Source organism: Lotus japonicus, chromosome 4 (assembly GCF_012489685.1).
Source record: "Lotus japonicus ecotype B-129 chromosome 4, LjGifu_v1.2".
Classification (NCBI taxonomy): Eukaryota; Viridiplantae; Streptophyta; class Magnoliopsida; order Fabales; family Fabaceae; genus Lotus; species Lotus japonicus.
This window is the reverse complement of record NC_080044.1, coordinates 19485076-19556891: the sequence shown is the minus strand read 5'-3', so window position 1 is coordinate 19556891 and position 71816 is coordinate 19485076. Positions and strand designations below refer to the sequence as shown.

At 37.7% G+C, this 71816-nt stretch overlaps 4 protein-coding genes and 1 long non-coding RNA gene across 9 annotated transcripts; 2 read left to right on the top strand and 3 right to left on the bottom strand.

The window, feature by feature from the left end:
* Positions 1-5012: 5012 nt before the first annotated feature.
* Positions 5013-11105, top strand: LOC130716147 (uncharacterized). Of its 3 annotated transcripts, none has more exons than XR_009011876.1 (3): positions 5013-6936; positions 7189-10576; positions 10648-11105. It is a non-coding gene; the product is annotated as an uncharacterized LOC130716147 (long non-coding RNA). The 3 variants fall into 3 exon arrangements; XR_009011877.1 differs by having other exon boundaries at positions 5013-9271; positions 9383-10576; XR_009011875.1 differs by having other exon boundaries at positions 5013-10576.
* Positions 11106-17207: 6102 nt separating this feature from the next.
* Positions 17208-22537, bottom strand: LOC130709958 (uncharacterized). Of its 2 annotated transcripts, none has more exons than XM_057559096.1 (15): positions 21064-22537; positions 20853-20970; positions 20605-20760; positions 20315-20521; positions 20138-20230; positions 19929-20045; positions 19511-19846; positions 19340-19420; positions 19003-19260; positions 18531-18922; positions 18272-18436; positions 18050-18160; positions 17893-17968; positions 17719-17814; positions 17208-17635 (listed from the first exon to the last, which is right to left on the bottom strand). In XM_057559096.1, exons 2-15 carry the CDS (start codon positions 20964-20966, stop codon positions 17540-17542), a joined length of 2298 nt encoding a protein of 765 aa, XP_057415079.1. In that variant the 5' UTR covers positions 20967-20970; positions 21064-22537; the 3' UTR covers positions 17208-17539. The 2 variants fall into 2 exon arrangements, with proteins under 2 accessions (XP_057415079.1, XP_057415078.1); XM_057559095.1 differs by having other exon boundaries at positions 17213-17635; positions 19511-19849; positions 21064-22536.
* LOC130712428 (uncharacterized) lies at positions 21068-27049 on the bottom strand. Its single transcript, XM_057562266.1, has 2 exons — positions 24582-27049; positions 21068-24327 (listed from the first exon to the last, which is right to left on the bottom strand). Exon 2 carries the CDS (start codon positions 24323-24325, stop codon positions 21068-21070), a length of 3258 nt encoding a protein of 1085 aa, XP_057418249.1. The 5' UTR covers positions 24326-24327; positions 24582-27049.
* Positions 27050-53228: 26179 nt separating this feature from the next.
* On the top strand, positions 53229-59084 carry LOC130711092 (GDSL esterase/lipase At5g55050-like). The gene is made up of 5 exons (XM_057560550.1): positions 53229-53523; positions 53813-53958; positions 54170-54403; positions 58417-58663; positions 58802-59084. The coding sequence occupies exons 1-5, from the start codon at positions 53247-53249 to the stop codon at positions 59023-59025; spliced, it is 1128 nt and encodes a 375-aa protein (XP_057416533.1). The 5' UTR covers positions 53229-53246; the 3' UTR covers positions 59026-59084.
* An 89-nt stretch (positions 59085-59173) lies between these two features.
* LOC130711091 (conserved oligomeric Golgi complex subunit 8) lies at positions 59174-64393 on the bottom strand. 2 transcript variants are annotated; one of them, XM_057560548.1, is made up of 12 exons: positions 64260-64393; positions 63620-64006; positions 62366-62514; positions 62153-62230; positions 61913-62006; positions 61735-61809; positions 61328-61624; positions 60974-61041; positions 60833-60887; positions 60574-60709; positions 59960-60144; positions 59174-59765 (listed from the first exon to the last, which is right to left on the bottom strand). In XM_057560548.1, the coding sequence occupies exons 2-12, from the start codon at positions 63899-63901 to the stop codon at positions 59448-59450; spliced, it is 1737 nt and encodes a 578-aa protein (XP_057416531.1). In that variant the 5' UTR covers positions 63902-64006; positions 64260-64393; the 3' UTR covers positions 59174-59447. The 2 variants fall into 2 exon arrangements, with proteins under 2 accessions (XP_057416531.1, XP_057416532.1); XM_057560549.1 differs by having other exon boundaries at positions 63620-63956; positions 64260-64385.
* Between the last annotated feature and the right edge of the window lie 7423 nt (positions 64394-71816).

Below are 71816 nucleotides of genomic sequence, written 5' to 3'. Positions count from 1 at the left end.
CCCCATAATTTTGCCATCTACATCTGCTCTACCAAACAAATATGCTCTCTCTTCCTCTCCTTTGTTCCCATATTTCCAGAAAGGAGCATAACACCCAACTATTAATTTGCAGCGAGAGGTCAGTGAATGTCAGCTTACAAAATAAACCAGAGCTAAAAATTATGGATAAACATATAATGTATACCTGATATATGTCCCCTAATCGAGTGTATATGCATATAGTTGAAAGTTGTAACAAATCTGGATAGAATCAAGTATATATAGTGATATCATAACACTACAAATATTTTTAGTAATTAGTGATTTTATCCCAATTGGTAATCCTTATTCTCACAATGCGTAAGACCCCATCAAAATTGGATCAAAGTATGGCCTGTCATTTTATTCAGTAACAATTGCCTCCGGTCCAAATATCCTTGACATTATGATGTTTGGAATGTTAAGATCCTAGCAATATATAGTTCTCTGGCCTGAAGCAATGTAATGTTTGGTCTGCTTCTTTTGGTATATATACAGGGGCGTATTTAGGGAGGGGCTGACATGGGCCATCGCCCCCGACAATTTTGAAATCTTCACCAACTGCAGGTATTTTTATATAGAAAATGTTATAATATTTTGTGATGTTCATCAAGTTGAATTTCCTAATATGAAAGCCCCTTATTTTATGGGTAATGGTCGTCATAAGAAATAAGATAGAGATATGGAACATCATTATAGAATATATGTGTTTTATTCTGCAATTGATTTGCAACTATATGAATTAAATAGAAGATTTAATGTAGAGGCAGTGAAACTTCTCACACGTAGTTCAGCTTTAGATCCTAAGGAAAATTTTAAATCATTTGATAATGAGAAAATCCGTAAGTGTTCCGGCCAAGAACAGAGAAAGGAGGTATAGTACCTAGAGTGAGAGGATTGCAATGAGAGAATCTAGAGAGAGAGAGCGTGTAACTGTTTAGAAAGAGAGTGTAACTGAATCTTGAGTTTGTTATTCATGAAATGAGCTAAGAGTCCCCTACAATTGGTAACCGCCCCCTATTTATAGGCTAGGGGTTGGGCCTGGCGTGTCTAACTGTCCTTAGTGGGCCGATTGGGCCTCTCGGAAGAGGCCCAAACCCCTAGCTTGTGCGTCGCCTTGGGGCGAGCATTCTTGGACGAGGGCCTCTGGGGGTTTCGCCCAGTCCACAAGACACTGAGCTCGAAGCATGAGAGCTAAGAGTGTCTTTAAAACAAAGGCGACAAGCATAAGAAAAACTAACTAATGTCAAGGCTAGTGATCAAGATAGGTCGCCAACATGGCGTAGTAAACAAAGCTAAAGCTAGATTTTGACTTGCTCGACAGATGTCTCTGAGTCCCCAAGTCCACAAGGGGGATTATGGCGACAGCACTTGACTCGCTCGCCCAGCAGCAGCCGCGACCGCCGTGAATCATGGTGGCTTGACGTGTGTAGGCCGCGTGTAATATGCTGAGGAAATCCAAAGGTCAGCAAATCTGCTGAATCTCAACCGCTGTCCTCGAGCCTCCTCCGCATCGGGTGCTTGTTTGCCCAAGTGGCCCAGCGTTCATAACACTTTGCTGGGGTTGCTGAACTCCGCCAAGAGGTGGAGAAACTCCGCTCTGACAACCTCTGTGCCAACGAGACTTGCTCTAAACTGACCAACCAACTGGTGGCCCAAGAGAGCAAAACGAAGAAGATGCTTGATAAGCTCACAAAGGTGAAGTTGGAGCTGATCACGGCCAATGAGAAGGAAGAGAAGCTTGAGATCCGCATCAAGGAACTGCAGCGAGACCTTGACCTCAAAGGAAGCATTGTTGCTTCCCAAGAGGAAACTCTTGCCGCCAAAGACAAAGAAATCGCCTCCTTGCGTGGCGAGTTGGCGAGCAAGGGTAAGGCACTAGCTGAAGCCAAGTTGGACCTAGCGTCCAAAGGTAAACTCGCGGCTGAGGTGGATGCTCGGACCGAGGCCCTTAAGAAGAAGATGAGGGAAGAAGCTGCCCAGGCGGCGGCCAAAGAGCGCGTGTGCGGCTTCCTCCTCGCCAAAGCTCAAGTTAAGCTCCTTCATCCTTCCGCCAACCTTGATCCTATGGGAATTTTCAAGAAGGTTATCCCAACTGGGCTGGAAGGTCCGGAGGATCCACCAGAAGCTGCCAACGTTGACCTGGAGGACGCTTCGGAATAGAAAAAAGGGATATAGTGTTAACCGTTTTTTGATAATTGTAATGCAAGTACTGCTTTTGCCCACTAGGCATGGACAATGTATTTTTCAAGCCAAATTAATTAGTTTGGTTTTGTTTTAAACTTATTTTTGATGTTCCTTCCAAAAAAATTTGATGTCCCTTCGTGCTCCATTTTCAGATCTGAATTACGTCTGACGACATTGGTGGTGTGCAAGGTTTAACTTGGACTTTTGCTCAGTTTTTGAACTGAGGCTTTGTTCACACGCTTTTCCCGTAAGATCAGGTGTGGCCTTGCCAATTTTTCCTGGCGAGGACTTATGGTGGCTTGGGTCCCAATGGCCATGTGGGTTGCCCAAGGCTTAGCCTAGTTAGAAATGCTCGCCCATATTTCGGGGAGGCTTTTTGGATAAGAAGCTTATCCGCACACGTCGTCAATGGGTGAGGACGAGCAGCATCGGGTTTTCCGGAGCGATCCCCAGACATCAAAGTCGTGTTGGGATCGCCACCTTCAGGGAATTTTTCCCACCTAGCACTTGCCGCAATTCAGTTTGATTGAAATCGCTGGATACAATTTTTGTATTTTCAATCAGACGTTATAGTCAACAGACTCCCGAGATAGAGAACAAGAACGTGTCTTTGTTTTTACAGTTTAGACGTTTTAGCCAACAAACTCCCGAGATGGAGAACAAGAGCATGTCTTTGTTTTTGTCCTAATTTTTTGCTCCTTCCCGCCATGCCATTGCTCCTGCTCTACGCTTGCTCTGACTTCCCAGTAGTCGTCCCTTCTGATTAGAGTACTACGCCGAACACCTCATCCTACACCCTCGACGTACTCGCCACCTATTCTTCGCTCTTGTAAGGCCGATCGCTCCGTTCGGCCACCTTGTGGTAGAATGGGCTCTTGCCTAGCTTGTTCCCTCGCTTGACGTACCGGACTGCCTTTGAAGGTTTAAAATTCGCGGCCCCCACCGGTTTCCAACACTCCACCTTCCCTTTTCCTTTGTTCCTGCGGCGACGCGCTTGGCACCTTTCCTCTTCAGTCTTCGGCTCGCCCCAGGATTGATCAACTTTTCCCAATTTGCTTTGCCCAGCGCTCCTCAGCATGAGAATCAGTAAATTGCCAATCTTTCCCTGACCTGCCATTTGGTCTTTCCTGATTTCGGTTCCTTCTTGGTCCCCCATACCTTTCACTGATCCACCGTCCCTGTCTTCTCGCGCCGCTCTGACCCTGGCCCTAGACGCTCCGTTGATCCTGATCGCCTTCCAAAATCTCAATCTCGTGACATATATGCACAGCGCCATCTCCCTTCTTCCCATACAAGCTCAGGCGGTTGTTGTAACATTCCCTCGCCCGCCGTTGATCTATCGCGATCTTTCCTACCTTTCTGCAGGTTAGCGGGTATTTCACCGCCAGGTGGGCAGTTGATATCACTGCGCAGAGGCGGTTCAGCGTTCCGACCAATGATGACATTGTACGACGCACTACATGCAAAACCAAATACCTTACGCGCAAGAGCTCTGCGTTCTCATCAACGCCAAAAACTGTGTCCAAATCCAAGTAGTCGCGTACCCAAACCTGTTTCTCCGAAAAGCCTACCAAAGTCCCGGAATATGGCATCACGTCTTGATCTGTTAACCCCAATTTATCAAATGTGTCGTCATAGATGATATCCGCATAACTACCCTGATCTATTAACCCCAATTTATCAAATTCGTCGCCATCAGGTTTGGCCCAGTGTTGTTGAAGGATTGTTTCCGGAAGCTGTTCATGTTATTAGTTCAGAAGAATTTGACTGTTATTGAGATGGGGTTTGGGAACAGGGTAGGAAGACGTGGTGTTTTCAGTGGAGGAGGCCTTTGAGTATGCGAGAGGGAGTTATGTTTGAGGAATTGCGTCAAGTAGTTGATACTGGTGTGTTAGTAGAAGGATTGAGTGACTCTTTCATATGGACAGCAGAACCAGCTGGGTGTTACATTGTGTAATCTGCATATAGATTGCTTCGAGAGCCTTTTCTTGGGACCGTGGATCCTGTGTTTGATTTGGTTGGCAGCGGCTCCGTCGAATGTGTGCGGGTTGGCGTGGAAAATGGTGCTGGATCGTTTGTAGTCGAAAGCTAATTTACGGAAGAGGAATGTCATTCATACAGCTATTGAGGGATTATGTTCTCTTTGTGTACAAGAGGAAGAGACTACATCGCATTTGCTCCTTACGTGCCCGGTGGTAGCCAAGGTGTGGGAGAGGTGTTATAGGTGGCTTGGGGTTTCCGCTGTATTTCCAGGAGACTCCATCAGACATTTGCAGCATCATTTTAATTTGCAGTTAAGTTCAAAGAAGAATCAGTTATATAGGGTGATTTGGTTTACGGTTGTAGGGTCATTTTGGGGGAGGAGAAATTCAGTCATCTTTTAGGGAGGAAGTTGGAATGAAGATGAGGTGTTTGATGGCATCCAGATGAAGGTGTGGTTCTGGTTAAATGGGAGGGTGAGTGGTTATCAAACCCGATTTTTTGTAGGGTTGAGCATGGACTCGAGCCCGACCCAAAACCGAAGTACTCAGAAGCTTAAAACTAAAATGGGTCGGTCCTGGCGGGTCATCGGGTTTAAAAAGGGAACAAAATGGGTTGAAATGGTTACAGTTGGGCGGGTGCGGGTTTGGAAAATTTTCCCCGTCGGTGCCCGAACCTGCCCGACCTCATAATTTAATACATAAAAAATTTGAACATAGACTTGCCTGCTACTTACGTCAGTCCCCAGTAAAGCCTATGTCTATGGCATAATTACTAACCTATACATCTATCACTCAGGTACTATCTATAATTTATTCACTTTAATTATTCCCTATTTCCTAAGCCTACAGTTGAGCATTAGTGCACCACTTCATCTAATTTGATCATTGATTTCAAAATTGCAGACTTGGGAAAGGTAAAGCCAAAGGCCACCTAGTCAAGTCTCTCTCTTTCCCATTATTTCTCCATGGATGCCTTTGAGATTCAATTAAATAAGTGAAATTAAGGCCCAACCGTTCTTTCTTCATCTACGCCGCTACTGCTACTCCTCCTTTCTCCGCCGTTGCTTTCCTCGCCGGTGCGGATTGACGAGACGATGAATATTCGCGGCTTCTCCTCTTCGTTCCGCTAGCTCTTTGTTTCCTTGGATCTGGCTCCTTGATGCTTCAACTTGCAGTTTCATGTTCTTCCACTGTGGCTCTCTTCCGATCGCGACTACGCCCCACTCTTGTCTTGGATCAACGGTTTGATCGTTCATCTTCTTCGAATAGACCTATCAAGATGCAAACTTTTTTTTTCTTTGGAGGTGATTAGGAACAATGGATGTGTTGAATCTAGGTTCTTCTTGTTTCCGATGGGTTTTCTTGTTCAGTTAACTGCTTTATGTAATGTTTTTGTTCAAGAATTTTGTTTTACTGAACATCTTCTGGGATCTGGTTGAGGTTGCTCTTCTCTCTTTTTTTCTTGCTCCTCTGCTTAGTGACGGCTAGAATCGCCCTTAACCGCCTGTACAACCTGCCACCGCCATTACCCGGACCCGACAAAACCGTTCTAGTTCATGGTCGACATCGGGTGAAGCTTTGAACATGTTGGTTTGGGCAAAATGAGCCCGAAACCGACCAAACCCACCCGATGCTCACCCCTAATTTTTTTTTTTGCAATCGGTGGGTTGATTGAAAGTTTATCGGCTGTGGGAGGTGCAGAGCTGTGTTTGGCCATTATTTGTGAGGTTATTGGTGTTTTGGGGTCGTGGAGTGTAGCAGCGGTGGGGGATTGGGCGGTGGGTGTGTTGGTTATGGGTGAGGACCTTGATATAGCTGGTTCTGGGTGAAAGCGTGGTAGTGTTGTGTGTGCTTATGCTGCACTGCATCATACTCTGTTGTTAAAGTTTCCTCTTTGTTTTGTTTGCTGTTTTTGGACTTTGTTTCCTTTTCCTTTGTACTATCTTTTAGCATTTCTTGTGCCGTTTATTATATATATTATAATAATGAAGCATATAATGAAAATCAATTAAAATAATTCTATAACAATTAAAACCAAAAACGTAACTCAAATAGAAACCTTAAAATAAAAACTCACAAAAATGCAAATTTTTGGAGTTTACCTAATAGAAGAGAGAACTTTTCTCACTTCCACTAATCCTCCTCAAAAACCAATTGCATAATTTAAAGCTTCTTCAACACATATATGAGCCTTGAGAAAAGAATGTTAGCACAATAGCAGTGATAACACAATATTAAAACAAAGATAAGCCATTGAAATGATAGACAAATATTGAGTTATTTATGCTCGGGGTCCCTAAACTATGGTCGGAAATCGGGATACGTCCCTAAACAAAATTTTCTTTGGTTGCCATCCTTTAACTTAATTAACAGGTCGGGTCTCATCCCTTTACCGGTTGGGGTGCTCACATGGCACAGGTAAGTGCTGACATGTAGGTTGTAATTGTTTTTTTTATTTTCTTTCCCACCTAACTTAATTAATTTAATTTTTCTTATTTCTCCCGCTAATTTACATTGCAGAAATGCTTTTCATCCTCATTCTAACTAAACCTAAATTGGTAACCTTCATTCCTCTCTTGCTTTCTCCGCCGACTGCATCCTTTCTCCGCCGACTGCTTCCTTTCTCTGTCGGCGCCTTCCATTCTCCGTCGTCGTCGTCTTCATCGTGCTCGGCGTTTGGTGTGACGTCGCCTTCATCGTTCGACCCTCGTACGTTGGAACCCAAAATCGTGAACACCTAAGACAAGAGGTAGGTACCGTTTGTTGTGTTCTTTACCCTTTGTGAACGTGAAAAACGAAAAACTTGGCTGTATTTTGGGGATTTTGTTGGTGGGGACCAAAAACATTTGATTAGTCGCGATTTTAGGCTTTATTTTGTTCGATTCTTCTGGGTGGGGACCAAATTTGAGGTTGCATGTACCATTTTGTGAGTGGGGACCAAATTTATGGTTTATTTTGTGATTGTGACCTAATTTGGGGTTTATTTCTTTTTGTTTTGCAGCTAAATCATGACTTTCACATTGGTTGTTCATCATAGAGGGGAATTTGTGCTTGCCCCTCGGGCTGAGTACGTGAATGATGTGGTTCATGCATTTCCTGGATTGGACATCGATCATTGGTCTTACTGGGAATTGTTGGACGTTGTGAAGGGGCTTGAATATATTGGGATGTTTGAAATGTGGTGGAAATAAAATGAGAATGATTTCCGTACTGGAATGAAAAGGATTGCAAGTGATTCTCAAGCCAAAGAGCTTGCTTCATATGCTGAAAAGTTTTGTGTGAAGTTTCTGTCTACATCAAGCATGAGGTTATTGTTGATGCCTCAGTTGTGGAGGAGGTTCTTCCCATTGATGCTGCTCCGGTGGAACCAAATGAGCCTCATGATTCTTCCAATGTTGGTGTTCAAGTGGGTTCTAGTGTTGATGTGCCTAAGACTGCTTCTGCCAATGTTGTGCCTGAGATGGGTTCTGGTGCTGAGGTGCAAGCTAATGTTCATCATGCCACTGCTTTGCCTAAGTCTCATGGCTATAAAGTAAAGCATGTTGCTGCAAAAGAGAAGAATGCTGCTGGATTGAAGTCATCTGTTGATCACTAATCTGGGAAAAGGAAGAACATTGCTACTGGTGTGAAGCAATCTATAGTGTTTGCTTCTGGGAAAGGGAAGACCATTTCCACCAAAGAACTGAGTAATAACGGGAAGAAAGTACGTGATGTGGGGGAAAGGGAAGAGCATTACCACTGAAGAGCTGAGTAATAAGGGGAAGAAAGTAAGTGATGTGGGGAAAGGGAAGAAGATTGCCACTGAAGAACAATCTGGGAAAGGGAAGAAAGCAAGTGATGTGAGGAAAGACAGTAAGAGTGTGAAAGACACATTCTAGAAAGGCAAGGAAAGTTGGTGGAGTAAGGAGGAGTTCAAGGATAAGGAGTAGTGTTGTGAGAAACACAAGTGATGTTAAGAGAAATTAGGAGACTGTTATAATTGAAGACATCAGCAGTGATGAGCCATGCAAGGGAGTCCACTTCGATGATAGTGAGGTGGAGAGGGATCTTGGCATAGATGATGGGTTTAACATGCCTGAGTGGGATGATGTTCTTCACAATATGTTTCAAACCAGTTTTGGTATCAATGTTGATATGCTTCATCCTAAGGGAATCAACATAGAGGAACATGATTTGGAAGATGAATACAGTTCTGATCAGCTTGATAGTGCATCTGAGGATGAGTCTGAGAATGATGAAGACCCTAAACCAAAGAATTGTGTGTTTCGAGGGGAAGACATGTGCAAGGAATTCAAGTTCAAGGTTGGAAGGGAGTTTATTTCCCTAAAGCAGTTTAAGGATGCAGTGTTGTATCATTCTGTTTTAAATGGTAGGAAAGTTACATTTCCAAAGAATGACAAGATTAGAGTAAAGGTGGAATGTACCAGGAACTGCTCGTTTAAGATGTTCTGGAGTAAAGTGGGAGGCAAGGAAACTTTTAAGACCAAAACCATATGTCCTAAACACACTTGTGGGAGGGTTTATAACAACAAGAATGAAACTTCTGCATGGATTGCAAAGGTGGTTGCATGGAAGTTTCAGAGTCATGGAGATATTAAAGTTTCTGAGGTTATGACTAATTTACAACAGGAGAACTCAGTTGGTGTTACTCATTGGAGGGCATGGAAGGGAAGAGTGATAGCTAAGGAGATTGTTGAGGGTGAGGCAGCCAAATAATACACAATGTTATGGGCATATAGTGCTGAATTGAGAAGGGCTAATGCAAGGAACACATGCAAAATTAATGTGTATAAGCCTTCATTACTGGTACAGCCTAGATTTGATAAGTTCTACATGTGTTTAGATGCATGTAAGAAGGGGTTTACAATATGTAGACATTTTATTGGTGTGGATGACTGTCATTTGAAAACTAAGTATGGTGGCTGCTTGTTGATAGCTATAGGGAGGGATCCTAATGATCAATATTCCCCTTAGCCTTTGGTGCAGTAGAGAGTGAGACAAAGGACAGCTGAGGGTGGTTCTTGGATCTTCTCCTGAGGAATATTGGACAAAATAGGTGGGTCTTTATATATGACCAGCAAAAGGTATGTCCTTATATCACCCTTTGTTGATTGTGTTACAAATAGCCTATTAGGGTAATGATTAAATTACATGTTTTAATGATGCATTGCATGGCCTCATTCCCACATTTGAAGAGATGATGCTTGGTGAACACATATTCTGTGTAAGGCACTTGTATGCAAACTTCAAGAAGAAGTTTAGTGGAGGGGCTGTAATCAGAGATCTCATGATGGGTGCTGCAAAAGCAACATATGAGAGAGCTTGGGTTGCTAAAATGGATCAACTCAAGGCGCTTAATGAGCCTGCTTACAACTGGTTGATTGCAATTCCAAAGAAAATGTGGTGTAAGCATGCAATGAATTTCTACCCAAGATGTGATGTCATTATCAACAATCTATCTGAGTCATTCAACAGCACAATATTGGTAGCTAGAGATAAGCCAATATTAACAATGTTTGAGTGGATAAAGACTTATCTGATGACTAGGTTTGCTGTGTTGAATGAAAAGATGATAAAGTGGAAAGGAGATGTATGCCCAAAGCCTAGAATAAGGATGGACAGGGAGATCAAGGCTGCTGGTGATTGGATTTCTAGATGGACTGGTCAAGGAATGTTTGAAGTGCAACATATGGAGGGTGGTGATGGATTTGTGGTTGACTTGAATAGGAATAAATGTACCTGCAATTTATGGGAGCTTGTAGAGATTCCTTGCAGGCATGCATTGGCGGGAGTGCACTATAGAGGGAATGACCCTGAGGACTATGTCCACCAGTGCTATAAGAGAGATGCTTATAAGCTCTGATATGGCCAGTCAGTCTCATCAATTAATGGAATCAACCAATGGGAACCCTGTCCTGAAACTTTGGAGTTGCTTCCACCAGAATATAAAAGGGGACCTGGGAGGCCAAAGAAGCTCAGAAGGATAGATCCAATTGTTGAGGATGGTGAAACAACAAGGGTGAGCAGAGCCAACACAAGGATGAAATTCTCAAGGTGAAATGAATATGACCATAATGTGAGGACCTGCAAGATGCCTCCACCACAATCAACAACTTAGATTGTGATAATTTTGTAATGTTTTACCCTTGTTTTAATGTTGTTGAAGCTTATGTAATGAAGAATCAAAGTTTGGACTTATCATCTGTATACAGGGTGAAGGATCGGGCACCCAAGCTGCAGCTGGAGAAGGATCTGGCACACAAACACAACCTGCATCTTGATCTGCAGTTCAAGCATAAACTGGATCTAGCACCCAAGCTGAACCTGCATCTGGATCTGCAGCTCAAACACAAACTAGATCTAGCACCAAAGCACCCAAGGCTAAGAATGTGAGTTAAAGGCTTATCATTGTTTTTTGATTCAGTTACACGGTTTTCTTACCTATCTATTCAATTTGCAGCCTAAGAAGGCAAGGGCACCACAAACTCAACCTGCAAAAAGAGGAAGGCCAAGGAAAACCCCAGTTAAAGCTGTTGCTGGTCAAGGTTGAGGGAATCAGAGGTCAAGGCCAACCCAAGTTGCTGGTGGGATTGTGATTGACAGCCAACACAATTGAAGACAATTGAGGACTAGTTAATGGATTAGGGTTTTTTGGAATGTTTATTCTGATGGTAGTGGGTGGAGACATGTTGCACATGGGAGGCATATTTTGGTTCAAGTGAAACAATGGCACTTGCTACTTTTTGGTGACAATTTATGTGAACTTGGTGACTATTTTATTTGTCCTTTATGTTGAATGCACTTTGTTTGGTGACAATTTATGTAAACTTGGTGTGTTGAAAGTGCCTAATGCACTTTATTCAAGTTGTCATCTTCCCATTATTTTTATATGGTTATATTTATTGGGGTTTTCTTGTTTTCTGAATACTCTATATTTCAATGCATTTCATGTCATTTGTCTTGCATTTCACATACAAAGTCGGATTCATTTCATTTGAAATCAAACCCAATTTCATTTCATACCAACCAAGTACATCACAACCAGAAAGACCTTAACATCTACCAACAACAAAAAACCAAGCTTAATGCTTAACTTAAGACCTCTACCAACCATAGCTACCCATTGCATAAACCTCCCCATCACAATAATTAATGTCAAAACAACAATCACAATCCATGACATAAGTTGTTTCAAAAGTTTTGTTTCTTCAATCTGCTTCCTCTGATCTTCCACCACTTTCATCTGTAGCTTCATCAATTTCTTCTCTGCTTCTCTTAGTTCATGTTGACATAATGAATGAACATTTTCAATGAAATCTGCAGCTTCAAACTCCTCCTCCTCCTCATCTAGCCATTTGAAATAGTCACAACCTGATGACAACTGAGCAAACCAAAGGGAACTGAGAACATTTACACACACAGTGATAATGAAATTCGACAAAATCAAACAAAAAAAGAGATAAGAGAAGATAGAAATCACGCACATGCTAGTAAGGGCACCTCAAAAACTTTCTCTCTAGGTTGATGTCAGTGTGTGATGTATACAACACAACCTTCAACCCACATTTGCACCTCCTCCTCGATCTACCCCGAGTTGCAGAAGATAAGCTGTGTAACATTCGACATTTTACTATTTAGATAAGAAAAATATTTTTTTACACTAATAAGATTAATATATATATATATATATATATATAAATTATAAACTAGAAATAAAGTTTCACGTTGGGATCAAAAATAAAAGAAATAAAATAAAATAAATAAGAATAGTTTATTAATTTCTTTTTGAGCACATGATTACTGTGCTCAATTTTGGCCATACAAGTGGTCATTTTGATGGCCAAATCATGACCCTTCATTCTCAAATTTTTCTACAAGGTTCTAGAAATGAATTGTAACACCCCGATTTCGGTGGCGTCACTTTAGTAACCCAAAAGTAAACTTAATGCGGAAAAACGTGAAATATTTTTTTTTTGATAATAACTAAGACAAGACTGAATTAAATAAAACCCAAAAGCGAAAAGCAATAGAACTAATATACAATATATAAACAGCCCCCGCTGTAAGTAACAACCTCGTCACGAGTAACCTCCAGTGACGGAAAGAAAAGTGCAACGCCCGTAGGCAATATGTACAAACCAAATGAAAAGGTGAAGTGTCCGCAACACTATCCCTCAAAATGAGAATCAGCTGGCCCATCGGCCTGAAACAAGACTTCCTAAGTCCAACCAACTCTCTGTGATTCCCGTAACGAAACCACACAAAAAGCTATAGGTGGGAGACTACCCTATCCCGAATGAAACAAATGATGTTCAGAGCTAAGACTCTACTCCTACACTAATCCCATCTCGAGGAGCTCACACTAACACTCAATCCTACATGCTAGCGTGATCGTCGTCCGAATCTGAATCCAGAACGACTAAGTCTAGGTACATCCTCCGTCCTCCGCTCGCTATCGCGATGCGCTCCTGTTCCAGCATCCCAACTCTAGTTTCCCCCGAAGGGTGAACCGTCGTGAACTAGTCCGCCAAAGACATCTGACAAAGGGCGTTTGTTCGCCAAAGCACACACAGAAGACGCGAGGGTCAACTCCAAAGAATTATGTAAATAATAGCAAGGATAGATACAGATAATAGGATAGCCACTTAGGCTTTTAGCTAGGGATAACATCCTAGGGTTGCATATCTCATGATGAATATAAACGACGATAAATCACAGTTAACATGCCTCAAATAGAATTAACAAGTATCAAACACACTCATCACTAAGTCAGTATGCATGTTGCATGAAATGATATGCAGGTTAACCCAGTTAACCACATGCATTCCGGAAAGGGATGGACATCAAACGGATCAGCCCTAACACCAGCCACGGTGGAACCATTTCGGCCCGCGTGCCTCTTACACCACACAAAGGTAGCCAGATCAGCAGTAAACCCGTAGGTCTGCCATTTCGGTCTGCTACAAGAGACATCTATAAACGCTCTTTCACGGCATTCCGGGTCTTATGACCATTTTGGAAACCGACGAGGTCCAGAGTACGTCCTGTGTTAATACCCCATTAATGTTGCATGAATGCAAAATGATTAGTCAAACAACGTCTCCGTCCTCACTCGACACGTCGCCATGTGTTCTAGGGAAGTTAAAGTCTCTAAAAGCTTACCCTAAGGTAAAGTCGATTCTGCGACCAAAAGACACACTTCATAACGACACATAGCTGCTCCAACAGCACCACAACAAACGCTGCTCCAACAGCACAATAACAAACGCTGCTCCAACAGCACAACAATAAACGCTGCTCCAACAGCACAACAACAAACGCTGCTCCAACAGCACAACAACAAACTCAACATTTGGATCCGACGACACTCCTCGTTTTTCCAAAACTATGACTTGACTTCCAATGCCTTCCTTCGAGGTTGATATCATTACTTAAAGATTTTGATGTTATTTAAGGTCTTATGAATTTTCTTTATAAAATAGATTCCATTTTGTCTTATCGCAAGTCTTATGCATTTTCAGGATCTCCCAATCCCAAGTCGCTTCCAGAGGATGTCTCGATCCACTAAACAAAATTAAGGCCCGAACCTCGTTCGTCCTATCAAATTTTCTCAAAACTCTCAAAATAAAATCGGCATGACCTGCCCGCTATTCTCACCATTCAGAATCTCAGATTCCAGTACAGAGCATATTTAAATCATCACAATCAACAACATGTCATATATCAATAAATCGCATCATAAACACTTAGCACTTAGCATATAAAGCATGCACCACACATCCTAGATTACCCACATAGCACATAGCATGTAAGTCAATCTCAAAAACATTCAGTAGATGAACCATCTACATTGTCAACCGAAGCCTCAGAAAACATTTTCCAATCACACACAATCCAGTGCATAAACAGTAAACAATGTCGAAACATCGACCCTAGGCATTAACTAGAGATTCAGTGAGAAGCCCTCACCTATAGATTCTCCAGGACGATCTCCTAACACTTGTTCACAATCAAAGGCTTGCTCCTCTGGGAATTCCTCAAAATCACCTTTAGAGCAAAACCACAGAAATACTATCAGAATCTATCGAAAACTAAGCTATCGATACTTACTAAGGTTACTCGAAGTAATCTATACTCTAAGGTACGATAATCTAGCGCGAAAAGACAAGTTTCCGGAAAAGGAAATTTCCTCCTCCCCCTTTAATAGGTTCGGCCACTTTAGGTAATTAGGAGACTCGATTTTTCTTCGATCAAACTTGGTTCCTATACTATCATTAGCCGTAACTAAGGGTATTCTGAACTCGGAAAAATTATCGGATCAAAAACTGTCGCAGGGGTATTTTGGTCATGATTTTTAACTTAGAAATTTCAAAACTGAAATCCCAAAAACCAAATTTTGCAGGGACGTCACCAACGACGTTTATGACAACTAATTCTACTAGCACTAAGCTAAGGCGATAGTTTTCAGCCTAAAGGTTGAAGCTTTACACCAAAAACTCCAAAAATGGGTATTTTAGGCTAAAATTGATTCCGGCGGAATTCCGGCAACATAACGGAAAATCTAACCCGGCAGAAGTGATCTTGGGCGCATAAGGAAGAGGTTTAGAATCAGAAATGAAAGATTCAGGATAGTTTTGCAAAAACCCATAAACTATCCGCTCAGAAAACTCTACAGAAAAGCTATGGAAAAAGCGATCAGAGGTAAGGATTAGCGACTATACCTCGAAACCTTGAAGCAGTAACTAACGGATCAACGATCAAGCAAGTAATGAAGGAAATCTTCTCTTCTCCCTCCCTTGTAGAACTCGCGGCCTTGATGAAGAAAATGGAGGAAAATTTGAGTTTTTCTTCCTTTCTTTGCTATATATAAAGGTTGGAAATTCGCGGGAAAATGAAAGTTTCGCGAATCTGATTTTTCCGGCGTCATTCTCCGTGAATTAATAGATATGTTTTGGCAAAAGAATTCCAAAACTATAAAGAGGTCTCCTTGTATTTTTGGCAACTAATGCATAGTCGGTATAAAACTATTTTACCCGATAAGTTGCTTTTTGCATCGAATGTCGGAATAGAAAACTTCCTTCGGAAGAAAGATTGAAATCATCAAGAGAAATGGGTGTACGCGTGTAGAATATTCATTTGAAGCTCTGAATAGATAAAGTCTTCATTGTCGAGAAATTCTAGGGTTTTGAAATACCAGGGATTCGGTTTCGGCAAACTTCCGATGATTGGAATCGAACGTTCGTAGATCCTAGAGTTTCTCCTCGAAACGATTGTGATATATGGAAAAAGAGAAGTTCTAACATTTCTCTGAAGATTTTTGGAATTAACTTCCGTCGTGCCTGAAAATTAGCTATATACTAGGGTTTCTGACCTAGGTTTAAGCGTAAAACGATCGTGCTATAACTCTTATCGACTTCGATAAAATCCTTTGACTTTTCCTGAACTTTCTCCTTCACAAATCTATTTCATTTACTAAACTCTTGTTCAGGTTTCCCTTCACAATACTTCAACCCTAATCGTAAATGGAAATCTCTTCCACTGATCCTAAGCTTAAAATCTCGGGTCTTACATGAATCTTGACCATCCAAGTGTGCCATTTGTTGGCTTCATCTTGATCATCCATTCCATGATGCAATCCTAGCCCTCCAAGTGTCCCACATGAAGACTAAATCATAGCCATCCATTCCTAGGGGCATCAACTATAAATAGCTCCTCCCTCTTCACTTCTTCACACCACACACACTTCAATCCACTATTCTTCTCAAACACACACCTTCACTAGTATTCTTACTCTTAATAAAGATAGATAATCTAAGTTAGCAAATTCACTTGTAGTGAAGCACCAAGGAGAGGAGGCTCCAAGAGGATATCCAAGGCTTGCTCAAGATCTTTAAGAGGTAAGGGGGGATAAGTTTCAAGTAGATTAATAAGAATTTAGAGTAAGATTATTTTACTTAAACTCAATAGATTAAATTATTAGGTTAGTTTAAGTTTAACAAGTTATAATTTAATTATGCTATGAGATGCGTGATGTATATGCAGGAAATTTACCTCCGTCCTACTCCAGGATTTATAGTGTATAATATGTCTCATACCACACTGTGCACTATTAATACTGGACTTCATATTCTCCTTCTTCAAACTAATGCATGCAATGCATGTGGGCCCAATCATATAAATTCAGGAAGCTCAAATTACACCTCATAACATATCAAACATCAAAAGCACAATCTCGTTCCGGAATTTAACATCGAAACACACCAATTTATATCATTCAAAATATTAAATATTAATATCGTTCCGGAATTGAACTTCGGAACCCGCTAACATCACATAAGCTTCCTTACTAACAGACACCTTCAATGATGCATGTTTAATTTTAGTCCCCCTTATTACTTCAGTACGAAACATGACTTGTCATTATATATATATATATATATATATATATATATATATCAATGCCTCTTAGATTCAATAATTCTTTTTCTTCTTCTTCTAAACATTTTAAGTACTGAAGTGCTATAATGATCTTAAAAAAATCCACCTTTCTATATTGAGTTCCAACTTTTCATTTCGTTATTAGATTTATGGTTACGTAACACTGGTACTCACTACTACAGAAAAGGCTTTTCGTCACGGTTAAAACCGCCCATTCGTCACGGTTTAACCGTGACAATAGAAGGCGTGACAATTGCTCAATTGTCACGGTTAAAGGCGGAACCGTGACAATTGATATGGCTGTTATCACGGTTTGCAAAACGTAACCGTGGCAATAGAGGCCACATATTGTCACGGTTACCTATTTAACCGTGACAATAGAGGCCATATATTGTCACGGTTACCTATTTAACCGTGACAATTGATTAGCCTGTTATCACGGTTTGTAAAGAGTAACCGTGACAATAGGTTCCCTCTATTGCCACGGTTGAGTAAGTAACCGTGGCAATAGGTGGCCTCTATTGCCACGGTTGTAACCGTGACAATAGGTCATACACCTGGTCTGTGAAATTGCTACAGAATTTTTGATTTTTTTCTTTTTACCTGGTGTGTGCATAAATTTTAGTACGTTTATATTGAAAAATAAATTGCATAAAATCACCAACATTCACATATTCTAGCCAAATTACTCAAATATTCCAACCTTGAATAAGAAAACAATACATTTACACTAATTTGTCCAAAACAATACTAATTGTTGTTGAGAACATACTCTCACAAGAAATTAAACCAAATAGCCAACACTAGCCAGTACAGTACACTGCTTGAACCAAATACTCTAAAATAACATGCAGTGCTGTTCCATACCATAAGTAGCCCATACTCTCACAAGGAATTAAAGCAAATAGCCCACACTAGGCAAAATTCTTTAACACATAAGTAGCCCACTCTTCTTTAATTTCATTTAGTTGATCCTCATCGTAGAAGCCAAATTGACAATCAGAGAAGTACTGCAAAATGATGGTAAAAGTTACAAAATTTAGAGTCACACTTAAAAATAGGAAAAATTAAGAATTTAGTCAAAGTTCCATACCGCTTGTGGAATTGTAGATTTTTTGTGCGCAATTATCTCCTTTAGAAAGCTTAGTACATAGTACCCGCAATCTATATAATTTGTTTGGGCAGGGCACTATAAAAAACAAATATAATATATATCAGTGATTTGGTAGCTAGATCTAATTGTTTTCAGCTATGTAAATTTGTATACCTTTATAGTATTCCATTTGGCTTTGGACCATGTAATCCTCTTGTCATTGCAATTAGCACGGTAGATCATCATTGCACTAACAAATTGAATGAAAAAATCATGATTAAATATGTTGAATAGCATGACTAACATAGCAAGTAGATCTATATAAGCTTACTTATCAAACATCTCTTTCATGACTTTGCGTTGATTCAAACTACCATGTATAGGATCCAAGTAAAATAAGGTCCCTGTAGTGGCATTGATCACAACCAACACCCAATGTGCCCTACAAGCAAGACATGTTAAATTATAATATTAATAAATCAAGTAGCTAATCATATAAATTAATCAAGTAACTATGAATTAATATTTACAAATTTCATCCAATATTTCTCACCCTATATTGACCGGTGCAAGATATAATTGGTTTGGGTGTCCATTTGCCATAATTGCATCCGAAATATATTGGCTTTGATTGGTCAGCCCATGTGCCGTTCGATGAGGACTCAAAAAGGCAAATTTCTCAGTCAAGTTTTCAGCCACACAGTGATCAAATAAGAACCTTAAATAAGAATATACAAATAAAATACAATGTTAAAAAATTGCTTAGATAAGAAAACTAAAAACTTTGTTTTCAGTCAAGTTTAAAAAAGTACCTCATATAAACACAAACGGCTGAAGCACTTAATTCACCATGCCCAGTGATTTCACGGACTTCCTCACGACCAATATGCTCAATCTTCATATAAACATCATGGAATATTTTTTGATCTATTGGTATTTTAATTTGTTTCCCTTGAATAAGAACCTTTTCTGAATATATGTTGAGAAAAGTACAACTGTTAAGTTGATTGGCACTTATCCCAATGTGAGACCTGTGTTGATTTGGCGATGCAACAGATTCCCTTGTGCATCTTGTTTCCATCACCTTCTCTTTCACAATCAATGGTTTCACCTGATTTTTGTCCTTCTCTTCCGCCTTGTCTTTGTCATTCTCCTCTGCCTTGCTTTTATCCTTCATTTCATTCCCTTTTGATGATGGACAATTCTGAAAATTTTAAATTTATGTATCATCAGTGATTGCAAATATATATTAGCTAGCTTTGTAAAATTATAACATATACATACCGTGTGATCAAGTTGAATGAGGTTGATAGGCCACGCCACTAAACCCCCAATTGCGTCGTGGACGCTAATCAAATCATCATATGCATCTGGTACCGGTAATTTTGCATCATCCTCAATCGCAACATCAATACTAACTTTTACATAACCGGTTGGAAGTGGGCAGTTATGAATTGTATCACCAAGTGTGTTATACACTTTTCCCTTAGCAACCACGCGCCAATAAGGCAGCTCCAAACACAAGGAACAACATGTAGTACCCTAAATCAATGATAAAAAAAGTAAGTTCTTGAAGAAAGTCACATTCAATAACAAATCGCAACACTAATAAACAAGTTACCATAGGGATGTCATTAGGTGTTAGTGGTGTAAACGTATCCATGTCATTAGGTGTTAGTTGCTCCTGCTCAACCCTCTTCCCCTACACAAATGAAAAAATTATTAATGTTGAACTACCCTTAAAAGAAGTATCATTATAAGTTTATTACAAAACACAGACAAAGCCAATTACCTCATGAATCTCAACAGGTGATATGTTAGGCGTGCAACTATCTCTTCCATTGGCGTAGTGTACAGCCCCTATGTCATTGGTGATCTCCCTCTCCTGTAGCAATATACTAACTTGTTTCTGTAAAGTCTTGACCAAATCTGTCAATTGTGCAACTTCTGCTGGAGTCTCCTTTTGGATTGACTTCTTTTGACCTTTCTTGAAGAAGGTTTTCTGACATATTGGAAAGGTTGCACCCCTTACACGGCCTGGGTGCTCAGGAACCTTTAGTGCCTGACCGAGAATATCATCTGGTGTACGTTTATGTAACTCCTCTTGTGATGCAGATTGTGTGAGAGTCTCCTAAGATATATAAAATTTCTCAATTACAGAAATAAGAATTAAGGGTTCATTTTACTTGTGAATTCATATATGTACTTACACATGTACTCAAAACTTCTTCAACATTCTCATTAATCTTGCCCTTTTTCGACACACGAGCACGCTTCCACAAGCGATGGCGAGGAATGGATGTCTCGCTTGATCCAGACTCCTGCAACTGTTTTAAGACAACCAAAATAATCACAAATAACACTTAATAATAAGATTTTTATCTAGAGAGACGAAATAGCATTATGTGTGTTTGTATACCATCTTTTGCTGAAGGCAAGCATATCCCGTACGCCCTAAATTGTGAGGGTACTTAGGCTTCAACACTCTTTTCCTATTCTGTTCACTTAGTTTCTGTTTCAAAACAATGTAGTTGCATCATGTCATAATTATTCAAATGCAATGAAAACATGGCACACCACACAAATATTATTTCACCTGGAATTCTTCATCTTTATATTGATCAACAAATTCCATCCAGACATCATGATCAATCACAAGGTCATAAGACAGCGGTGGATGATCTATCACATTACCATCTTTATCCAAAAATTTTTTCCTTAGAATTTTCCTAAAATTTCTAGCCAAAGCACCTGCTTCTTTAAGTACATAGTCTTTGCGCAAGGGGTGAATCTCAAAAGCAACCTACAACATCGCAAGTTCGATTAATGTTGAATATGTTTACATAGATAATTTCAATGTGAAAATATTAAGAGTATGGATCTAACCTCTACTTTTTCCCATATTTGGTTTTTGATTTCATCGTCAACATTTGGCCACCAATTACAAGTAATTGGAACGTCTGTCCTAGCAAGATAACCAATATAACTGACAATTTTTTGTTTGTTGGGATCAATTGGTACACCATCCGGGTCCCAACCAACCTAATACATTTAAATATTCACCATATAAATTAAATCTATGTATGAATTTAAAGAATAAACAAAAAAACAACAGCATTGTATTAAAATGTTACCTCAAATTTTATTCCTTGACTTGTTGCACGACGGACTTCTTTCATAATGGTCCTTCCACGCCTAATTAACTTAATCACACCGGTGTCACCACTATCTTGCTTTGAAGGAGCCATTTTCCTGAAACAACATGTCAATGGATCATGAGACAGATCTAAGAATGTAATATATAAAAAATATTTCAACATAAAATCATTGAAAGGAAATGCATACTGGTTTAACTTGTTTTAGTAGTTCTTTTCCTTTTCTTCAATATGCGCATACGTGTGGTTTCAATTTTATTATGAAAGGCTATATTCATCCAAATTCCCTCATCATGATCATCTCTAACATAATAACTATCATCTTCATCTGAATCGGTGTCAATTGGTTGTGATATCCCGAAGAAAGGGTCATCTTCAATAGCATTATCTTCCTGAACATATTGTCCATCCTCGTTGTTGACATTTATTTTATTTGATAATGAAACAATGGACCTTTTATTGTTAGCAGGATCAGGGACATAGAATATTTGCTCTGCTTGAGAGGCCAAAATAAAAGGATCATCTTTGAACCCCACCCTATTAAGATCAACCTGAATGAACCCTGAGTCATCAATTTGGACACCAGAATTATTGTCAACCCACTTACAACCAAACACAGGAACCTGAAATGTTGTGTAGTCTAGCTCCCATATGTGTTGAATCACCCCAAAGTATGACATGTCTGCATATATGGGGTTCCTATCTTTGGCGCTAGAGACATGCATAGATCTAGCAACAAGAGTCACCCCACTATTTTGCATTGTACTCCGATCATCTTGGGCTTCTGTGTAAAATGTATAATCATTAATTACATAGCCGTTGTAATTAAAGACATGCATACTTGGACCCCTCGACAACCATTTCAACCTCTCTGAAACCGAGGTAGGATCTTCTTCCCACTCCTTATAAACGTGATCCTTTAGCCATTTTATAAAAGTCCGATTGTGCTCCTTTGCTAACCAATTATCAGACCTATTGAGATTCAACCCCTTAATCACTTCCTTGTGCTTGTCAACATATGGCCCAACTTCAGCTGCATTGTGCAAAACATATAAGTGTGCTTGTTGCCATTCTTTACCTTGTATTGTTATTATCTCGCTTTTAAAGAGCCCTTCCCCTTCTATACTTCGTGTGTGATGAGACTTCGGAAGCCCTATAGATTCAACATTGGATAGGTATTCGGTACAAAATTCAATAGCTTCTTCGACTACATACCGTTCAACCATACACCCCTCAGGTCTGCTTCGGTTTTTTACATAACCTTTTAAAACCTTCATGTAACGCTCAAAAGGGTACATCCATCTCATATAAGTTGGCCCGCACATTTGTATCTCTCTCACCAAGTGAATGGTTAGATGAACCATTATGTCAAAAAATGAAGGTGGGAAGTACATCTCAAGATCACACAAAGTTGTAGAAATTTGTCTTTGCAATGCTGACAACTTAGAAGGGTCAATCACTTTGCTGCAAATTGCCTTGAAGAAGAGACACAATCTTGTAATGGCATCTCGCACTTTTTCTGGCAAAATGGAGCGTAAAGCCACAGGTAACAAGTTCTCCATAAGAACATGACAATCATGAGTCTTCAATCCCTTTAACTTAAGGTCTTTCATTGATACAAGGTTCTTAATATTTGAAGAGTAGCCGTGTGGAACTTTTACCCCACTAAGAAATTTACACAAAGCAATTTTCTCTTTCCTGCTTAGCGTATAGGCTGCTGGAGGTAGATACGTACGTTTCCCCTTCTTCACCGGTCTTAATTCTTTTCTTATGCCCATGCTAACCAAATCAAGTCTTGCATTGATGCTATCTTTAGTCTTGCCCGGCACATTTAGTAAAGTACCTATAACACTTTCAAAAACATTCTTCTCAATATGCATCACATCAAGAAAATGTCTCACATGAAGTGACTCCCAATATGGCAACTCAAAGAAAATTGACTTTTTCTTCCAACCACATTTAGGAAGTTGTTTTTTGAATGTCTTGCCAAATTTACACTTCACGTTCTTCACCTTGGCAATCAGATCACTACCCTTCAATGGCTTTCTAGCTCTACCTTCTTCTTTATTACCATTGAAAGCTTTTGTCCACCCCCGATAACGATGTGTTGTTCGCAAGAATCTACGATGTCCGAGGAAAACATTCTTTTTACAATGATCTAATCGCATTGAAATTGTATCATCTTCACATATAGGGCATGCAAGTTTTCCTTTTACACTATATCCCGACAAGTTGCCATATGCCGGGAAATCATTGATCGTACCAAACAACATTGCCCTCAACCTAAAAGTTTCTTCCCTTGACCCATCATACACCTCCACCCCTACCTCCCATAATTTCTTCAGATCTTCAATTAAAGGAGACAAGTATATGTCTATATCATTTCCTGGTTGTTGAGGCCCAGAAATTAACATTGATAACATCATGTACTTGCGCTTCATACAAAGCCAAGGAGGTAGGTTATAGATCACTAGTATCACCGGCCACGTACTGTGGGTGCTACTTTGGAGGCTATGTGGATTTATTCCATCAGTAGACAACGCAAGGCGTAGGTTTCTTTCCTCTTTGCCAAATTCAGAATAGTCAGAATCAATTTTGCTCCATTGGGGAGAATCTGCCGGGTGTCGAAGCATTCCATCTCCTTCTCCTCTATATTTATGCCAAGTCAACTGTTTTGCAACTTCTGCACTGCGGTACATGCGCCTAAATCTGGGTATTATGGGGAAATACCATAACACTTTTAAAGGACATGAATTTTCCTTCTTATATCGTGGAGCTTTACATTTGGGACATGACTTAAGAGATTCATATTCATTTCGAAATAATATGCAGTCATTAGGACATGCGTGAATCCTCTCATAACTCATTCCAATAGAGCACAACATTTGTTTAGCCTCATATAGTCGACCGGGAAGAACGTTTCCCTCTGGAAGCATATCTTTTAAGAGTGTTAGTAGGTTGGTGAAGCTCGTATCAGTCCATCCATTGGCAGCTTTCAAGTTGTACAGCTTTAAGACCGCAGATAGTCTTGTGAATTTAGAGCATCCATTATAAAGAAGTGTCCCCGCATCATTTTTCAGCCTCTCAAACATTTGAGGACAATCACGAAGATCATCTTCAACCGCCTTCGCCATTTCCTCAACACGGTCACCATCACATGCATCTTCCTCTGCTCCAAATGAGGCAGATCTCACACTATCTGCTGCATCACCAGAATCAAATCTGGACTCGCCATGATTTGACCAACATATATAGTTTTTATCAATTCCCTTGCAAATTAGATGATCTTCTAATTCAGATGGATTAACTCGAATACCATGCCAACAAACTAAACAAGGGCATAGCAAACTATTTGGGTTCTTTGCATTTTGAACCGCAAATTTAACAAACTCTTTCACCCCAGCAGCATATTCATCGGATAAGCGATTAGCAAACATCCATTTACGGTCCATACCTACGTGGTGGACAAAGGTTAATGTCTTCATTCTCAAAAAACTATTTAGTTTGGGTGAATATTTAACAATCAATAGCAAATAGAAGTTACAAATAAATGAAAACACACATAAAGAACCATGGCTCCAAATGTTATTTCTAATGCTTATGGACATCTAACTTGTATCACATACTTCAACTTGCAGTGCTTACAGATAAAGTATTCACTATGAGTTAACTGCTGAAAAAAGTAGGGAGTAGAGGAAAGAGTGAAACCTGGATATTTAGAATCAGACTGGTCCTCTAAGTCAGTGGCAATCAGCTTGGCTCTTCGATCTTCAACTTCGAATAAATCTATTCAAACAGAGCCAAAAGCAATAATTAAAGAGAACCCAACCAGATTGTAATAGCAAAATGTACAGAAAAAACCAACCAGATTGTGCTGGAAAAATGTACAGAAAAAACCAACCAGATTGCCTAATCCAGCAGGCCAATATAACCCCAAATACATGAATAAAATATCATGAAACAGCAGCCAAAACAGCACAGCGCCAGGAAATTAATTTCTCATGATAACAGTAACAACATAACTAAATTCTCAGCACCAAAACCAGCCCACAAGACCTCAGCAAAACACAAAACAACAGCCAATTTCCCCAGCAAAAAAGGCTTAAATCACTTCCTACAGCAGCCCAAACTGCAATAGCAAAGATATCTCAACAGAAACAGCAGCCCATTATGGTTATCTATGGAAAATCGGTCTCTGTGAATTAATCCTTTCTGTTAGTTTAACACCTAGCTGTGTTCAGGTATACTGGATTCGCGAACATGGAAACTGATACAAATCCCACTCTTTAACTAGAGTATTAGGGGCAGTTAAAATCATGTAGCCATGTTTATTAGTCTTTTTCTGCATTAAGTCCTTTAAATCATGTGAACTAAATGTCTAAAAACCAAGTTAAATACTTATCAATTATCATGCTAAATGGAAGCATCAAGAACGAAATCAAATTAGGTCACAATAAGATGCTAGAGAACAAAAATCAAAAGAGAAAGCATGCGAACTGAACTGATTCCTGAGATCCTAAATAGAAAAACTAAATTGGGGAAAGAAACTAAGAACATGGGTTGTTCATTACTAACAAACTCATATTAGCGGAAATTCTAATTAAATAAAAACACAAATCAAAGAAGGGATGCATGCTTCTCACTCACTCTCTGCCTCTCTCACTCTTTAACTATCTCTCAAGTTCATCTCCACAAACCAAAAGACTAGAACCACATGCATCATTGATTTCTCAGTGAATCTGCCCCTTTCTACAAAACTGAGATATATAATATATGATGAAAACTGGAACAGTTTTTGTCCATTCAGGTGCTCAAATATAAAGCTTCAAATAGCAACCTTAGTTGCAATTCCAATCTCGGAATAAAGGAGTTGAGACTTAGGAGTTACAAGCAACTATTTTTAATCCTCCCAATTCAATACTATATAGATCCTAGATATACAACTCCCTGATTGAAATAAAGATTTGAAATAACTTGGAATGACTTGGAATTGAAATAACTTGGAATGACTTGGAATTGAAATAACTTGGAATGACTTGGAATTGAAACTCGTACCTTGGAATAACTTAGAATGACTTGGAATTGAAACCCGTACCTTGAAATAAAGATCCTAGATATACAACTCCCAAATTTTAAACACTAACTAAATAAGCCCAGGATTTGAAATAACTTGGAATGATTTTAGATATTACAATTGATCTCTAACCCAATTTCTTCCCCCTTGATCTCTAACCCAATTTCTTTTCTGTGATTTTGCAGTTGGAACAATCAATTTTATCTTTCAGTCTTAAAAGGGCACAATTCAAATGATTCTCACCAAAATAAGATATATATTAATGTGAGAGTACTAGGTGTACTCCCAGGACCAATACACCAACATCTGTACAAAGATAAAAGAAAGAAACAGAAGGAGACAAACTAGGTAAAAATTCTGTTTGATGAAAAGCACAATCTCATAGCAATATGGTCACATTGTCTGGCCAAATCACTTCCAAACCCGTACCAATTTGAGCAGGGCACAGCAGCAAAAAACTTTCTCAATCACACAATAGTCTGCAACTAGCAGTAGGAGAACAACAACAACAACAGATCACACAGATTTCAAACAGTCCCAGATTTTTGGCCACATGAGGGACAGTTTAAAAGAAGCCCCAAATAACTAGAGGTAATGCAGGACCAAGAAAAACCCTAAGTGAAACTTAGCTACAGATGAACTATTTGAGTTGGTTTACGGGGGAAGCAGAGATGAATATTACAGCAGCAAGCACTAATTAGGGAGTAGTAGAGATGAATATTAGAGAGAAAGGTACCTGGGCTTTGCAATGGTGCTCGAGAGAGAGAAGTGCGCGTGACAGAGAACGGCGTGAACCGAGAACGACGCGAACGGCGAACGGCGTGATGGAGAACGGCGACCGGCGATTGAGAGGGAGCAGGAAAGAGAGACCGATTGAGAAGGCAGATATTGGAGAGAGACCGATTGAGAGCGCGCGAGAAGAGGTTAGGGTGCAGTGGTAGGGTTTTTCAGGAAAAATTGGAGGGGAGGGAAAAATAAGAGCCAGATATTGAACTTCTGTTGTCACGGTTCCAAAACAATAATAATAAAATATTATTTCCTTTTGTCACGGTTCCTTTTAAAACCGTGATAATTGACCTTTTGTCACGGTTCCGCCTATAACCGTGACAATTAGGGCGTGGCAAAACGTCAAATCTGTAGTAGTGACTACTATAATTTCCAAAGAAAATTTGATTGAATTAATTCTTCAATTTTTTTTTCCTTTCTGAAATTATCATGCTACACGGCCAAAGTTGGTGATCTAACCTTGTGTATTCAGAATTTAATTAGGTGAACAATTTAACATCAAATAGGTAAAAAATAATATTCAAATTATGCAAACTCTACCGGGAACTATAATTTCAAGGTCGCTCAAATTAAAATTTTCTTCTCCTAAATCATTCTTATATATGTTTCATTATTCACATTCTTATTAATTACTTGAAATTTATCCCCCTTACCTCTTAAAGATCTTGAGCAAGCCTTGGATATCCTCTTGGAGCCTCCTCTCCTTGGTGCTTCACTACAAGTGAATTTGCTAACTTAAATTATATATCTTTATTAAGAGTAAGAATACTAGTGAAGGTGTGTGTTTGAGAAGAAGAGTGGATTGAAGTGTGTGTGGTGTGAAGAAGTGAAGAGGGAGGAGTTATTTATAGTTGAGGCCCCTAGGAATGGATGGCTATGATTCAGTCTTCATGTGGCACACTTGGAGGGCTAGGATTGCATCATGGAATGGATGATCAAGATGAAGCCAACAAATGGCACACTTGGATGGTCAAGATTCATTTCTAGAACATTGGAGAAAAATTTGAGAATGAAGGGCCATGATTTGGCCATCAAAATGGCCACTTGTATGGCCAAGATTGAGCACAATAATCATGTGCTCAAAAAGAAATTAATAAACTATTCTTATTTATTTTATTTTATTTCTTTTATTTTTGATACTTACGTGAAACTTTTATTTCTAGTTTTTTATTTATTTATTTATTTTTATTTATATATATATATAGGGAGCATATCAGGTGAGAGAAGTGGTTTATGGTGAGAGGTGAGAGCATTAAATCACACCCATCTATATATCTATATATATATATATATATATATATATATATGAAAATAAGGTTTTCTTCTAGAAGGCCTATGACACATGGCACCCCCAAATTCATCCATTTTCCCTCCAAGAAAAAAAAACTATTCTACTTTTTTGTCGCAACATACAATAATGACTCATCCTATCTACTATCATCTTATTTAATTCAAAATTATATTTTCAGTTTTTTATGTAACCATTACCTATGAAATCATAATTGGAAATTGAAAATATTGCAAAAATAATTGAAAATTATATATTTAATTAATTATCAATTTTACATTAAACAATGCACTTGAAGATATTGCGAAAATAATGAAAAACTATAAATTAAATTTTTAATTTTATGTTTAACAAATTAGAGATTTTAAAAATGTTTTTTTTATCACATATACCTACAACCATATCGAAATATGTGTATTGATTTTTTTAAAAAACTTTGAAACACGTATATTGTAGCTGAGGTGATTCAATTGAATACTAATACCAATGGATTTCAAATAAAATAATGATGTGTTTTGTGTTTTTGGTCATCAGAAAAAGATTAGTGCATAGAAATTAATCTCATATTGAAATATTCTGTTTTTTTTTTGAAATATTCTGTTTTTGAACGTTCAAAACAATTTAATCAATAATTTTTTTATGACGCAATTTGATCAATAAATTAAATACTACTAATTAGTATTCATAATTATTTTGATTATTTAATTTACAACATCATTTTTTTTAATTTAAATTTTGTTGAAACTATATTTATGTCTTTATGAAATTTAAATTTATAGAAAATATTTTCATTTTTTATCATCATACAATTTTAATTTTATTTCTTATATAATGTCTACAATTTGTGTCATATTATATTTTTGTAAGAAGCCATGAGACTAAAATTTCCAAATTAAAAAACTTCTCATTTTAGACATTCATCATTTCTAAACATTTTATCCCTTATAAGTGTAATTAATGACTCCAATTAATACCTAGAATTGATGAATAGAATTAATTACCATTTTAAAATTCAAATTCAAAATCAAAATATATTTTTGAGAACGATCATATTAATTTTCCATTTAAAATTTGAGTTTCATTCATTAATTGTTTAAAATTTAATTAATATTATTGATTGTAATTAATAGATGAGTATATATCATTAAGAACATGCTACGTTAAAAAAAATGTTAAAAGTGTATTTTGTCCTTTGGCCACCAGTCTCCACGGGAAAGGGACCCCATGTGACTAATTTGGTTCGGGATATGGTAGTGATGTCCTTGACCACAAAGTAATTATTTTTTAACTCATAGGGGATCAAACACGGGCTAGATGCCTAGACAAAATCCCTTAAAGAAATGCACATTCACCACTTGTGCCACCCCTTGTGGTTCTAAAAGTATATATTTAATTTTTATGCATATTTTCCTAATAACTTAATTTTTTAACACTATGCAATTGATAATAAATATTAAAGTAAAATTAAAATATTATTAAATATGAAAAATTGAACTTTAAATAATCAGACAATAATCTAGAATTATGATAATTAGACAATATGTGTCAGAAAAAAAAGATAATTAGAAACTCAAATTGTACTATATATAAATTATCTTCCTTAAAATGGAAACTTCTTATCGTACATTTATGATAAATTTCTATAAATTTTAATTTCTTCAATCATCAAATTAAATAAACTCATCAATTCAACCAAGAAAAGAGATCTCATCAATTCCCACTAATCATTCAGTCATGATAATCAATTCTCATTAAGCACTAATTTAAACTTTTGACCTACACTTCCAGTGATACATTTTCAAAAACAATTTCATTCATATTCATCCTAAAATCCTTACTCAAAAGACTATATCTGTCTCCACCAGTGAACACATTTTCAACGTTTTTTACTTTGTGTATTCAAAGAGTCTATAGGTACATTGTCTCTTTGAAACCTTCTACAATTCTGATGCATAATTTTTTCCCCTTCTCCGTCTCTAGATTCTGATCTTCTCTTCACGACTATCTCAAGTAAGCATCTTCTCTCTTCTCTATCCACCATACCTACTGTGTTGCCCCTTTTCACATGTTTGTTTCTAAATTTTAATATCATATCGATCTATTACATTGACTAATAAGGATGGGATGCGTGTTGTTGTATTGAATGCTGAAACTGGGTAAGGAACTTGCTTTTGGTTCGTGGTAACAATCCTTGAAGGGCTGCTATTCCTGGCTGGCTTCTTATTGTTAGGAGTTGATTTAAATTGGCTTAAGGTTATATATGGGTATGTATTCTTTTGTTTTTGGTGTTTGAAATAACATTGTATCTTATTTGTGTCTAACCTCACATGGGAGAGATTGCTCCCATGTATGTTGTATACTTCAATGGATTTTTGCTTAAGCTTTAAAAAAATCATGTCACATGAGATGATCCAAATCTTCTATTTGTCCAGGTGGCGTTTGAAGAACCAATTTTAGACATTTCTTTCATACGTGTATATATTTGTAACAAACATGTATATATTTATGCTTATCAACAGTATTTATATATTTGTGCAATTACAAATTATGAAAAGGTGCAAAAGTATAATAATACACAAACTTTAGATTTTATATAACATAAGTCAGAGTGGATAAGTTTGTGGTCGTGTAAGTGGTGGTAATGGTGGTGGTGATAATGGTAGTGTTATGGGACAATGGTTGTGGCAATGACGATGACAGTGACGACAACGACAGTAGCAGTTGCGAAGGGTTCATGGTGTTTGTGGTAGTAGCGGTGGTGGTGGCAGTGGTTGTGGCAAGTGGTGGCAGTAGAGTGGTGGTGGTGGCAGTGGTGATGACGGTGATGGAGGGTGGTCGAGGAGGTGATGAGGGTGGTTTTGTAAATAAAATTACATGTTAAATTTATAGCATTAGTAACAATTTCAACATCATTTTGTGCATACCTCCTCAACAACAAAGCAAGGACTTTCAATTTCCTCCATTTTCTATTCATCATATACTTCTTCCTCTTATCTTTGGGATTTCTTATGAAAAAAACTCATCCTATTTTTTTCTCCGTTCGTCTATTCCATGGTAAGTATTTTCAACCTTCTTCCATATTTTCCATACTCCTCTCTTTCCTCCCTTTTATTTTTCTGTTTCTCAATTCGTTATTCGATTATATGTTAAGGAACATTCACCTTCAATTTTTCTTTCATTTGAAACAACTATAGAGAAAAATAATTTATCGATCATGTGCAAGGTAATGCTTTCCATCTTAATGCAGAAAATAATTAATTTTGCTATGCATGCGCATTGGTTAGAATTTGTTTAATTTGCTCTTTTGAGACATTTCTCACATTATTTCATTAATATATAACATTCTCTTTCACCCGTTCTTTGTGGCATTGTGTTTATCTTATTTTGATTTATTGTTTTCAGAGTTTTATTTCCATTTTGTATTTTATAATTCTCCACCACCACTGTATGATCGCAATATTATAAGTTTATTATTGGTTACATTATCCTCTTATCACTCCATTTTATTTTTGTGTAAAATGATTTATTTCATGTTTCATTATAGGGGTGTTCGCGGTTCGGTTTTAAAGGAAAAATTCATCCAATCCGATCGCTTCAGTTTTATAATTTAATCATCCAATCGTTTGTTTTTCAAATCCGAACCAATCGGATCCAATTTTTATCAGTTTGGATTGACTTGGATTTCAGTTTTTCAAAGAAACTAAAAATCTTCAAATAAATAACTAAATAGAAAATAAAATCATAAAACAAGAAGCACCGTAAAAGTTACAGAGACAAGATATCATTATTTTCACTATCATCAATATTGTATAAACTGAATTAAGTACGCACTGATATTATGATTGTTAAGAGATGACTGTAATTTGTAACACTACTGCATTTCATGGACAATATCTAATTAACTCTATCTAAGTTGACTATCAAGCAATTTTACAATCGTATTGTTTTGAGTAAAAGGCAAAGAAGCAGAACAAGAGGGTTTCACTTTCCCTGAATGAAAAGAAGACATATGTCTCCTAACTTGAAAAAGGTTAAACATATTACTGTAAAGGTTTGAGTATACATGGAATAAAACAGTATAAGTATGGTTAAATGGGTAATTTATGTATGTCAAAATTTAAATAAAGAAATACTTTCGGTTTGGTTTGGATCGGTTCGATTTTGAACATGAGAACTGAAAACCAAACCGAGCCATTAACAAAATATCGGTTTTTGCGGTTTTCGGTTTTTTTTGGTTTTTGGTTTTTTAGATCGGTTTGAGTGGTTTTATTTGGTTTGGTTCGATTCTGAACACCCTTATTTCATGATCCTATTATTTACTCATTCTTCCATTTTGTATTCACCATTATATATTGCTTCACCCCTTTTTAAATCATGAAGGGGAAAGACGGAAATCCTTCAATTTATCTGCTTGGATTGATAAAATAGATTTTTTCTCCATTGTCCCTGGTAGGCGGTGGTTACCAAAGGTATGATCGAAGAGTCAAAGACAAAAAAGGGAAACGAGTTCAAACTTAAAAGTAATAGTCACGTGAGACTTTATTCAAAAATAAGAGAAGCTTTTGGTTCTAAATAATTTTCGTAAATTATCTATTATTTTGGTTTATTTAATGTGGTGATTTTTTCCTATGATTTGATTTGAGTTTTATTAGAAGTGGTTCATTTTGTTGTTACATATCGATTTCTCTTCGAAATTGACATTTTGAATCAAAATATATGTTATTATTATTCTTAGTTATTATAAATAGAAACATTGATATGAAAAATAATCAATTAAATATTAATAATTAAACATGTATTAAAAAATTAAAAATACTGATTTAATATATATACAAAAGTTTGAGTGAATTTAAGTTTTATAATTTAGTTTCAAAAAAAAAAGTTTTATAATTTAAAATATTTAATTTTTTTCATATTTAAATAAGTAAGAAATCATGGTAGATTGAAACAATTGTTAAAATATATTTACTAAAAAGATACAAAACATAATATTACACGAAATTTAAATTGTAAATAACAAAAGTCACCCGTGCAGGGCACGAGTAATTCCGCTAGTTGAATTTAAAAAGACGGTACAGATTCAACTCTCTCATTAAAAGCTCACGTGACTCTTGTTTTTATCGCACAACAGCTTTAATTTTATCTTTTGCTTTTTTAGTTTTTAACTTTTTATACACAGAACTGACAGAAGCCACTTCCAGCCCAAAAGTTATCAGAAAAAAAACTTCCATGAAAGTCAATTTCACAAATCTCCTCCATGGATCTAGTAGATAATTTATTCCCCTTATAATTTTCGTATTAGAGTCACAAATCTCCTCTAATGACATGGTGGGTGGCAAAAATTGTCTGATCACCATTTTTTCCGGTAAGACCTCCACCGGAGTGAAATTAGGAAAGCTGCAAACCTCCACCCATCCTGAGAAACTCTTCGATCACCATTTTTTCCGACAAAACCGCCACCGAAACTCCGTGGACTAGCTCTAAGATTGAACCACAAACACCCAATCCACTAACCACCCCCGCGACCAGCTCCGATTCATTCCCTCCACCGCTAAAAGCCTCCGATCCGCCGCACCCACTCACTCCGGGAACCATCTGAGCAAACTCATGCTGTAGATCGGCGGGTCAACCGTCAACAACAGCCACAACATGTTGCTCGTGAAATCTGTGAGTTTGCCATGGTGGTTCCGACCTCCCAGATGACGGTGGCGCTGTTCCAGATCTCGTCATCGGTGATTTTGATGAGGAAACAGTCACAGGGGGAGCAAGGATAGGAATGGGGAAGGTGGGACTGAGGGAGAATGAAGATGGGTCCGTTGGAGGGGGAGAATAAGGAAAGAAGATGAAAACTGGTTGAGAAAAAAGGAATGAACAGAAAAGAAGTCACGTGCAATTTTAAAAGTGAGGTCAGATCTGGACCATTTATTTTGATCGAATGGATAGTAATTAATGCTCTCATCTCTCACTATATATATACTTATTAATCTTACTAGTGTAAAAAAATATTTTTCTTATCTAAATAGTAAAATATGGAATGTTACAGTGCTCCCACCCTTTTAGGAATTTCGCCCCCGAAATTCTACTTACCTAATTAAATAGGCCTGGATAAGATTTCTGCATACTGCTTTCCAATTCCCAAGTGGCATCCGCTGTTCCAGCTTCACCCCAAATAACTTTCACTAGCGGTACTTGTCGCCCTCTGAGTTGTTTGATTTTCTTATCAACGATCTTTATAGGGGGTGCATTATAAGTTAAGTTATCCTTTAATTGTATTGCATCAAGTTCTATCACATGAGAAAGATCTGGGACGTATTTTCGCAGTTGTGAGACATGAAAAACATTATGTAGATTGGAGAGAAAAGGAGGTAGAGCGAGTTGGTAAGCAACTGGTCCGACCTTTTTCATAATTTGATAAGGGCCAATATACCAAGGTGTGAGTTTTTCAGATTTTATAGCTCTGCCAACCCCAGTCGTTGGTGTAACTTTCAAGAATACGTGATCACCTTCCTAGAATTCGAGAATTTTTCTCCTTTTGTCATAATAACTCTTCTGTTGATCTTGTGAGGCTTTCATCTTTTCTCGAATCATTTTAATCTGGTCCGTCATTCTTTGTATCACTTCTGGTCCAAGAATTAAAATCTCTCCACTTTCGAACCAACATAATGGTGTTTGAAACTTTCTCCCATACAATGCTTCATATGGGGTCGTGCCTATACTAGAATGATAACTATTATTATAAGTAAACTCTATTAGAGGTAAATGGTGATCCCAACTTCCTTTGTTTTCAAGAACACACGCTCTTAATAGATCTTCCAAGGTTTGGATAGTTTTTTCCGATTGACCAACTGTCTGTGGGTGGTATGCGGAGCTAAATTTAAGTTGAGTTCCTAGGGTCTTATGCAAACTTTCCCAAAATCTAGAAGTAAACCTAGGATCTCTATCTGAAATGATGTTAAGGGGTACATCATGTAGCCTAACAATTTCTCTTATATAAATTTGGATTAACTTTTCCAGAGAACTCTTAATATTTATGGGTTACGAAATGAGCAGATTTGGTTAATCGGTCTACAACTACCCATATTGCATCATGCCCTAAAGGAGTCCTTGGTAACCCGGTAACAAAGTCCATGACAATACTATCCCATTTCCATTCTGGAATATCTAAGGGTTGGAGCTCTCCTGAAGGCTTTTGGTGTTCTATCTTAGCTTTCTGACACACAAAACATGAAGTTACATATCCTATTATCTCTCTCTTCATCATTGGCCACCAAAACATTTTCTTCAAATCCTGGTACATCTTGGTGGCACCTGGGTGAATACTTAAACTACTCTTATGTGCTTCGTCTAAAACCATTTTCCTAATTTCCTTATTATTTGGAACACAGATCCGATTATTAAATCTCAAGATTCCATCTACTCCTTCCTTAAAATCTGGATCATTTTCTAAAATAGATCTCTCCCTTTTACTCTGTAGATCTTGATCCTCAAATTGAGCTTTCCTAATTTGGTCTAAAAATTCATTAGAAACTCTTAAGGTACCAAACTTAACACTTCTTGGGCCAAAAGTTATTGCTAAGTTAAGGTCTCTAAATTTTTCTATTAACTCCATTTCTTTAATCATCAAGGCTGACATGTGGAGAGATTTCCTACTCAAAGCATCGGCTACTACATTGGCCTTCCCAGGATGGTATTGTAACTCAAAGTCATAATCCTTTAAAAATTTCATCCATCTCTGTTGTCTCATGTTCAATTCCTTCTGGTCAAATAAATATTTTAGACTCTTATGATCACTATACACCTCAAACCTAGCACTATATAAATAATGTCTCCAAATTTTTAAGCCAAAAATCACTGCGGCTAATTCAATATCATGGGTGGGATAATTTTCTCATGTGGTCTTAACTGTCGAGAAGCATAGGCTACTACCCTACCTTGTTGCATTAATACACATCCTAATCCTAGTTTAGAAGCATGACAATATACTTCAAAATCTTTGTTTGGATCAGGAATAACTAATACAGGGGTAGTGGTGAGTTTTTCTTTTAAGGTCTGAAAACTGGATTCACATTTGCAAGTCCAAACAAAAGGTTGCCCTTTGCGAGTCAATTTGGTCAAGGGTGAGGCAATTCTCGAGAATCCTTCTATAGATTTCCTATAGTATCCTGCTAACCCTAGAAAACTTCTAATTTTTGTGACTAATTTAGGCATTTCCCATGCTAACACTGCTTCAATGGGTCTACAGAAATTCCTTACTTAGTAATCACATGGCCTAAAAATTTTACTTGTTCTAACCAAAATTCACACTTAGACAACTTAGCATATAATTGTTTTTCTTTTAATATTTGTAGTACTATTCTAAGATGAATCTCATGCTCCTCTCTCGTTTTGGAGTAGATAAGAATATCATCAGTAAAAACAATTACGAATTTATCTAGGTAAGATCTAAAAATTCTATTCATGTAATCCATAAATACAGCATGAGCATTGGTTACTCCAAAAGGCATTACTAAGTACTCATAATGTCCATATCGTGTCCTAAAAGCAGTTTTAGGAATATCCTCAGGTTTAACTCTTATCTGGTGATATCCTAACCTTAAATCTATTTTGGAGAATACAGCAGCTCCCCTCACTTGATCTATAAGATCATCAATCCTAGGGAGTGGATATTTATTTTTTATGGTTACCTTATTTAACTGGCGATAGTCTACACATAACCTCATACTGCCGTCCTTCTTCTCTACCAACAAAACTGGAGCTCCCCATGGAGATACACTAGGCCTAATAAATTGTTTCTCAATCAGTTCCTCTAACTGTTTCTGTAATTCTACTAATTTCAAACGTGACATCCTATAAGGATCCTTATTAATGGGTCCGGTTCCTGGGATTAGATCTATAGAAAATTCAATTTCCCTTTCGGGAGGAAGACCAGGTATATCGTATGGGAAAACTTCTGGAAATTCTCTAACTATCGGCAGGTTTCCTAGGCTGGGATTATTTTCTCCTTCCATAGAAGATAACATCACATAAAATTGAGCTCCTTCTTTCAATGAAGCATGAACTTGACTGGCAGAGATAAATCTCGAAATCATAGGCTCATAGGCAGTGTCATATCCGAAGGATAAGGTTTTCTCATGACAATTCAGGTGGACATGATTAGCAAACAACTAATCCATTCCTAGGATTATATCCGATTGAGTTAAGGGTAAAAAAATTATACAAATGAGGTAATGAGGTACTTATAGAAATGTTAGTAGGTAAGGAAACGACTAAGTCATAAATTAAGGGTGTAACAGGTACATTCAATTGTCTCACGCAATCCGTTGAGATAAATGAGTGAGTAGCACCCGAATCATACAACACATTTAAAAGAATACCGCTTATAAAGCATTTACCCTGAATCAGATCGTCAGCTTGGGCGACCTCAGTACCGCTCATGGTGAATACTCGTCCTCTTGTTTGTGGCCTCCCTACTTGTCGATGATTGTTCTCATTGTTGTTGTTGTTGTGGTTGTTGTTATTGTTGTCGTGTTTACCGTTGTTGTTGTTGTTGTTGTTGTTGCTGCTGTTCTTGTGATTGTTGTTGTTCCCGTGACCTGCATTGTTTCGATTGTTGTTGCCTCCGTGATTGGCGGTAGTGTTGCGATTAAAGTTTCCTCCTTGATTGTTGCCATTTGCTCCTCTCCGGTTGGGACATTCCCAATTGTAATGTCCTGGCTGGTTACAGCTATAACAAACCGGCCCTTGGTTAGGACAATCCCTTACTAAGTGGTCCTCCACATTTAAAGCACTTGATAACCACCGGATTCGTTTGACGTGAACCATTATTGTCCTTCGAAAAATTAGGCCTCCCAACTGAAGATGGGGATCCCGCATACTTTGATGGAGCTTGATATGGGTTTCTTCTATCTGGTGCTCGTCTTACGTGTCTTTGGGGACCAAAGCTTCTAGATTGAGCTAACAATGACTTGTGATCATCTTCAAAAATTTTACACATGTCTACTAGGGTTGAGAAATCTCTAACTCGTTGGTAACCTATAGCTTCTTTAATTTCTGGTCGTAGACCATTCTCAAATTTTACACATTTGGATCGTTCGTTCCCGGCCACCTGATAAGGAGGGTAGAAAAGAGCTGGTTCCTCGAACTTACCCGCGTACTCTCCTACTGACATGTTTCCTTGTTTAAGTTCCAAGAACTCCATCTCCTTCTTGTTTCTTACATCCTCAGGAAGATATTTCTCAAGGAAGATTTCCTTGAAGACAAACCAATTGATTTCCCTACCTTCATTTTCCAATCTCTGTTTCACATGGGCCCACCAATTCTCAGCTTCCTCTATTAGTAAGTAAGTCGAAAAAGCGACTTATTGATTCTCTGAGCACTGAAGAGCTCCAAAAATTCTTTCTAATTCTTTTATCCACAAATGAGCCCCATCAGGATTGTATCCTCCCTTAAATTGAGAAAGGTTCCGCTTTAAAAATTTATTCAACCACTGATACTCTCCTTCCTCAGCAACTTGTACTTGAGGTTGAGCTTGGCCATTAGCTTGATTTTCATTTCTTTCCAAAATATTCGCCAAGCGCTGAAGGGCATTAGCTATGGCTTGATCTTGTCTTCTAGCCCTTCTTATCCTGCATTCACAACATTAGGCATCCTATTCCAATCATTCTAGTATTTTAGAATTGTTTTGAACCCCCCGCACACCTAAGGATGTTAGACTATATTATCTAGATCGACCTGCTCTGATACCACTTTGTAAGGACTAGATTTCTCATTATTTAATAACTATATATAGTTATATATATAGTTATTAAATAATGAGAAATCTAGTCCTTACAAGCTGCAAGATTTGGAAGAAGAAGAATCGTACTTCATTGCTCTGGGTCGTCGTGCACCACCTCCTCTGCGTCGCCTCCCGTATGTGTCGTCGAACAAGTCTTCGCCTTACTCGTCGTCCTCCTCTACCAAGCTTCACAAGAACCTAGAAATGGAAAAGGGGGAAATTGGGATTCGATCTCATCGAGGAAGCGGAGAAGTAGGGGAAAAGAAATTAGAAAATGTATTTAATTTTGGTACGTGGAAAAAATATATTAAATGACATGTCAACATTTACAAATGTCATGTGAGCACCCCAACTGGTAAAGGGATGAGACCCAACCGATTTACTAAGTTAAAGGATGACAACCAACGAAAATTTTATGTAGGGTCGTATCCCGATTTCCGACCATAGTATAGGGACCCCGAACATAAATAAACCAAAAATATTTTTAAAACATTACAGATTTGAATGTTATACTTTACAGTAGCATGTAGGTGCCTACTTGTTTATCTTAGTTTTCCTAAAAAAATATTCAAAATTCAAACATGTATAGAAAATTTGCAAAGCAAGTACTGATAACAATTTTAATACCAGGGACAACAATGTTGCATAACCTACAATTAAACTAATTAACAACCTGTTAAGCCAAAATTACAAGTACTACAATTCTCGACACCATGGTGCAAAAGTGGTTTCTCGACAGAAAGGGTTGGGCGAAGCCGGCAACTCAGCACACGATGTCCCTCAAAGACAAGTTAGTAAAAGCCATAACTCGACACACTCAGAAGATGAAGAAATCTCGATCATCTTAATGGAAGAGGCAGTTACCGAATAACAAGCAACTACAAGCACGTGCGTACACCCACGATGCCACGAATAGCAACGGTTGCCCACGACTCAGAACCATCCACGTGGCAATAGAGTCACGTGCGCGAAGACCATCGGCTAAACGTGGGGTATGGCGCCAAAATTCAAAACCCACGAAGCCATCGTGCATCCAAGGAAAACCGCCAAGAACATGGGCAGAAAGAACAATATAAATAGAGGAAGCAGCAGCAGAAGAAGAGGTTCCCAACTAAAAACTCTGAAAATTCACCAAAAGCTCTAAGCGTCCGCATCAATGAGACTTCGAGAGCAGAACGTGATGATGGAGGAGTATGTTGCAGAACCAACGCTTTAGTTTCCCTGCATTTCAGTTTGTTGATTTCCAGTTCTTGTGTGTAGCTTGTTTTGTCGAAATTTGCTTTCATGCTATTTTAGTTTGCTTGACTGTTTTGTAATTGACTCATATTCAATAAAGTTCAGTTTCGTTTGAGTTGTTTATTGTTGTCGAGAATACACTCGTTCACACACTACACTTTGGCAAAGCGTTTTCTCAAAAGGACCCCGAATCTAAACTTCCTTTAGTCGAACTAAGAGGATATTTGTTTACCAAAAATCTGTGTAAACAAATTGGCACGCCCAGTGGGACCGTTTTTGTGAAAACTAAGTTTTACAGAAGCATTTTGTGTGTTTGGGTTTATTGCATGCTATTTGGTATTTGCTACTTGTCTTGATTGTGATTTATATGCACCTGAGAAGTGGTAAGACTTTGAGTATGGCAAGTAATCGAGGAAGAACCTCTCCTCAAGGATCTAACGTGGGTAATCAGAGTAGCCCTGGGGGAAGTAGCGGTAACAATAATGAAGAAGTTTCTACTGGAATGGGGCATGGCACCAGTATGCCAACCCAGAACGTGGCAATTTCTGCAGTTGCAGAAATGCCTGTATCTACATCAGTACAGGCACAAATTGTTCCAACGATTACGAGGGACATGCCTTATGGTATGCCTACATCTATGATGCAAGGCATACAAGGCACGTATTCGACGTTCCCTGAAAATGTTCCCCCATTCAGCATACCCCCTTTTGGGGCAAATGGAACAATGTTAAACTTGGGAAGTCGAGTTAGTCCCCCTATTCCTGGATCTAGTTCACAAATTTATTTATCTACAGGTATGAATAATGGTTCACTTCAAGCCATTAGGCAGCAAGTAGATGATAGTAACCATGAAATGGTTAACATGCTATCTCGACAGATAGGTGAGCTAATCAACCCTGTGCTCCAAAATAATAATGCCAATAATCAGCATTTGGCACGACAGATGGATCGTTTGGCGACAGCCCTGGGGGCACCAGTCGAAATCCAACCGGCACCAGGGATTAACCAAATCCCGTTTCCTAACCATGTCCCTGCCCCGGTGCGCTATCAGGCGCCGCAACACCAAGAGATGAGGGCAAACCCTTTGTACGAGGCAGTGCAGCCACCATTGCAAAATGTGTATATGGTAAACAGGGAAGAACACGCTGATGGTGTGCTAGAAAGAATTCGACACCAGAACGCTGGGGGGCAACAAAATGTTGCTGCTGTGGTGGAGAAATTGTTGAACCAACATGGTTTCAACGTGGGTTTCGCGAATAGACCCCATTTTGTGTCAGCCTTTACAGAGGAGGTTCTCGAATCAGAACTTCCTCGAGGCTGGAAGGTCCCCAAATTCACTAAGTTCTCGGGGGATTCAGGAGAGTCCACGGTAGAACATATAGCCAGGTACCAAATCGAAGCAGGAGACTTAGCCATCAATGAAAATTTAAAAATGAAGTACTTCCCGAGTTCTTTAACCAAAAATGCATTTACCTGGTTCACCACCCTCGCTCCTAGGTCAGTCCATACATGGGCTCAGTTGGAAAGAATTTTCCATGAACAGTTCTTTAGGGGAGAGTGCAAAGTAAGTTTGAAGGATCTGGCTAGTGTTAAAAGAAAGCCAGCAGAGTCTATTGATGATTACCTAAACAGGTTTAGGATGCTTAAATCCCGATGTTTCACCCATGTCCCTGAACACGAGCTAGTTGTCTTAGCCGCTGGTGGTCTAGAATATTCCATTAGAAAGAAAATCGACACTCAGTATATTCGAGATATGTCTTTACTCGCAGATAGAGTGAGGCACATCGAATTGCTAAAGGCCGAAAAGTCAGAGGAAAGGGCCAAGACTACTAAGTGGCCAAAGAAGGAGAAGGTAGCGTACATAGATGCGGATTCAGTAGGTCAGAGTCCATGTGTCTATCGAGAAGTCCCGGCGGACGTCGATTTGAATGACGTCAATCTGGCTGAACTTCAGCCAGGGGATCCTTATGTTTGTAAAGCACTGAAACCACGTGAAAACAAACATGGGGAGGAAAACCCCAAGAACACGATTCCTGCTGTGAAAACTTATACTTTTGATGTGGCCAAATGCGATGCAATCTATGATATACTTGTGTCTGATGGTTTGCTTGTGGTCCCTAAAGACCAAAAACTTCCTTCTCCTGAACAAAGGAAAGGGAAGAAATATTGCAAATATCACAACTTTTTTGGTCATTGGACCTCACAATGTGTTCGTTTCAGGGACCTTGTGCAGGGAGCATTGGACTCAGGAAGACTCAAGTATGATGAAAAAGCCAAAGGTCAAATGAAGATCGACTCTGATCCACTGCAGATAGCTGAGGCCAACTATGTAGAGCCTTTCTACATTGGCATGGTCGACATTTCCGAAAAGCTGAGTCTGGGTTTGACGCTGGGAGAAGTAAGAGAAGAAAACATAGCTGTCGAAGAACCAGAGGTTGAGAAAGAAGTGAACTTGGAAGAGGTTTACCCCAAGGCTGGAGAAACCCTTGTCGAGTTTCTATCCCGCAGCAAAAATGGCGAGAAAGAAGTTATGCTGTGCCCTCGATGCAGCGCTGTTTTCGACAAATCCGCAGCCAAGGCCTATCAAGATTCAGAAATGAAAAGGCATTATCAGAGGAAGGCTCCTGTATCCAGGAGACTGAAGTACCCTCACGAGGAGTGGGTCGAGAGAGACCAGGAACTCGATGGCCATAAAGGCCAGAAAGCAAGCAATAAAGACAAAACTTACCTCCCCAATGCTGGATTGCCAAGAAACCAATGGTTCGGGCCAGCGCCTCCAAGGCCAAAACCATACCCTAAGTGGCAGAAAATCGACTTAGGCCAGGGATCCTCTTACATCAACAATTCCCGTGTGTCACGAAGCTACTCCTATGGCTCTGGGAACTACTATGCTCCTGAACAAATGACCAGGACTCAGTTCAGGCGTTTTTTGAGGGAAAGGAAAGCTGAGAGGGAAAGAGGTGGCAAGTTCCGTTCACTATGGGACATAAAGCCAGAAGACAACTCTTGCAATGAACCTAGTGTGGCGTCGATTATCAACCAGCTGGACCACGCCATCAAACAAGGAACAACCGTACCACCAAATCCAGCTAAGGAAAAAGGGAAGGATGTTGTCGAAGATGAGGATGAAGACATGCTCGAAGATTTCGACGACAGTGATGGAGAAGAGCTTAACATCATCTGCATCGTGTCCATCGTACCTGCAGAATTCGATAGAATCTCAGAGGTCACTGAAAGCGAGGAAGACTACTATGTCGACGACGAACCAGATGACAATCCTTTGTGTTATTATGTGATGCAGAGAGGATCTGTCGAAGATGAAAGAGCTATCTTCCAAAGGCCAACCGAGCAAATGAAGAGCCATTTGAAACCTCTATTTGTTTGGGCCAGAGTCGAGGAGAAGGGTGTTAACAAAGTCCTTGTCGACGGGGGAGCTGCAATCAACCTCATGCCCGGATTTATGCTCAAGAAGTTAGGTAAAACTGAAGCGGATCTAATCTCACATGACATGGTGCTTTCTGATTATGAAGGAAAGACAGGTTCTTCCCTAGGGGCAATTATGTTGAACATAACCGTAGGAACAGTAGCCCGTTCCACATTGTTCATTGTGGTCCCTTCAAAGGCCAATTACAATTTGCTGCTGGGAAGAGAATGGATTCATGGCGTGGGGGCAGTGCCTTCGACCTTACACCAACGTATATCCATTTGGAAAGCTGATGGAGTTGTCGAAAATGTACAAGCAGATCAAAGCTACTATTTAGCAGAAACAAGCTACGGTTGTAAGAAGAATTTCGAGAAGAGTTTAGCCACAATTGCTCCTTTAGACACAGTGGCTAGCCAATACTTCAACCCCTACTCAGAGTACTCAGTAACGTTGGATCCCATCCGGGGCCTAAACCTCAATGAAGCATGCAAACCTGATGCCATGAGTGGATGGCACAGTGATGAAGAGAAAGATGCCACTGTTGGGTGGCAAGCCAATGATAAAGATGATTAATTCGAGCATGGCTCGAATTTCGGCTTACGCAGCCGAAAACAAAATAAGAACGGCCTTGGAGGCCGAGAGGATGGCCAAAGAAATGGCTATAGATGAAGCTAGTGTCTCAATCCTGCCCGTCGAATTGACACCCCGGGAGGAGGCAACAACAAATAAGGATGACACGTGCATAGAAGAAAACGAGCAGAGTGCCGAGGAATGCGGATTCGAGGACCTTTGCAATCTGAGGCTAGATTGCATCTATGATGACGGCCCATTGGGCTTCGAGAAGCCAGTGGTCGATGTTTCCAAGAAAATGGAAGCGCAAGACCCTTTAGAAGAAGTGGACCTGGGTGATGGCTTAGAAAAGAGGCCAACGTACATCAGTGCTCTCATTGACCCGGAGCTAAAAGACAGGATGGTGAAATTACTCAAGGAATTCAAAGACTGTTTCGCTTGGGATTACGATGAAATGCCTGGCCTCATTCGAGAAGTGGTGGAATTGAAGTTACCCATCAAAGAAGACAAGAAACCAGTCAAGCAATTGCCCAGGAGGTTCCATCCAGATGTGTTGGTGAAAATCAAGGAAGAAATCGAAAGACTCCTCAGGTGTAAATTTATCAGAACAGCTCGATATGTGGACTGGTTAGCCAACGTGGTTCCAGTAATCAAGAAGAATGGAAAGATGAGAGTTTACATAGATTTCCGAGATCTTAACGCTGCCACTCCAAAAGACGAGTATCACATGCCTATTGCTGAGATGATGGTGGATTCAGCTGCTGGTCACGAATACTTAAGCTTGTTGGATGGTTACTCAGGCTACAACCAAATCTTCATAGCAGAAGAGGACGTGTCGAAAACAGCTTTTCGATGTCCTGGTGCCTTGGGGACATACGAGTGGGTGGTCATGTCATTTGGGTTGAAAAACGCTGGCGCGACCTACCAAAGGGTAATGAATACCATTTTTCATGATTTTATAGAAACCTTCATGCAGGTTTATATTGATGACATTGTGGTGAAATCCCCATCAAGGGATGACCATTTGTTGCATCTAAGGAAATCCTTTGAGAGGATGAGAAAATATGGCTTGAAGATAAATCCCCTTAAATGTGCCTTTGGTGTTATTGCAGGTGATTTTTTGGGTTTTGTGGTGCATAAAAAGGGCATCGAGATCAACAAGAACAAAGCTAAAGCCATTCTCGACACTAGTCCACCAACCAGCAAGAAACAACTGCAATCACTATTGGGAAAGATTAACTTCCTAAGGAGATTCATTGCTAACCTCAGTGAGAAGACCAAGTCATTTTCCCCACTTCTTCGACTTAAAAAGGAAGATGCGTTCCGCTGGGAAGCAGAGCATCAAAAAGCGTTCGATGAACTCAAAGCGTACTTGTCTAGCCCACCTATAATGGCACCACCTATAAGAGGAAAGCCAATGAAGCTGTACATCTCTGCCACGGATGGAACCATCGGAAGCATGTTGGCTCAAGAAGATGAAGATAGCAAAGAAAGAGCCATATTTTACTTAAGCAGGGTGTTAAATGATGCAGAAACTCGATACACCATGATCGAAAAATTGTGTTTATGCTTGTACTTCTCTTGCGTAAAGCTGAAATATTATATAAAGCCAATCGATGTAATGGTTTTTTCTCATTATGATATAATAAAGCACATGTTATCCAAACCTATCTTGCATAGTCGAATTGGTAAATGGGCTTTAGCCCTAACCGAGTATTCACTAACTTATGCCCCACTAAAGGCAGTTAAGGGACAAGCAATTGCTGACTTCCTGGCAGACCATACTTTGCCTCAAGAAATCATAACTTACGTAGGCATCCAACCTTGGAAGCTATTTTTCGACGGTTCTAGCCATAAGAATGGTACTGGGATCGGGATGTTCATAGTATCCCCAAGGGGCATCCCCACGAAATTCAAGTTTAGGATTAAGAGTAACTGCTCAAACAATGAGGCTGAGTACGAGGCATTAACATCAGGCCTCGAGATCCTGATAGCCCTTGGGGCAAAGAATGTCGTCGTAAAAGGGGACTCTGAGTTGGTAATAAAGCAACTTACCAAGGAATACAAGTGCATTAGTGAAAATCTAGCTAGGTATTACACGAAAGCTAGCAATTTGTTGGCCAAATTCGACGAAGCTAGGCTAGGTCACGTTTCCAGAGTGGACAATCAAGAAGCCAATGAATTGGCACAAATCGCGTCAGGATATATGGTTGATAAATGTAGGTTAAAAGAGCTTATCGAGGTCAAAGAAAAACTAAACCCCTCTAACCTCGACATCCTGGTCATTGACAATATGGCACCTAATGATTGGAGAAAGCCAATTGTCGATTACTTGCAAAATCCTGTGGGTACTACAGATAGAAAGACAAAATACAGGGCAATGAGCTATGTCATCATGGGAAACGAACTATTCAAGAAAAACGTCGACGGAACACTACTGAAGTGTTTAAGTGAAGACGACGCGTTCATAGCGATCTCGGCCGTTCACGACGGGCTATGTGGTGCCCACCAGGCAGGAATCAAGATGAAATGGATCCTATTTCGACAAGGGATGTATTGGCCTACTATTATGAAAGATTGTATGGAGTATGCCAAGAGGTGCCAAGATTGTCAGAGACACGCGGGGATACAACATGTGCCAGCAAGTGAATTACACTCGATCATTAAGCCTTGGCCATTCAGGGGTTGGGCTTTAGACCTAATTGGCGAAATTAACCCATGTTCTTCTAGGCAGCATAAGTACATCATAGTGGCTATAGATTACTTTACCAAGTGGGTAGAGGCAATTCCTCTACAAAATGTGACCCAGGACACGGTGATCGAGTTCATTCAGAATCACATAGTGTACCGCTTTGGGCTACCTGAGTCACTTACTACAGACCAAGGCACAGTGTTTGTAGGCCAAAAGGTAGCATCATTCGCAGAATCTTGGGGTATAAAACTCCTAACCTCGACCCCCTATTATGCTCAAGCGAATGGTCAAGTCGAAGCGGCCAACAAAACGTTGATCTCCTTGATTAAAAAACATGTTGGTCGAAAACCTAAAAACTGGCATCAAACGTTAGGCCAAGTGCTTTGGGCTTACAGGAATTCACCTAAGGAATCTACCGGAGCAACGCCTTTTCGACTAGCATATGGTCATGAAGCGGTATTACCAGCAGAAGTATATTTACAATCGTGCAGAATTCAAAGGCAAGAGGAAATTCCAAGTGAAGATTATTGGAGTATGATGCTTGACGAATTAGTCAATCTCGACGAAGAAAGACTATTGGTGTTGGATACCTTAACCAGGCAAAAAGATCGCATTGCTAAAGCTTATAACAAAAAGGTTAGAGCTAAGTCTTTTATGCTTGGTGATTACGTATGGAAGGTCGTCTTACCAATTGATAAAAAAGATAAACGTTATGGAAAGTGGGCCCCAAACTGGGAAGGCCCTTTTACAGTCGAGAAAGTACTTTTAAACAACGCTTATTCGATTAAGGAATTAGGAGGTAATCGACAAATGACGATAAATGGCAAATATTTAAAAACGTATAAGCCAACATTGCATGAGATAAACATCGAATAAGGAAGTAAAAGAAAATAAATTGCCAAACGCGAATGTTTTATTGAGTAGAATAAAGCATTACAACTATGGCAAAGGAGTTTTAAAAGGGAGGGTTGGCCCTACAACTATTGTATCTGGCCCTAAGAGGCTCTATGCGCCTCAAGACATCCTCTTGTTGGGATTCCAGTCGCGATTTCTCCTGTCGAATATCCAGCTCTTCACGGGCAGTAGAAGAAAGCTTGTCCACCAAGGTTTTCAGAGCTCCCACACTCCCCTCGGGGTCCGCCTGGCTAAGAGCAGCCTTCAACTCTTCAAATTCCTCCATCTTCTCGTCAATCTGGTGTTCAGCAAAGAACACTCGAGCAGTAAGCTCCCGGTGTTCTTCATATAGAGGTACAGCTTCATGCAGGAGGCTCAAGAACTCCTGAAGAGGAATTCTTACCGAGGCAATAATATTCCTCGAAAGAAGTTGGTTAATGAGCCCCGTAAGCTCTTCAGCCAAAGGAAGGAAAGAGTGCAACTCCCAGAATAAGTCTTGGTCAAAAGCCAAGTTCCGGATCTGGTTGAGAACACGACGGCTAGCCATGGCTGAAGGGATTTATGAAAGCAGGAAAAGAGTTCTGGAAAAGAAACAAGGGAGAGTTTGGAGAAGTTACTGAAAAGAAGTAACCAAAAACGCTTTATTTATAGGGTAACAACCAAGGAATGCATTAATTAATGGCAATCAGTTGCCAACTCTTCATCTTATGGTTATAGGCCATGCAGATTACCACCACCATCATGAATAGCTTTGGCTTTTAATGAACAAAGACTTGCATTGAATCAAGAAAACGTGGTATAAGATTGCAATAAATTGGTTCATTCCCCAGAAACAAAGCGACGACTATGTGAGGGGGTGCAAGGAAGTTTGAACGATGCAACAGTAAATGAATAGCCGTCAAAATAAATGCGTAGTGGAAACTGAAAAGACTTGGCAAATTAAACGTCAAATTATATGGCTTAAGTGCCAAAACCATTGTCGAAATATTACACGCAATTGGCATAGCCATGGTTAGAATAGTGCCATCATTACATATTAATAAAAAAAAAGAGTCCTACAGCAGGGTTTTAAAAGAGTTCAAACAATCAGCAAAGGTGGCAATCTTGGCATCGAGACCCTTCTTCACAGCCTGATCAATCTCCAATTCCTTGATAACCTCTTTTGTCGAGATGATCAGAGCCTTGGAGTCTTTAGTAAGCACATCCAACTGATCCTTCACAGCAGGGCCTTCCTCGACCAAATCAGCTCGCTTTTTCTCCAGTTTGGTAATCTCTCGATGCAGCTCTTCAAGTTTGATGTCGACTTCAGAGATTTCATCTGCGATCAAAACCTTCCTAGCAGTGAACTTCTTGAAGTCCTCTTTCATTGCTGCAACTTGAGCTTTACCAGCAGAGACTTTTGCTTCCTTAAAGCTGACAGCTTGACCAACGTCCTTGACTTGATGAAAGATGGCTGAAGCATCCACTAAAAAAGATCGAATGGTCGAGAGCACAAAGCATTTGAATCGTTGGAATCGAACGGCTGCGATATAAAAAAAAAATGCTTGGTGTCTTTGAGCTAAAGCAGTCGACAACCAACATTTTTGGGGGGCAATTGTTAAGCCAAAATTACAAGTACTACAATTCTCGACACCATGGTGCAAAAGTGGTTTCTCGACAGAAAGGGTTGGGCGAAGCCGGCAACTCAGCACACGATGTCCCTCAAAGACAAGTTAGTAAAAGCCATAACTCGACACACTCAGAAGATGAAGAAATCTCGATCATCTTAATGGAAGAGGCAGTTACCGAATAACAAGCAACTACAAGCACGTGCGTACACCCACGATGCCACGAATAGCAACGGTTGCCCACGACTCAGAACCATCCACGTGGCAATAGAGTCACGTGCGCGAAGACCATCGGCTAAACGTGGGGTATGGCGCCAAAATTCAAAACCCACGAAGCCATCGTGCATCCAAGGAAAACCGCCAAGAACATGGGCAGAAAGAACAATATAAATAGAGGAAGCAGCAGCAGAAGAAGAGGTTCCCAACTAAAAACTCTGAAAATTCACCAAAAGCTCTAAGCGTCCGCATCAATGAGACTTCGAGAGCAGAACGTGATGATGGAGGAGTATGTTGCAGAACCAACGCTTTAGTTTCCCTGCATTTCAGTTTGTTGATTTCCAGTTCTTGTGTGTAGCTTGTTTTGTCGAAATTTGCTTTCATGCTATTTTAGTTTGCTTGACTGTTTTGTAATCGACTCATATTCAATAAAGTCCAGTTTCGTTTGAGTTGTTTATTGTTGTCGAGAATACACTCGTTCACACACTACACTTTGGCAAAGCGTTTTCTCAAAAGGACCCCGAATCTAAACTTCCTTTAGTCGAACTAAGAGGATATTTGTTTACCAAAAATCCGTGTAAACACAACCAAACCAATATAATATGCAGTGCAAGTAGAAATTAAGGCATTCACCATGACATTCATCAATACCAAATTGTATGAACATAGAAGTTAAGAGTTGTCTATAATTGGATCATGTCAAGTTCGAACCACTCTTCCAATAATATTCCAATTTTCCTTGCTAGATTGATCTGAGAAAAATAAACCATATTGCAATAAGAACTCAAGAGAATTTCGAATAGCTTCTACAGAAGGTGAAATTGGATCAATGTGTGGCAATCCATGTCGAAATGTACATTTTTATATGGATGTGAGAGAAAATGAATTAGAATATCAGAGCATTGGAAAACTGTATGGGAATTTGGAAGGGTCATTAACTGCATTGGAATAAGAATTGCATAAGGCTAAAAGTTGTTTTGTGCTAAAGAACCAAAAACCAATTCCAATTCAGATTTATAATGCCTCTCACGTGTTTTTTTACAATATAGACCGATCCATTTTTTTTGGAATGTTTGTGTTTAGATTTTACAATTTAAAATTATATGTGAGATTTTATCTATTTATGTTTGAACGAAGATATGTGAAATCTTAAATATACTTTTGGTTATTTTTTTAAAGAAATATTTGTATATGGAAAATGTATGTAACGTCCTTAAAATTAGGGAATGTTTAAAACATTTTATTAAAATATGGAACTGGTAATTTGTTTCTTTAAAAGAAACTTTTGTATACGTAACGTCCATATAATCAGGGAATGTCTAAAACAGTTTTTTAGAAACATATGATGCACGGACACTTCTTACATATGTTGTATCCCAGTGTCGGTCAGACACTTCCTCGTTGTGTCCGATTAAAAAAGTATTTTTTTACGGCTCAGACACCTGAGCCAACACCTCTTCTTGGTTGGACACCTCTAGGACACTTGTATTTTTAAAAAAACATATAATTTTTAAGAGTGAACATGAAAGAAATTGTTAATTTATCACTTGAAGAACTATAGTCAAAGACATTTTTAATGATGATGATCAATAAAGGAATGAAACCAGTAGTAAATTAATTTTTTTGTAAACAATTTGTCAATTTACAAAGAAAACATCAAAGCAATTTCCTAAGCTTTATCACAAGAGTTTCATAAAAAATACCAAGATATATATATATATATATATATATACTAGAAATAATACCCGTGCGTTGCACGGGTTTATTTACACTATTTTTTTTTAATATAGTATAAAAATTATTACAGTGTAATTAAATTTCTTTTGTATTAGTATTAAATTAATTTTAAAAACTTTTGTTGTAATATATTTTATTGATTTAGGTTCTCTGTTTTTAGATTTATTATTGTGGTTTCAATTGCAGAGGTGTTGATTCATCATATATCTGGTTGTAAACATTGATACTCAATTATTGTCCCCATATGCTATTATATTTTTCAACCATAACTAATCTTTAAAAACCAATTTAATAATTTGAAAAATCCTTAAATGAATTTAAAATATTTTAAATCAAGTAATAAGGTTTTAATATAAGTTATAACAACATATTTTTTTATACTTTTTTATCAACAATAAAATAATTTTAACTTTTTTTTGAACTTGAATTAATTTTAACTTAAAAATTATAATAAGTTATAATTTTAGTATCGTAAAATATTATTCAGTAAATTTAAATTTATTCAACTTTTGTTATAATTATTTTTCTCTGTTATGCTTCCTCAAGTTATTTTTACTTCTATATAATAGATCAAAAATCATATTAATTTTTTTTTCAAATAATATACACATTCGATACAGTAATAATAATATCTTATAGGGACATTTTTTTAATTTTCAACTATTTTTTCGATATTAATTATTAATAAATATTTTTTATAAGTAATAAATAGTAATAAGTTTTTTTTTTAAAATTTCTCAACTTATGATTAATAACTAATAAGATTTATAACTATTATTAACAATAATGTAAAAAATATAAACAAATTATTATTAACAATCTATTGTTGTCATTAATGTAAGGTAGTCAATTTCAATTATTATTATTTTTTAAAAATTCACCTCAAGTTGTAATGAATAATAAAAATTTAAATATTTCATTTTAAATAAGAGAAATTGAAAAGTTTTAAATTTTAATATTTACTTTTAAATACGAGAAATTGAAAAGTTTAACAATTAATAATTAATAATAAAGTTGATGTGGTTTTTATTTTAGTTTTCAATTTTTTTATTTAATTTTTTTAATTCAAAATAAATTTACTATTTTTTATGTGTTTAATGTTATTTTTTCAAGTCTATTTTACATATGTGTATATATATATATATAGAATTTTTTTATTTTAAAAGTATTTTATCTAAATTAATTATTAATAAATATTATTTTGTTTTTAATTTTTATTTTTTAAATTTGTTAAATGCAAAGCTCAAGTCAATATATATATGGTGTCTCCGTGTCTTGCTTTTTGGATTTTAGCCATGTTGTGGTACTGGTATCGTGTCCGTGTTAGAGTATGTGCTTCATAATTAAAAACTGTAACGGGTATTTATTTATTCAATAATTTGTTCCTATTATTTTGCATTGGAACGGAAACTGAACGGGTAATTTGTTCCTTCAAATATAAATTATTTGTATTTATAGCAATGGTTATACCATATCCGAACGGGTATTTGAGAATATGAAATGAGAGAATGAAAATTACAATTTATTAGCATTGGCAATGATGAACTTAGAATAGGGAAGTGTTCAATTTTTAAAACTCACAATTATGGAGTGCATTGGTCATAGCATAGTTGAAAGTAGAGAACTGAAATAAGAGTTGATTGACTTTGGCATTGATGAGCTTGGAATATGTAAAAGTGAATGAAGAACATGCCACATCAGATTAATAAATCCTAATATGGCTCCTGAGTTTGCCGCCTAGGATTTTTGGTTCCTCTGAATGTTTACTGAATTTATATAGTATGGATGAATAAAGAAACAAATAGGTATAAGACGCAGTGGAACTAATGATCGGTTCTTGCTGATTATTACAAGGGCATAGTCAATGTTCGGCCATGTCTATTGTCTCAGTTTCTTTAGTCCTTATATTTTTCTTTCCTTTTTGGCATTGTTATCGAGAAAATGACCCCATATTTAACCTTTTCTTTTGGTTACTTTCTTAGGTCTAACATTTATATATACCCATGTACTTTTGATTAGATACTGATCATTCATGTATGATACTCACGCAAAAATATAAGTTACAGACAGAAATGGCTTTCTTTTTCAACAATAAACATTATATTACAGCTTCAATCCTTTTCTCTATTCTCTTCTCTCTGGCCATGTTTGATATCATGCATATCGTAGCTCATGAGGAAAAGGCTGCGCCAACATTATTCATATTTGGAGACTCAGCTTTTGATGTAGGAACCAACAATTTTCTCATGTCTAGAACAAAGGCCAACTTCCCCTACAATGGGATTGATTTTAATCAATCATTTCCCACTGGAAGGTTCAGTAATGGCCTCAACACTGCTGACCAAATTGGTAAATACATTTATTTAAACAAATGGATTGTATCATCAAATATTGTATGGAATTCTACAGTTAATTTTGAATTTCATTAGCATACACTATCTTACCTATCGATCATTTTCTAATTTTAATTTCGTCACAAGGTGATCATAAAATAGTGAATTCTACTTGGATGTCCCTAAAACTTAATTTATTTTAAAATGTTAATGCATAGTTTTTGACTCTGCAATTAGTTACTTATATTTATGTGTATAAGTTTTCATTAATTTCCTTCGATTTGTTTTAATTTTGTGGAAGCTAGCGAGGCGATTTGGTTATACAAAGAGTCCACCTCCATTTTTGGCCTTGGAGAAACTTCAATACACCTTCAAGCACAACATTCTGCTGGGTGTAAACTTTGCCTCAGGGGGATCTGGAGTTCTTAGATACACTGGATACAAACAATCGGTAAGTCCAAGTAATTTGGCTTTGTTCTTATAATATAATCTAGAAATTAAAGAGTAGGCTTGATGTATAAAAGGTGAAAAGTTTCATCATAGAAACAATGGATCACAAGAATGTGAAAATGAAGAAATATATTTATGTATTTATTTTATATTTACTAGTATAATTTATGCAGTTAATTAAACAATTAAAATAGGATGGAATATCTTTGCAGGGAGAGGTTGTTTCCCTAGAAAAACAGGTGGAACAGTTTGAATTGGTCTGTGGTAATATCACAGAGATACTGGGGCCAGAAAAAGCTACTACTTTTGTTTCCAAAGCTTTGTTTCTAATTAGCGTTGGTAGCAATGACATCCTCGATTATACTCATGGATACAGCAGCGTATTCCAATTTGGCAAGGAAGAACATTTGGCTGTTCTACAACACAACTATTACTTACATATAAAGGTTATCTACCCTAATTTCAAACTTCCATTTATTCACTATATACAATGCATATCACAAAACATCAATTAATATAGTGAACTTGTCTAATGCAAAATGAGGTAATGGGAAGTATTTCAGTGAACTTGTGGAAAAGGAAATGGTAGGCAAGATGCATAGCAATGTTCTAGTTTACATATGCTTAGATACTCAAGTGCAAATAGAACACAAGACTTGAACATTATATCTAATAACAAGCAAAGACTATGAAGATAGCAGGAATAAAAATAGCCCTCATGTTATGAAAGCAGATTCTAATCTTCCCTCATTGTGAAAGCAGTAGTTTCCATTCTCAATGGATATATAAAAAGTTTTCAAAAGGATGGAGATTTTAAAATTGCTTTCCGTCACAACAGTTTCTCCTCCTTGAATGAATTTTATTAAACTGGATGAAAGGAACAATACTGAGACCAAACTCATTATAAGTCTTAGCAAGGAATTGAAACCATTGAACAACCAAAGATCAACTAACAAAGACCCCTATAGTCCCTACTACCTAACAACCACATTGGCCCAGCAACCACATACCAAACTCAACCATCACTACTCGCCTAGTACCCAGAAATCCCACATGAAGACCCCAAGAATGGCAAAGCTCAAGGATGGCAAGTTCTGCCAATAGCTAGAGGAAAAGGATTTTTACAGTCATAGGATTTCCCCTTCTAGCAGATTATTAACAAGGATGGCAAATCTATGTTTAAGCGCAAATTGACACTGGCATTACTAATTTGGAGTGGCATAGATGAGAAAGCCAAAGATCAAATATCAGAGCTACTAAATAAAGGGGTTCCTACGTTTGCACCCACAGCAGTATAAGCGCTTTCAAGGTTTATATTAATATGCTGCATCAATAATTATCCAGAACAATTCTACCCCCAAGCCGCCCCGCAAAAGAAAAAGGACTCAAACTACTAGTTTATTGGAATCATCACTAACCAGTAACAAGAGTAAGAATCACATCATACTATAGGAGGTTCCAATTTCCCTAGTAATTGAAATGATCCATCGCCCAGTAGTAACACTACAACAACCCATTCAGTCAATTAACAAAACCAAACAAGCCTAAAACACATGTGCAAGGCATCCAACACACTCTTGAATCACTCATAAACATTAACTCGCAAAATTAAACCACAACGACTAAAACAACAACAAAAATAAGAACAAGCTCAGAAACCAGATTGTAAATCTTCAGCAATTTAAACTGATCATCCCTCATGAAAATTGAAACAGAGTGGTCTAGAAGTCTAATTACTTCTAGGAAAAGTCGGCAAGCTTCATGATAGACAACCAAGTTAACTAATTGATAATAGTAATAATAAAGAGAAAATTTCTCTGTTATACTACCATGTGCAACCTATGTTCATATAAAGAGGAGACTTACTAAATGCCATTAAACAAAAGTAACATTAAGCCATTAGGGACCTCTAGCAACTCTAGATAACTGATCATCCCTCATAAAAATTGAAACATGGTCAAGAAGTCTACTTACTTCTACGAAAAGTCAGCAAGCTTCATGATAGACAACCAAGTTAACTAAATTGATAATAGTAATAATACTCAAGTCTCAAAACTCAATTAATTGTGCAACAGAAGAGAAAATTTCTCTGTTATACTACCATGTGCAACCTATGTTCACCAATAACTACCTACAAATATTTGACAGACTAGAGTTAGTCAAATACTCTGCTGAGAGTTCCTTCCAAAATACAGCAGCAGCAAGTTGAATCCTTCATTTCATTTCCTCTTTCAATCCATCTAGCCTAAGCATATCTCTCATTTATTCACAACCCCTAAATACATGAAAAAAGAAATATGGAATAAGTGAGTAACCCATTAATGAATTCTTCAGCAACTGATATGTCAAAACTAGTTGTAAATAAAATCCATACCTGGAAAACCGGTGACTGACTTCACCGGCGTTCGCGGGAACTAAGATCATTGGTCTGCTGTATCATGGAACCTATTAGGCCCCCAAACTTCTCAGCTACCATCTCAAACTCTTTCATCTCCATCTCCTGAACCTTCCTAAGCCCCTCATCCAATTCCTTCCAAACCTCATCATCCTGCAAATCTTCCCTTAAATTGTACAAGTTTTCAGCAATCTCATACAAAGCTTCAAGTCTGGAGTTGACCAATACTTGTGACAACTCAGCAACCTCCGTGGTCCTATCCCTCAACCACGTTAACTGTAGAACCAAGGTGCCAGCCATTTTATCATGCGTCTCCTCATCATGGCTGTTTTCATCCAACTTGGCGAGATCCTCGTAGACCTTATCGCTGAAAGCAATTCTTGACTGGTCCATCTCGTGAATGCGTTGTTTATCAGTGTGTTGCTTAAGCCTCAAACTCAAGACACTCACCTTCAACTGCTCAAGCTTGGTGTCGATGGCAGGCACATTTTGCTCAGCGTCTTCTTCATTGGAGTTGAAGGAAGGAAGGGAGGGGAAGCTGGAGGAGGAGGAAGCTGGGTCACGGTTGTTGAGCGAGGTTGAGAGTTGCTTGATTGCAACCCTGAGTTCGCTGAGAAGGGTAGGGGAGGGACGGTTGGAGTTGGGGTTGTCGCCGGCGCCGGAGGCGGTGCTGGAGGTGGAAAAGAGGCGGTGGCGGTGGCGCAGAAGAGCAGGGGTTTTAACAGTGTGGGTTGTTGTTTGACGGAGAAGGAATGGCGTGGCTGAAGAAGAAGAAGAAGGTGTGAAGAGCAGAGAAGGGTTTGGTTTGGTTTGGAGTTGAAGGAAGAGTCGCCGCCGGTGCCGGTGCCGGCGCCGGAGGTGGATGAGAGGGTACGGTGGTGGTGGAGCAGAGAAAGAGAAGGAGCAGGGTTTGTGAAGGTGAGCATTCTTCTGAGACGGAAGAGGAGTGCCATAGCTCAACAACAACCAGAAGAAGAAGAGTGTGTATGAATGAATATGGAGTGTGTATTCTCACTAGGGTATTGAGTCCTTCACTTAAGGGTTCAATGGGCCTCTCCAAACAATGAAGAAGGAGGGCACAGATTTGGGGTTGCTTTTTTTACCACACCCAAAATTACTAACGAAACACAAAATTAGTTTATTAGTTTATGGCGTAAAAGGCAAAGTGATACAATATGGGTTGTCTAAATGACCCATGAGAAAGTTTAGATTAAATAATTCATTATTCAAGTGATTGGATGATGAGTTATTTAACCCAAACTTTCTCATGTGTCATTTAGACACCCCCGATGCAAGAACATCAGAGATGGAGAGAGCCGCCAAACACGTCGAGGACAATTCTCTCTAGGACGAAGAGAACAATGTCGTGGAGCCACCAAACTCCATAAATGGCGCCTTCAATAGCATCAGAGCGAACTTATTGCATCACTTTGCCCACACGTCGAGGATAATTCTCTCTAGCAAAAAAGTATGTTCCATTGTTCTTTTCCCTTCAACGAAAACGGGCCTTCTAGCGCACTTTTGGGAGTTTAAAACAATATAAGTATTTATGTGAATTGAATTTGATTTATAGAACCAACAAGAGCGAGGTTACAAGATCATACTCTGAAAAAATCAAATCATTTGTTGGGAAGGATAGTCACATTATTGCGAACGGATTCGCACCAGTCCAGCACCAAAAAGAAAATTTTGATTTACAATTTCATTTTAATGGAGGATAAAAATAACAGTTTCACTGCAGTTTAATTTTGATTCATTATGTTTTAGTGATTCTTCTTAAGGAGAATCATATCGTGGTTATAATCAAAAGGAAAATATGTGATTTAGTCTATCAAACATGGATTCATAACAGTTTAATGGAGGATAAAAATAACAATTTCACTGCAGTTTAATTTTGATTCATTATGTTTTAGTGATTCTTCTTAAGGAGAAGCATATCGTGGTTATAATCAAAAGGAAAATATGTGATTTAGTCTATCAAACATGGATTCATATATTATAGTGACGGATTTAGAAATTTTAAATTGTGATCATATATGAAAGATTTTCATTTGAAAAATGCAGAAACTATATGAGTTAGGTGCTCGGAAATTCGGCATTCTAAGTGTTCCGCCCATAGGTTGTTATCCTGCTGCAACCTCTACCAATGAAGAGAATTGTGTGAAATCATTGAATGAATTTGCAGTTGCATTCTACAAAGCAACTCATGCTCTTATGCAAAAATTGAGCTCCGAGTTGGGAAATTTTGAGTACTCACTTGGCAACACCTATGCAATGACAACAACTATGTTGAAAGACCCATTGGCCTTTGGTAAGCATCTTATAATAATCTAATTAATACTAATATACAACAAACAGAATTAAATTATGTATGGATTATTTTGTAACCCAAAAATTATGTATGGAATATTTGAATTTCCTTTGAATCCTGCTGGCCAATATGTTATAGGGATGAAAGATACAAAATCAGCATGTTGCGGATTTGGAAGGTTGAATGGATGGGGTCCCTGCGTTGAAGCCTTCCACACCAATGTTTGTGTGAATCGTACGGATTACTTGTTCTGGGATTGGTTTAATCCAACGGAGAAAGCTTCAGAGTTGGTAGCTAAGACGCTATTTGAGGGAGGGACTGAGTTTGTGTTTCCCATGAATTTCAGCCAGTTAATTAATTAGCTTGGACTGAAGGAAATGTGTTTTACTTATGCATATAGAAACTGTGATTTAGCTAATAAGCCCCCACTTAAATAGAATTTTGCTAATGATCTTTTAAAAAATAAGCATCACAATAGACATCCACAAGACGTATTATGAAATTCAGAAAGAGAGAAAAGGCACTTGAATTGAATGTATAATAATGAAAACATTATCCCACTAATACCTACAAGTAATCTGTGTACAATCTTCTTCCCACTTGAACAACTCAATGCTTTCTATAGCCTATTCATATTATGTAATAATGAGGTTATGAGGTAATATAACAACAGCAGGGGTTACCCGTTTACAAAGATACATAGAATGGAAAAATAAAACAAAACAAAACTGAAACAGGGAGCGATAGTAAGGAAAGGAATAACTTTGTCCATCCCTATATGTCATTATTCAACCGCCTTTTCAAGATTAGTGTTTTCTTGTTCTGTCTGCGAGTTCATCCCTTCGTTCACCTCGTCAGCATTGATGGCTTCAGATTCGTTGGCATTGGCATCAGGTGTTTCCCCATTTTCCATTTTTGGCAGTTCACCATTTTCAGCTACGCTGCTGATTTCGACATTTTTTACTGGTTTTGGGAGTTCTCTTGCAGAGGAGGCCTCTAATAGGCGGCTGATTCCTTGATACACATCCTTCGCTTCCATAATAACAGTTGCTCCACCAGGATAGCAACGCCCAAAACTTGTTGCAGAGTGTGGATAAGCAACCTATAAATTGAATTTTGAGGTATTCAGTAATATGTATACAGAAAGCCACTTGGATTGTAAATTTGTAATAGTGAGGTGCTTAATATAAGTATTAAGTCTTAACACTATTTTCATAATTTTATAAAAAAAATGTAAACATTGTTTAGAACAGCTCAAATTAGAAACAGGAATCAAATTGTAGGGTTATAAAACACCTCAATAAATGCCCGGCAAAGTGAAAGGAAAAGTCCTGATTCGTTAGCCCTGAGCACCCGGGTTGTATTGTACAGCAATAACGAATCAGAAACAGCTTGCAATCCCTTGACCAATTCTTGGGCAAGCACATGTTTCAAACTTATTGGGGCACATGGACGTAGCTCATTCATTGCTGCAGATACACCTGGAACAACCAAAGAGATGTCAGTGCAAATGGATAAAAGGTTTAGAATGGATAAGCAATTAAGCTTCAAAATGCAATAAAGCATCACCCATCAACCACGAAAGTTTCTAAGACTTCTGTTGATCCCAACAACTGAACCATATCCATATATTACCTTGATTAGTTGATTATTTATTTGGGTCAAATATTGTAAAATTGAACAAGAAGAAGAATTAATCAAATGATTCTCATTTTTATATGTTTTAAAAGCATATATGTGCATATCATGATATCAATGACCCATTAACGAAATTTTTATCAATCTATACGATAAGAACTTTCTATCCAATAGTGGATTTTGAAATAAAACTATCCAGTAAAAAATAACACAAAGGATAATGGACAAGCAATTTCTAAAAGTAATATAGCAGAAACATTAACTCGGCTTACCATTAATAAAAACAGCAAGAGGAGGATGCTCCATCAAATAAGAGGGTGGAGTTACATCTTCTTGACTTTCTTCACCAACACTATTCGAAAAGCCAACTGCTGGCAGGGGAACCCACCGATGTGAATCCAAGACCAACTGAGAACAAATCAATTTCTTAATCACAGCATAAAAAAGAAGAGTAGAACACTTGCAAAGGAAAAGGGTAAAAAAGAATAGAGGGGAGGGGAGAGGAGAGGTTCCCAAATGTTGAAGCAGTACCTGAAAGTTCTCCACTGCAGTACTCATATTTTTGGAGAATAAGTTGAGAACTGCTCTGTAAACAAACCAAGCTATATATTAAAAAATGCTGAAGTGTGATTTGACCTAATAGAATACATCATAAAATGGAACATGTCTTACTCTTCAAAAAGTGATGGAAGCAAGCCTCGAAAATCTAGTCCAACCCAACCAAGTCCCATAGCACAGTACTGTCAAAACAGATTCGATAAGAAAATAGAAAAAGTGAATGTAATTTCTTCATGAAACAGAAGGCCAAATGCATTTTCACCATACTAAGCAGGCCCAGGCAGGCCAATCTCAAGAAATTTTTTCCTATCTTCTTACCTATTTATCAACCAGGTGGGGGATGCTAGAAATTTAATGTAGATCCAAATTTACATAGTTCATATTTCTAAATCACCTGTTTTAAGTCTATACAAAAATCACTATTCCTTCCATTTTCAACATCAGTGTGGTATGAAGGAAGAAGCTCACCATGCACTGATCCAAAATATTTGAGAGGGATCCACCTTCAGTTATCTTTGGAAGCATAAGTTTCAGGGTTTGTAAGTGTGTGGTAATTTGGTGCATTGCCCAGCTAAAAAGAAGTCCACCATCATAATTTTCCTCACTTCCTGATGTGTCATCAGCAAATATTGCTCGATATTGATTCACAACATCAAAAAGATGCATTCTGTGACAGTTAATCATTCCTTTTAAGTACTCATATGGATTTGTCTGGTCCAGATCCTCAAGAAGGCCAGTTAGCCATGCCTCTCGACATCTTAAGAACTGACAATAAATAACTGTCAGGGTCAAATAGAAGCAAGAGAAAAGAAGGAATAGCTTAATTTCAAGATAAAAAGAAGTTTGAATGGTAAAAAAATATCATTAAACCTTACCAGTAAACGCATTCCATATTCACTAAATACTCCTATTCGCCGTAAATATCCAATAATACGCAGGCATTCAGGCAACTAGCAATGGAAGATAAGTTAATAAGAAACTATAAATCCAAACATTTTTATATACTAACCAAGTGGCCTTTGTTCATGTATTAAATATAACCACTGCATGAACCTGAATATTTGAGCGTAGTTTTTGAAGAAGCTGAGAAAGAAGTGATTGGGTGGTCAGCCTAACTTCTGCGGCCAAATCTTGAATGATTGGTAACCTTAGGAGGGAGGGAGACATTTAGTAACAAGGAGGAGCAAAAGATAACAAGCCTTTCCTCATGAAACTGGTGGTGGGGGGGGGGGGGGTATTCCATTTAAAATTAAATTACATGTTAAACAACATGGAAGAGGGGTGGAAACTTACTTTGGATGCATGGTTGAAAGTTTACCCACATATGCTTCCAAATCAAGGGCTTCATCATAATTTCCATTTCGTACACACCTGCAAACATAGGAATTTGCAAGGCTTCTCACAAATGATGTACTTGTAACATACTCACATGGCATGTGAGACCATTGGTACATGGAAATTAAAAATTTAACAAGTTTAACTGCATAATTTATCTTTTTAACATACGTGTCCATAAGTTGAGGAATTTCTAGCAAGTCAAGCAAAGTACTATGATTGGATAGCATTGTTTGGTTCATCTTCCTCTTCTCCAAAATATTTTCCGCAGATTCTATGAACTCAGTGCATCCAGATGTCAGCTTTGGAATTTCATTTATCTGAGATAGAAGATAAATGCCCAAATCAGACATATACATAAAAAAATTGAAAATGATTATGACAAAGAGACTTAAACCTGTTTTTATTATATAATTGGATTTTGAAATGTCTTGACATAATATAATCTGTTTTCCTATTTAGTTAGGCCATTTAGCCTACATAAAGAATTAAACCTGTTAGACTATTCAGTATGTGTTTGTTTTAACATTGTCAACTTTAAAAATCCACTTTCACGATTTTCCAATGCAACCTAATGGAGAAGAAAGTCTAAGGTCAAGTTCAAATTAAAATACTTTTTACTTTAGAAGTAACATTTTTCCGAACACGCCATTACATAAGATCAGGCCTTAAAAAAGTTCTATAACAAGTTATTATGATAGGCACATGCCATCAGCTTGGAAAATAGATCAAACACATTTAGGTAAGGCCTAGCTATCCCATTTCCGATCCCACACACAAAGAGGGACGCTCATTAGGAATTGTTGGAAAAAGGTTTCAAAGCTTGGATGAAACAAATGGAGAAGGATCAGCAACAAGAAGGAAGAGAACAAGAAACAAAAGAAGCTTGATTAAATGGGAACCTGACATATTCTTTTGGAGGTAATGCACTATTGTAGTAGGTGGGTCTAACAGAGAAGCGGTGGAGTAAGTTGGATACGATAACGGGATGATGAGTGGTCCATGAATCAATCTCACCTAATGGTTTAATAATTAGGCTGTTATAGTTCTCAGTAGCAAATCTAAGAACTTCATATAATCTGTGAATTAAAATCCAAAAAAATCTACTGCATACTCTTCTACAGAGCTACATGTATGGAAATAACTAGCAACATCGGCAAACATGAATCTATAACTTCATCCCAGCAATCAAAAATCAGGATGTTCATATTCAATTTTTATATCTTCAAAATGCCGTATAGTGCAGTGTTTGTGCTCCTAAACCCTAAATTCACAAAATAACTCATCCAAATCGATTCCTGACTCAATGCAGTAACAGCATGGCAATATTTGCAATAGTAAGTAAATAAACTGCATTGTTGAACATGTGACTTCTAAAAACACGCATACATACAAAGACATTACATAAAGGAAATGAAAGAATACCAGAGATTCAAGATGATTGTCAATAGAGGAGACTTCCTGGCGAATAGCGAGCAAGGCATCAGCGGCAGCAATGAACGAGCGGTAATTACCAATGGCCACCTCTTGCATTTGCCTGCGGATCCGCTCACCGTCGACACGAAGCAGTTCGGGTTCCTTGTGAAGGCGATCGAGGGTGAACGAGAGAAGCTCAGAGACGTAGGGTTGCTGCGAGTCCGATGCCAGAGGAAGAGGAAGGGGAACTTCCATCTCCGTACCTGCTGCACCTGCAGGTTCCCACTCCATTCTTCTCCTCTTTCTCAGTCTCTCCCTTCCTTCGCAGATCGCAATGCTTTGTTATCTGGATCGCTCAATACATAACTGTGTCACCTTTCATATACGCTTTCCTACCTAAGCATGTGAAAAACATATTAACTAGGGTAATTAAATTGTTTGTGAGGGTTGCAAACAAATCAGACTCCATTCAAGATATATAAGCATAATCCAATGCAGTGCTACGCTAAATTAACAAATTGATAGTAAGTTGGGCAGGCCTAGCATTCACAGTGATGAAAATGAAACTATTCAATCAAGCATCAGACATAGGGGAGCAAAGCAACGCATCAAGGGAAATTGAGAAGGGGCCAGGGAGTGAGAGACGTACCTTCAAAGGGCGAGATGCAGATCTGCGTCGGAGAAGAGGATTGTTCTGACGTCGTCGGGTATACTGAGACTCAAATGTCAAATATTGGAATAGTTATCTCAAAACCGGATTGTTCATGAACTGCTTCACGGATTAATAATCAAATCTTTTTTTTAGTATTATATAGAGTTTAATGGATATACACTGACAGTGTAAAATTGTTTTACACAAACATCCAATTGAATTCCGTCAAATCAGAAAATATCTTATTCTCTTATAAATAAAATTAAAATTAAATCATTTATTTATTAACATAAATAATCTTTTTTTTTGAATTTATTAACATAAGTAATTAAATATTAACAAGTTAAGTAATTTCAAAAAAAAATTTAAGTTAAATTACTTTTAAGTTCTTTCCATTTGTAAAAAAAAAACAAAGTTACTTTTAAGTTAACATAAAATCTTCATATAATATATTTTAGGCTTAATCCAGTTTTTGTCCTCAACTTTTACTATAAATATGCCTTTAGTCCCTCGCCAATTTATGTGACCAAAAACTGGATTAAGTCTACATTTTATAAAATAAAAATAAATTACTTTTGTGTTGGAGAGATGGCGATGAACTTTCAAGTCTTTTTGGGATTTTGTGACCACGCGTATGTGAGGGTTATTGGAAATATGTATGCCCAAGACCCAACTTGTCATTAACCACAATTGAAGTAATTGTATAAGAATGTTCTTATCATGTTTTGTTATTTAATTAAACAAAATTATATGATAAGGTCCTTGATTAAAAATTAGAGACTTCCTATTATAATAGAGATTATAATAATGAGAAGCATGTCTTTTATAATTGTTAATCTAAATTGTTCTTGATCATAAAATTATTGATAACAGGACATCAATGATTCGGATAGATCAATATGTATGTGACAATATTTATTGGATAAATATTAATAGCCCTCGTTTATTAAGTCACACACATAGATGATGCATATGTGGATATGATCATTGAACTAACTCATCTGAGATTTTCCTAATGGTTAAGTTACCTAAATTGTCAATAGGAAATTCTCAAGAAGAAATGAAATAGTTTCATTTGTCTTGAGATTATCATAATAATTAGCAAGTTATTTATTATACTTTGATTTCAAACACATAATGTCCTAGGATGTTATTTGAATAAATATTGGGTATGATTAAGTGCTCGTTGAATTAATGGTTAATCAAGATGGAATTCATCAACTCTTGATAATGATTAGATACATCATTTATTCAATAAATTTAAAATGTTATTTTTTGCTTATAATAGTGACCAGATGGTATATATATTTAATGAGCAAATCTTAGTCGTTTCTTCTTAGTCTTGGACTAGGAATCATCACAAAGCAATACAATGATTTAAGATCTGTGGGGGGGTGGATTCTAATTTAGCACATGAATTAACTTTATTAAATTAAAACAAAAACAAGAAACTCAATGATGGTTTGAGACTGATGTGGAGTTTATAAAGACTTATCTTATATACTGGTTTTGGATGATTATGCTTTTCCTTTCATTTTCATTTACATGGTGTTAATACCAAAATTTATATTTATATATATCATGTGCCACTTAGTCGAAATATGGTACTGGCCATGTCGAAATATGGTACTGGTCATGTTGTCGAGATTATATGTTAAGAGTTCAAATGGCTTATATTTCTGTTAAATATTGTGTTAAATGGCCAAGAACTTTACCTTACTTTTATATGATCCAAATGGCAACCAGAAACGTCAATGTTTCAAGGCAATTACCATATCCAAAGACATGTGCCACGTACAGGGAAGTTAGATGGGAACTTAACCATTTCAAGCAAGTTGGCGGTTATCAAGTAATGGGGCGTGGCACTACTTTGAGTTGGAAGAATGGAAGCTGCTGGAGTTATATATCATTTTGTAATCATGCCAAATAAATGGTTGTAGATTATGCAGTTATTTTCTAGTTCATTTGTAACCGTAGGATTAAAATGGTAGTTCCATTTTAAGCTCTATAAATACTAGTTTGTAACTAGGACAAAGGGTTGGATTCCTAAATGACTGCAAAGCTCTAAAAAAGCCTTCAAGCCCACGGTTATGGCAAACGGCTTCAACGAGTGTGCAGTAGACGGATTCCTTCCACCATTTACCATTCCAGTAATGAATTTGCTTTGTTCTTATTTGTTTTCTCTTTGATTACCTTTTGATTCCTTGCAATCTTTTTTATCTTCTTTTAAATTTCTACTTGTTTCTACATCTATTGCAATACTCACCGGAGTGTTGTTTCTTTCAAGTTGTCACCGGACAACTTCTTCACTTTTTCACTCTTGAAAACACACATAAATTGTCTGTAAGCCGTCGGACTTGGAGAGCCCATGAAATAGGATCTGATCCTTGAAATAATTAATTTACATGTGATTTTACGAAAAATCAGTGTAAACAAATTGGCGCTAGAAGGAGGGTCATTTCAAGTTTGAAGCAGGGTTGTGTGTTTGAAAAAGTTGGTTTTTATGGATGTTAATGCTTCAATTTTTGGCATCTCAAATTTGAAAATGCCATACGTGATTCATGCTTCAAATTTTGGCATCTCAAGTTTGAGAATGCCATACGTAATGCTCCTAGTACCCCTTCAACGGAAAGGAATTGGGTGAAGCAATTTTGATCACCAAATTAATGGTTTCTGAGACCAAAAAAGATTTGGTTTTTGAAACCACAAAAAATGTCAATTAACCAGATTTGGCATATGTGGATGTGTGGTATCATTCTATTCAATTTCTACATGGTTGTCTAATTTCTATTCGACCAAGGTTTTGTGAGTTCGGTCTCATAATTTGGATGAGTACATGAATGATATATATTGCCAATTGATCTTTGAGAGGTTTGGATACGTTACTGTTTATTTTTGGCAATAGATCATTCACGTGGTCATGTTGAATCCATTCAAAGGCCTCAGCATGGATTGAATTTGGTTTTTAAATAAAATGGCTAAACTATCAAAGTAAGCCATCCAGTGTTAGTAAATTTTGGTGTTATTACTCAAAATGTTAATCCTCTCACTTCCTTCGAGAAACAACATTTTGGGGGGCCTCTGTTAATACCAAAATTTATATTTATATATATCATGTGCCACCTAGTCGAAATATGGTACTGGCCGTGTCGAAATATGGTACTGGTCATGTTGTCGAGATTATATGTTAAGAGTTCAAATGGCTTATATTTCTGTTAAATATTGTGTTAAATGGCCAAGAACTTTACCTTACTTTTATATGATCCAAATGGCAACCAGAAACGTCAATGTTTCAAGGCAATTACCATATCCAAAGACATGTGCCACGTACAGGGAAGTTAGATGGGAACTTAACCATTTCAAGCAAGTTGGCGGTTATCAAGTAATGGGGCGTGGCACTACTTTGAGTTGGAAGAATGGAAGCTGCTGGGAGTTATATATCATTTTGTAATCATGCCAAATAAATGGTTGTAGATTATGCAGTTATTTTCTAGTTCATTTGTAACCGTAGGATTAAAATGGTAGTTCCATTTTAAGCTCTATAAATACTAGTTTGTAACTAGGACAAAGGGTTGGATTCCTAAATGACTGCAAAGCTCTAAAAAAGCCTTCAAGCCCACGGTTATGGCAAACGGCTTCAACGAGTGTGCAGTAGACGGATTCCTTCCACCATTTACCATTCCAGTAATGAATTTGCTTTGTTCTTATTTGTTTTCTCTTTGATTACCTTTTGATTCCTTGCAATCTTTTTTATCTTCTTTTAAATTTCTACTTGTTTCTACATCTATTGCAATACTCACCGGAGTGTTGTTTCTTTCAAGTTGTCACCGGACAACTTCTTCACTTTTTCACTCTTGAAAACACACATAAATTGTCTGTAAGCCGTCGGACTTGGAGAGCCCATGAAATAGGATCTGATCCTTGAAATAATTAATTTACATGTGATTTTACGAAAAATCAGTGTAAACAAATTGGCGCTAGAAGGAGGGTCATTTCAAGTTTGAAGCAGGGTTGTGTGTTTGAAAAAGTTGGTTTTTATGGATGTTAATGCTTCAATTTTTGGCATCTCAAATTTGAAAATGCCATACGTGATTCATGCTTCAAATTTTGGCATCTCAAGTTTGAGAATGCCATACGTAATGCTCCTAGTACCCCTTCAACGGAAAGGAATTGGGTGAAGCAATTTTGATCACCAAATTAATGGTTTCTGAGACCAAAAAAGATTTGGTTTTTGAAACCACAAAAAATGTCAATTAACCAGATTTGGCATATGTGGATGTGTGGTATCATTCTATTCAATTTCTACATGGTTGTCTAATTTCTATTCGACCAAGGTTTTGTGAGTTCGGTCTCATAATTTGGATGAGTACATGAATGATATATATTGCCAATTGATCTTTGAGAGGTTTGGATACGTTACTGTTTATTTTTGGCAATAGATCATTCACGTGGTCATGTTGAATCCATTCAAAGGCCTCAGCATGGATTGAATTTGGTTTTTAAATAAAATGGCTAAACTATCAAAGTAAGCCATCCAGTGTTAGTAAATTTTGGTGTTATTACTCAAAATGTTAATCCTCTCACTTCCTTCGAGAAACAACATTTTGGGGGGCCTCTGTTAATACCAAAATTTATATTTATATATATCATGTGCCACCTAGTCGAAATATGGTACTGGCCGTGTCGAAATATGGTACTGGTCATGTTGTCGAGATTATATGTTAAGAGTTCAAATGGCTTATATTTCTGTTAAATATTGTGTTAAATGGCCAAGAACTTTACCTTACTTTTATATGATCCAAATGGCAACCAGAAACGTCAATGTTTCAAGGCAATTACCATATCCAAAGACATGTGCCACGTACAGGGAAGTTAGATGGGAACTTAACCATTTCAAGCAAGTTGGCGGTTATCAAGTAATGGGGCGTGGCACTACTTTGAGTTGGAAGAATGGAAGCTGCTGGGAGTTATATATCATTTTGTAATCATGCCAAATAAATGGTTGTAGATTATGCAGTTATTTTCTAGTTCATTTGTAACCGTAGGATTAAAATGGTAGTTCCATTTTAAGCTCTATAAATACTAGTTTGTAACTAGGACAAAGGGTTGGATTCCTAAATGACTGCAAAGCTCTAAAAAAGCCTTCAAGCCCACGGTTATGGCAAACGGCTTCAACGAGTGTGCAGTAGACGGATTCCTTCCACCATTTACCATTCCAGTAATGAATTTGCTTTGTTCTTATTTGTTTTCTCTTTGATTACCTTTTGATTCCTTGCAATCTTTTTTATCTTCTTTTAAATTTCTACTTGTTTCTACATCTATTGCAATACTCACCGGAGTGTTGTTTCTTTCAAGTTGTCACCGGACAACTTCTTCACTTTTTCACTCTTGAAAACACACATAAATTGTCTGTAAGCCGTCGGACTTGGAGAGCCCATGAAATAGGATCTGATCCTTGAAATAATTAATTTACATGTGATTTTACGAAAAATCAGTGTAAACAAATTGGCGCTAGAAGGAGGGTCATTTCAAGTTTGAAGCAGGGTTGTGTGTTTGAAAAAGTTGGTTTTTATGGATGTTAATGCTTCAATTTTTGGCATCTCAAATTTGAAAATGCCATACGTGATTCATGCTTCAAATTTTGGCATCTCAAGTTTGAGAATGCCATACGTAATGCTCCTAGTACCCCTTCAACGGAAAGGAATTGGGTGAAGCAATTTTGATCACCAAATTAATGGTTTCTGAGACCAAAAAAGATTTGGTTTTTGAAACCACAAAAAATGTCAATTAACCAGATTTGGCATATGTGGATGTGTGGTATCATTCTATTCAATTTCTACATGGTTGTCTAATTTCTATTCGACCAAGGTTTTGTGAGTTCGGTCTCATAATTTGGATGAGTACATGAATGATATATATTGCCAATTGATCTTTGAGAGGTTTGGATACGTTACTGTTTATTTTTGGCAATAGATCATTCACGTGGTCATGTTGAATCCATTCAAAGGCCTCAGCATGGATTGAATTTGGTTTTTAAATAAAATGGCTAAACTATCAAAGTAAGCCATCCAGTGTTAGTAAATTTTGGTGTTATTACTCAAAATGTTAATCCTCTCACTTCCTTCGAGAAACAACATTTTGGGGGGCCTCTGTTAATACCAAAATTTATATTTATATATATCATGTGCCACCTAGTCGAAATATGGTACTGGCCGTGTCGAAATATGGTACTGGTCATGTTGTCGAGATTATATGTTAAGAGTTCAAATGGCTTATATTTCTGTTAAATATTGTGTTAAATGGCCAAGAACTTTACCTTACTTTTATATGATCCAAATGGCAACCAGAAACATCAATGTTTCAAGGCAATTACCATATCCAAAGACATGTGCCACGTACAGGGAAGTTAGATGGGAACTTCACCATTTCAAGCAAGTTGGCGGTTATCAAGTAATGGGGCGTGGCACTACTTTGAGTTGGAAGAATGGAAGCTGCTGGGAGTTATATATCATTTTGTAATCATGCCAAATAAATGGTTGTAGATTATGCAGTTATTTTCTAGTTCATTTGTAACCGTAGGATTAAAATGGTAGTTCCATTTTAAGCTCTATAAATACTAGTTTGTAACTAGGACAAAGGGTTGGATTCAAGGTTGTTAGACTCGCGAGTTAACTCGCTGACTCGGTAGACTCGCGAGTCTACATAGGAAAAACGAGTCGACTCGCTACCAGACTCGTTTTCTGGCCTGACTCGGTCTGACTCGGTCTAACTCGGTCTGACTCGGTCTGACTCGGTCTAACTCGCTCTGACTCGGTCTCGGTCACCGAGTCAGACCGAGTCAAGTTTTTTTTTTTTTTAAGTTAAAAAATCCCAAATTTATTAAAAATCCCTAAAACTAAACCTATTTTCAACCTCTATCGCGTTCCTCTTCCTCCTTTGCGTTAAAAAATCTTGGATGCTCTTATAATTAGATTATATGTTTGTATTTATTCTTCATGTGACAGGGTTATACTTAGTAAATTTTCATTTCTGGTAGACTCGAGTCTCGTCGAGTCTACGAGTCGAGTCTACCTACCCAAAACGAGTCTGCTTAGACTCACGAGTCTGACAACCTTGGTTGGATTCCTAAATGACTGCAAAGCTCTAAAAAAGTCTTCAAGCCCACGGTTATGGCAAACGGCTTCAACGAGTGTGCAGTAGACGGATTCCTTCCACCATTTACCATTCCAGTAATGAATTTGCTTTGTTCTTATTTGTTTTCTCTTTGATTATCTTTTGATTCCTTGCAATCTTTTTTATCTTCTTTTAAATTTCTACTTGTTTCTACATCTATTGCAATACTCACCGGAGTGTTGTTTCTTTCAAGTTGTCACCGGACAACTTCTTCACTTTTTCACTCTTGAAAACACACATAAATTGCCTGTAAGCCGTCGGACTTGGAGAGCCCATGAAATAGGATCTGATCCTTGAAATAATTAATTTACATGTGATTTTACGAAAAATCAGTGTAAACACATGGAATCAATGTAAACTTTTTCTGTGCCTTTCTGATAT

Coding starts and splice junctions, on each gene's coding strand:
- LOC130709958 (XM_057559095.1), bottom strand. CDS start 20,966: ATGGCTCCTTCAAAGCAAGATAGTGGTGACACCGGTGTGATTAAGTTA. Junction 20,522..20,604: donor AAATATGGGAAAAAGTAGAG/GTTAGATCCATA, acceptor GCGATGTTGTAG/GTTGCTTTTGAGATTCACCC. Junction 18,437..18,530: donor GCCGTTTGTGTTTATATGAG/GTACTTTTTTAA, acceptor TTCTTATTTAAG/GTTCTTATTTGATCACTGTG.
- LOC130712428 (XM_057562266.1), bottom strand. CDS start 24,325: ATGGACCGTAAATGGATGTTTGCTAATCGCTTATCCGATGAATATGCT.
- LOC130711092 (XM_057560550.1), top strand. CDS start 53,247: ATGGCTTTCTTTTTCAACAATAAACATTATATTACAGCTTCAATCCTT. Junction 54,404..58,416: donor ACTATTACTTACATATAAAG/GTTATCTACCCT, acceptor TGAAAAATGCAG/AAACTATATGAGTTAGGTGC. Junction 58,664..58,801: donor GAAAGACCCATTGGCCTTTG/GTAAGCATCTTA, acceptor AATATGTTATAG/GGATGAAAGATACAAAATCA.
- LOC130711091 (XM_057560548.1), bottom strand. CDS start 63,901: ATGGAGTGGGAACCTGCAGGTGCAGCAGGTACGGAGATGGAAGTTCCC. Junction 62,231..62,365: donor ATTCCTCAACTTATGGACAC/GTATGTTAAAAA, acceptor CTATGTTTGCAG/GTGTGTACGAAATGGAAATT. Junction 59,766..59,959: donor TTTGCCGGGCATTTATTGAG/GTGTTTTATAAC, acceptor TTCAATTTATAG/GTTGCTTATCCACACTCTGC.